Here is a 72,089-nt window from a genome sequence, read left to right as displayed (position 1 = left end):
TGTACCACAACCTGATAGAGGGCCTAGCACTTATTTATTCGTTCTTGAGGAGGACTCACAGGAAGCGACTGCGGTATCTCTTGACAGTATCCCGGTAGTACAGGAATTCCAGGATGTATTCCAGGAAATTTCAGGCTTGCCACCGAGTCGAGAGATAGACTTCGTCATTGATTTAGCTCCAGGCACTACGCCTATTGCTAAGGCGCCGTACAGAATGGCACCAGTGGAGATGCGAGAGTTGAAAGATCAAATTCAGCAGTTGCTCAGCAAGGGATTTATTCGCAGGAGTATTTCACCATGGGGAGCACCAGTATTGTTTGTTAAGAAGAAGGATGGATCTCTTCGTCTTTGTATTGATTACAGAGAACTGAACAAGGTCACTATTCGCAACAAGTACCCGTTGCCCAGAATTGATGACCTGTTCGATCAGTTGAAGGGAGCTACTTACTTCTCAAAGATCGATTTGAGGTCTGGTTATCATCAACTACGAGTCAGAGAACAAGATGTTCCAAAGACAGCATTTCTCACAAGGTACAGATCTTATGAGTTTCGTGTTATGCCTTTCGGTTTAACGAACGCTCCAGCTGTCTTTATGTACTTGATGAACAGAGTATTCAGAGAATACTTAGATCAGTTTGTTATTGTTTTCATCGATGATATACTGGTTTACTCTAAGTCGGAGAGGGACCATGCCAGACATTTACGCACCGTCATGCAGACACTTCGAGAACATCAGTTGTTTGCGAAGTTTGAGAAGTGTGAATTTTGGCAGAAAGAGGTCAAATTTCTGGGTCATGTAGTGTCAGAAGAAGGGTTAGCAGTAGATCCAGCCAAGGTTGCGGTAGCTATGGAGTGGGGACAGCCTACCTCATCGACAGAGATTCGCAGTTTTCTGGGATTGGCGGGGTATTACCGCAGGTTCATTCAGGGGTTTTCCAAAATTGCGGGTCCACTTACTCATCTGACCAAGAAGAATGTACCATTTATATGAGACGATTCTTGTCAGACTGTTTTTGCTGAATTGAAGAGTAAGTTAACTTCTGCACCTGTCTTAGCCACACCTCAGAGTGGAACCGAGTATTTAGTATTTACTGACGCTTCTCTGAAGGGTTTGGGTTGTGTGTTGATGCAAGAAGAGCGACCAGTTTCTTATGGGTCCAGGAAGCTTAAGCCTCATGAGCTTAATTACCCGACTCACGATCTGGAGCTCGCAGCAGTGGTTTTTGCCTTGCGTATATGGAGGCATTATCTTTTGGGGGAGAATTTTCGATTGTTTAGCGATCATAAGAGTCTACAGTATTTGTTCACACAGAGGGAACTGAATATGAGACAGCGCAGATGGTTGGAGTTCGTGAAAGACTATCATTTTTCTATTTAGTATCATCCAGGGAAAGCGAATGTTGTAGCAGACGCACTCAGCCGCCGACCCTATGTCAGCCTTTCAGCTTTGTTTGCAACAGAGTGGGATACTTTGAAGACTGTTGATGAGTTAGCAGACGCTTTTATGGCATGTGCGGTAGTAACTCCTTCTATCATTCATCGGGTCATTCAAGCGCAACTCTCAGATCAACAGTGTATTGATCGGGTTTCGGAGTTAGCCTCCGGAGATGTTCCTTTTTATTCTATAGGGACTGATGGAGGATTGAGGTACAAGGGACGTTTAATTATGCCTTCAGCTGACAATTTGAGAAATGTTGTGATGAGAGAGACACACACTTCTCAGTTCTCTGTACATCCAAGGGGAGACAAGATGTATCAGGACATGAAACGCCAGTTTTGGTGGGCCGGCATGAAAAGAGATATAGCTATCTTTGTCTCTAAATGTAACACCTGTCAGATGATTAAAATTAATCATCAGAGACCGCCAGGATCGTTACAGCCACTTCCTATACCAGAGTGGAAATGTGAGAGTATTTCTATGGACTTTATAGAGGGATTACCTACTTCACATCATAATCACAACTCTATTTGGGTCATTGTTGATAGATTGACCAAGTCCGCTCATTTTCTACCTGTTCGTTCAAACTTTACGTCAGAACAGTATGCTAAGCAGTATATTGCAGAAATGATGAAACTTCATGGCGTACCATTGTCCATCGTATCAGATAGAGATCCGAATTTTGTATCAGGATTTTGGAGGAGCTTTCAGCAGGCTTTGGGTACATCACTTTATCTTAGCACTGCCTATCATCCTCAGACAGATGGACAGACTGAGCGAGTTAATCAGATTTTAGAAGACATGTTGCGGGCATGTGTTCTTGATTTTAAGGGTAATTGGGAGGAATATTTGCCGCTTTCAGAGTTTGCTTATAACAATAGTTATCAGAAAACTATTGGTATGGCACCATTTGAGGCTTTGTACGGTAGACCGTGTAGGTCTCCTGTCTGTTGGCTTAGAGTTGGTGAGAATAGCTTTTTGGGTCCTGAATTTATTAAGGACACGTCAGAAAAGATCGCTATCATTAGGGATCGGATGCGTACAGCTCAAAGCAGACAGAAAAGTTATGCTGACCGTCGAACTCGTGTTTTGGAGTTTAAGGTTGGTGATCAGGTTTTGCTTAAGGTTTCTCCCATGAAGGGAGTAATGCGGTTTGGGTCCAAGGGTAAGTTATCGCCTCGTTTTGTGGGTCCTTTTATGATTACAGATCGGATTGGGGCAGTAGCTTATCGTCTGGCTCTACCAGATAATCTTCATAGGGTACATAATGTTTTTCATGTATCTATGCTGCGAAAATTTCTACGGGAAGAAGATCGATATCAAGACATTGATGTGGGTGAGATTAAGTTGCAACCCGATGCAACCTATTTGGAACAATCTTACTGTATTCTCGATCGTAGGAATCAGATACTGTGCACGAAGACTATTCCATTAGTACGTGGACAGTGGAGTCATCATAGTGCTATAGAGTCTACTTGGGAATAGGAAGATATTATCCGTGCCAAGTATCCAGAGCTCTTTAATACAGGTATGTAGTGAATTTCGGGGACGAAATTCCTTTATTAGGGGGGGGGGGGGGGGAGAATGTAATACCCCATATTTAATTAAAAGAGCTTAGTTTATTTAAATTCATTTATGTGTAGATTTCTTTACCTATTATTGTGCATGCTACATTATTATATTAAGTTCATTTAATTGTGCATGTGAATTAATTGTGTATGTTAAAGTAGTAAATTTATTCACTTAAGTGTGCATGTATTCTTATTTTATATTTTTATTGGTAAGGTTTATATTAAGCAATATTAGTTAATTAAAGTATTATATTTATATTGTAAAGTATGATTATGATTGTAATGTATTCTTATAAAAATAATAAAAATAATAATAATATAATAATAATAATAATAACAATAATAATAACAATAATAATAATAATTATTATTATTATTATATTAGTATTAACCAAAGTTATGTGATATGTGTGATTATGATGAGTTCATTTATGTTATAAGGAAGACTTAGTGGCATGCCTTAAAGTAATAATAATTATAATAATAATATTAGTAATAATAAGACTAACTAAATATTACTAAATCAATGTAATGATGAAAAAATTAAATCTTAGGATAGGATTTCATTCCCATAGTTGAACCTTAGGACATTTTGCTTGACTTGGCTTGCTTGGCTTAATGTGATATAGGTAGGAAGATGGGAAGGTGGAAAGTTAATGGAAAATTTGACATTATAATATTTATATTATATAAGTTAGTTATATATATATATGTTGCTACCTTTGAGTAGTTCAGATACGTAGAAGTAAGAAATAATATTGTGGGCTATTCTGTAAGTGTGGAAAAGAAAAGAGAGAAAAAAATGAGCCTGGACCGGTGTAGGTATTTTTACCCGACTACGCGCAACCGACGGATTTATTTTAAATCCAAAAGGCAAGTTATTATCTACTTTTCCCCTTTGAATCCATAAATTAATTGTTTAGTTTATTTAAATAATTATAGAGCATAGAGATCATGCTAGGAAATTTATTAAATTAATTTTTAATTTATTAAAGAAAGGAAATTTTAATTATTAAAGGTGGTAGATAATTATTTTATTGCCTATTTAATTAAAATATAGCTAAAAAATAATTATTATGGCCTTTGGGATTTTTTTAGAATTTTCTAGAATTTTCCGGTAAGTTTCTGCAATTTCCGGCGACCTTCTGGCGAGTTTTCTGGTCACCGAGAATGGGGGAGATGACCGGAGTGATCCGGTGTGATGCGGCGCACCATAGGAGGGTATTCGCGCGCATCTGGGCCATTAACAGGAGCGATTGATCCAGTGCACCGCGGTCCATGTTACCGCGGTACACCCGGATCTGTGAGCGTTGGATTGAGGGAAGATAGGGTGAGATGATCCGGTGTGACGCGCCTATAGGAAGCAGATGCAGGAGCGAACCAGGAGTTGCCGCGTCAGCAAGTGACTATTACGCGCGCGTGGATGATGCCACACGCGCGTGGAGGCGCATGTGAGCGCGTGAGAGAGTGGAAAACATAGGGCTGCGCGTGGGGGAGCATAGGGCGGCCCGTGGGGGCGCGTGAAGGGCCCTGTCAGCTGCTAAAAATTACCAGAATACCCCTAGGGCCTGTTTTGTAAATTCCAGAACCTTAAACTTGGATTTTTAGGTACTGTGTTGGTATTTACGGGTTTAACGGGCCACGAAATTATTATTTTAATACCCGTTAAGTATTATTATAGCCGATTAATATTTCTAAACCTTAATTGGCCCGTTTACCGTACGGATATGAATGTGATTCATTTAACAACATTACTATAGATGGTATTACTATTTTATTAAATAGTATTCATTATTACTGTTCAAATATAATAATGTCACGGTTATCGTCATATAAATTATCCATTATATATTATGGGATATTTATACTGTTAATCATATATCAACCATGATTATTATGCTGTGTGCATTTCAGGAAATAAATGGACTGATTAATTATGTCGCATTTATATTATATGGTGTGTTGCCATATAGAACCATGTGAGCTGGCTAATAAGTTTAGACTCATTTATACCTTATGCATTCGTTGCGATAGACAGATGTGTGGCTGTCGGGGTATGTGGTTTAATACTATTGGCATGTGTTGCCTAATTGACATACTCAGTATATTTAGTATTATTATTGGCATGTCTTGCCTAATTGATATGCTTAGTAACTCATTAGTACATTGAGATGCGTTATTACTGTGTAGTCTTTACAGTCTGTGTTGTCAGTACCGTGCACCGTGTATAATAGCTGATTTCTCGGGTAGGGAAAGGAGACACTTAACCACCTAGTGTGAGTCTAAGTGATCCCCGTCTATTCTGGTTGAGGTCATATTATACATTGGGTAGTTCCATTTGGATGTATACAGATATAGTACTCATCCGATTCATAATGATTAATTTATTTGATTCTCTGATTTGGGTCATAGTAGAGAGGACTTGCTCGTGGGGTTGACCCACTATTGTTGTTATTTCAGGATACGGTCAGTACCCGTTCCAAGGTTGAGGTTAGCAGTGAGGGACCACCATCCGAACTCATCTACTCTTACAATCTAGTTCAGGGTAGAAGTTTTATGTATTACTTCAGTTTCAGTTTTTATTTACTTTTGACGTTGAACTCTCAGGTTTATATTTAGGGATCCTTGACATAGGATTTCCAAGTTATAACGGAGTACTGTATTAAATAAAGGATGGATGGATGTTTTATTATTTAGTGTTCCTTTCCTGTCTAAATTCTTTTATTATTATCATTTTGTATTCCATGCTTATATATTGCGAATTGTTTTTGATATCCCTCGTTTTTTGTGTATAAGCCTGATCAACTTATGCGTGGAATATGTGGGGGTGTTACAAACATAATTTATGATGAAGATTTGAGTAGACATTAATTGAATAAGATCTTCCCAGTTAGTGATAGCAGTGAAGAAGTTACACCTGATTTTGATGAATCGCCAAATAAGAGACACAAAACAACATGTGAGGAATAAATGCTGGTGTGATTCCGATTGTGATTGACATAGAGCACAAAGGTTGATGTGGTTGGACATTGATCTGCTATCAAAAGTAGGTAACCTGGATTGCACAGCTAACCATAGATTGAATTTCATTCTAGGGATTGTAGGAGAAATCCAAACTAGGTTGTGCCAATGGACTACTTGCGAGTGCTCTGTGATGAACAATGCTGTGTGCTTAAAACTGAACTTGCCATTTGGGGAGGCTAGCCATATCTTGCTATCACTTCTTGAAGAACATGGCGAGGGCTGAAGTAATAACTCAGGAATGACAGATGTAAGACTTGTAGGAAATGACCAAGATGAGTTTTGTATGAAGGTGTCGACTGTGGTTGATTCATTTAAACCTGCATCAGTAAGAATTGTTAGTGGAAAACGATTGCAGAGAGGTCCACCTGAGGACCAGTTATAAAACCAAAATGAGGTCCCTGAGCCATTGCCAATCTTGTGCTTGAGAAGCTGTCTACCAATGTGCCTATTGTAATACCCCTAGTTTTCAAAATGATAAAATTGGAATGGGAATTTAATTTTCAATTGTGATTTGTATTTCATTTTTTTTTTAATTTAATAATTGGACTTATTTGTTATTTGTTTTGCTTAATTGCTTAATTATAATTTATGTGTTTAATTTAATTGTTGAATTGAAATTGTTTTAATTTAAATTATCTGATTAGTTTGTGGTTTTACTGTAATTGTTTTATTTGTAAGTTAATTTAATTATTTGATTAATTTATGGTTTAAATGGATTATTTGTTTTATTTTGTTTTATATATAGTGTAAATTTAGGGGTTTTTTTTGTGAGTTTTAGCCGTCACATGTTAGGATTGGAATTAGGGTTAGGGTTTTATAGACTGCTCTATATATTTATGTTCTTTTACGTCTGTTAGGAAAAAAAAAAACCCTATTCACGAAATAGTTTCTTTTAGAGGAAAACAGAGAGAGTCTCGGAATATAATCTGTGAGGCTAAAGGAGGAAGACTGGAGGAAGAACAGAGGGGCTGCTTCTGGATGGAACCAAGAAGCAATAGAGGAAGGGAACTGTGAGCAGAGCAGAGGGGAAACAGACTTAGAGAATTCTGAAACTTAAATTTAGAGACGACGCTTAAGGTTTCACACCGAAATCTAAAGGCAAGTTTCAGTCTATTCCTCTCCTGTAAACTTGTGTTCCGTGCATCTTATATAGACTCCAGGAACTTAAATAAACTTTTAAAAATAGACTTTATTCATGCTTGGTGTTTTCTGAAATCTGTTCTTCGTTTTAAGTTTAAACTTATTCTTGCATAAACTGTGTGTGTAGTTTAAGTTTTGTTTGTCAATTGGTTCACATTGGGATAGGAGGAGTCTCTAGGGGTTTAAGAGCATTAATGGAACCTTAAAAATCTTAAAAAGGTCTGGAATAGAACACTGGACTTCGCCGGAAGCATAGACGGCAACCGGACGAAGCAGAGACGAAGCAATGGAGCAGAGACGGCTCTCAGAGGAAGAGAGCCGGCTCCCTAAATAAGGGAGCCGGCTCCTAAGAAGGTAGAGCCGGCTCTCCATGACGGAGAGCCGCCTCTGGAAGATGAAGAGCCGGCTCCCATGGGGGGGAGTCGGCTCCTTTGAACAGAAACCCCTCCGGGGGTCTTTCTAGTGATTTTTGATACTTCAGGGGTAAAAGGGTAATTTTGGAGTTTCATGGGGGTTCTTAAATGGTGTACAGAGGATGTTTAAGACCTAAGATGTATTGATTCAGGTCATGGGAATGGACAACATAAATTTTAAAATAAGAATGTTCAATACTGTCAAGAAGGAAGGAGAACTGGAATCGTTGGTTGGCTAGCAAATTAAATGAACTGCTATAAAGGTAAGTGTTAGGAATTTATACCAATGATATAAATGACATGTTTCAGTTCCAAGAGGGTTGTTTATGCTATGGTTAGGGTCGTCATGTAATTTTAATTGATAGGTTGCATGCCGACAGGAGTTGTAGGAGTTTTAGTTGCTAGCTTTATTTTGGCGAACTAAATGGACTTGTATGGGAATACTTTTGAGGTTTCATAAGATGTACTTCGGGTAGATTTCTGAGTGTCGTTATATCAGACGCATGATCTATAGTGAGGATTAAAGGGACATCATGTAATTTAAGCATTACTTGGCATGCTCTCAAGGATGATGTAGGTTGTGATTATTAGTTTTGTTTTAGCAAACGAACTAGACTAGTATGGAGGTATTTTTGGCCGTCTAGTATAATGTGCACAGTAATAACTCTATTTGTCATTATATTGTGCTATGGATGTTAGATGATGAACTGTTAAAATTTATGTTCGATCAATTGTATGGAATTGGATAATTTAAGTTGTTTATCATTACTTTAAGAAATTAAAGGAAGGATTTATGGTTTAATCATATACTGGATGCATGATAGGATCTTAATAATATCTGATTTCTATTATACTGGTTTCTGGATATGTTTGATGTTCTAATGAATGTGCATCATTTGTGGATCATTTGCATTATATGTACCGGTATGGGACGGTGACATATCAGGGATGGATTAGATCAAAAAGCTAAGTCCTACCCCTTCATACATAAGGAATGGATTAACTAAAACAGTTAAATCCTACATGGATGCATGTCCTGTCAACTAAAACAGTTGAACGACATAATGGATATTTGTTTTATCTCTGCACTAGGAAGGAATTTATATATATATTTATGGTACCGTGATACGAGCTTGAGTCTCCTGATCATGGTTAGGGTGCGTATATTGCAAAGGTTGAGTAGCTGGATATAACTAATGTTCCCTGGTAGGTTTAGGTACTTGGCCGCTGAAAAGCGTGTTTTATATGTCACCTTCTACCCAGGCTGAACTATGTTATAAGCTAGTGAGCATCCTATAGTGTGTATTTACATATATATGGACTATTGTAGATATTGCCGAGCTATCTAGGATGTATCTGCGTATCGGGTTTATGTACGGATTGTAGTAGATTGGAACTTGCATGTGGGCCTGACCCACTCCTATTTTTCAGGTATTCGCCAGTACCAGCTTAGAGTTTGATCGTGTTGATGCAAATACAGACACTAACTCTACTGGTTACATAGGATTTCCTTCCTATTATGGTTTTGGATTTTAATTCTGTAAATTTATCTAAAGATTTGTATTTAGGGGTCCACCAGGTGGATTCCCGAGTTGTACGGATTTAAATTATATTAAATTATTATTTAAGGTTTGAGGATTGTCATATTAGTATTCTTTCTGGTTATTATTATTTAAATCTTACTTCAGTTTTATTCCTGCTTGTTTACATATTGATTGTTTGGTATCCCTCGGATCTGTGCTTGGACTTGATCACCCGTGGCTCTAGAAACGAGAGGTATCACAGTTGGTATCAGAGCACTCCAGGTTCTAGTGTCCTTAGGAGTGTCTTTTGTTAGAAGTCTTCCGCGTTGCGTCTTTTAAAAACTTAGAGCCATATTAGGATTCGTTGTACTCTTTTACGGTTCATTAGGAGGAGCTCCTGATGTCAATTATATTCTATAATTATGGAATAGTTGACACTAGAAGGAGGATGGGGTCTGCGGCGACAGTAAATCAGACAAAAGGAGTAGAGGAGTACGTTATCGAGTTCTCTATCAGAAGTAGAACTTGGGATTTAAGGTTTAGTTCCGGTTGGCACTACTTTTAGAAGTATAAGCCAATAAGGGATATAGGAGTGTGTTTTAGGTCCCCGTATAAAGGGACTAACACGATTTTAGTTATTCTCATAAAGGAGACAACCGAGGAATAGGACACCAAAGAGGATTCTAGTGGAGGAGATTTCAACAAACCCAAGAAAGAGGGTATTAAATGTCAAAAATCAAGGATCACGTGAAAGTGATCTTATTCGCTAATAGTATAGTGAACGATACTTATAGAGTTGAGGTGGATAGTTTACCTTGCGTATTACCTTTAAATGAGGTAGATAAAGGGAACTCTTCAGGGGTTTGGGAATCGGATGAAGTTCTTCTCAGAACAAAGCAAAGAGTATATAGCACGTTCCGGGGAGTATGGGGATTAGGTTTTGACGATCTAAGTTGCTTTATACAGCTACATTAGACGGTTTGTATCCTGTGTATAAGGAGGATGAAGGTTAAGCCTTTGGCATTTGCTGAGGCAAATGGAGTTGGTTTTGAGCTATATTTCGAGGTTGGGTGATTACCTCCGAAACTGTAGAAAGGAGATTGTGAACCAATCGGGTAAGTTGATTTCTAAAAGAGATTTTCTTTGCTAGGAGGAACGATGTTTTACGTAGGAGTTTATTGTGTTTTATTGTGTGTGCTTTATGTGTTTCTTTTACGTCAAGTATCAGTTAATTACCGTTTTGGAGGAATAGCGTTAATTACGCTAGGATTGTAAGCATGCGATCATAGGATTTGGTTTGTATATCTAACTTTAGTCAATCAAATGAACCTAGACATGCGTGGTTGTAGTATGTGTTCAGGATGGGATAAGAAAAACCAGCAGTTTTGAGTCAAATGATATAGATTCATTGGATAAGCTGTAACGTCATGCTGGTTTATCGAAGGAACTGGCTTGGCTGAATATCTTCTAGGAAAATTTTAAACAGGTGTTCCTAAGTCAGTAAGAGGATTTTGGTACTGGTTTAAGCATTTGTTAGAATGACACCGACTGAGGATAGTAGACGAATTTACTAGTCATCAGTCAATTCTTAATCAAGAATTTTATTCTCATCAGGGGGTGTCATTAGGAGGAGGTGCTGGCGATGCATATCAAGGAGGAGGCAGAGTCACTCATTTGCACAACTAATATGGAATTTTTTTTTTTTAGGTTACCATTCGCAACAAGTAGTTGTTGCTCGAAATTTTTTGACTATTTGGAGGATGAAAAGATTTCCATATGCGGTTGCAGTTAAACGGGATGTCTAATAGACACTTACTTGTGTTAGAAAAGTAAGATGTCAAAGACTTGAAGATGAGATCGAACATCTAATATCTGTCTCAAAGTCTGATGTTTGGTAAATAATCTAGATGGACCGTCAGAGATCATTAGATCCTTGCGGCCACTTCCCATGCTAGAGCGGGACTAACAGAGTAGTTTCCACGGATTTAGATGAGAGATTACTGATTCTACACAAGGGTCAGGATTCTGGTTGGGAGATCGTTGACCGATAAAATTAAATCAGTTTCATTTTGTCTATTTTGGGAACTAGTAAGATATCAGTTCCTACGAATAGCGCAAATCACGAGACGGCTTAGATGGATAGATGTGGTGATTCACACTTTGCGTTAAGCTTCATCTGGTGGAAGTAATAGGGAAGAGGATGATTTTATCAACCGGTATGGTAATTGAACCTTCGGTGGTTGTTGCACAATCCGTTGTGGTTTAACATATGGAAATTATAACACCTGCTGTTACCAGGGAAATGGAAGTGGTTAACTTAAAATATTTGAGCTGACCCCACAGGAGGTAGTACCTTACTCAGATGAGTTTAAGGTACTGAAAGAAGATTGGTAGTTATCTTTCTGCTTCTAGGAAGGTCAGAGTGACTGAGCTGTAAAATTCATAAATTTTACGGTGCAGTCAACTGGTTATGGTTTGCATCCCGACATACAATGTTAGTTTTGGTGCGGTACGGATAGGGACATGTACATAACTGTCTCCAAGAGTATCATCTGTTAGTAAGGTGGAAAATTGATACTTGGATATCACTGGAGGTTTTAGTCCTTTCTTATATCGAAATGGGAGTAGGACTAATCAGGAGGGGATGGTTGGTAGAAATTACTGACATTTGTTGGAATTTTAATTCCATATGGTTTAAGAGTAGTGGATAGAGCAAGTTCGCTTGTGGACTACACTTTAGCGGAGTTTACTTTGGCATTTCTTATCAGTTGTACATTGCGCTGATAACGGAGTTATAGCATGTGGTAATTCAATATGGAAGATAACCGGTGATATGTCAAAGGAGCTTTCTGAAGGTGTTGGAGCAACAACTATGCTTCGCATCTCTAGACGGGAAATGGGATCGTGATATTCTATTTAAGCATGGCAAATATGCTTAGGATATATATCCTAAGTTGGCATGGGTAATTGAAAGCGTTACTTACCGTTTCAGATATTATCTGTGCTATTGTTGGCACAAGGAGGTTCGTGCGACAATGTTTGGGATTTTAGATAGTCGGGTTGTGTCGATCTCTTTCTGGTTGGTCCGACATGGAAGCGAGGTTATCTAATAAGACCTTGACTTTATGTAAGGATACATTGGAGAACCATGCTCTCTTTTGGTAATGAGTGCTCACGGTTTGGAGGCGACAGTCGGATTTTGTAGCTAGTTGAACTCGTACATGGGAGTTTTCTATCAGGGAAGGGTTGTTTGAGCGGTTTTCCGTATCGGAAGCAATGTGTTTTGGAGGAAAGTCCGTTTTATGTATCGCACAGACTCTTCACGGGTTTTGGTTATTGGTTTCGGCAGTAGCCTATTGTTTAGCGTTACCAACTTGTTAAGCGCTGGATGCATAGGACTTTTATGTGTTAGTTCTATGGAATTGGAAGGACGAAGGATGGTTACCCTTCATTAAATATTGGGTAAGATTGGATCATTGCTAGATACAATCTAGGAGTTGCACATTTATGCTATTTCTTAAACATAGGAATCTTGTATATGGTTGGATGTGTTGGAATTTGGGTGGTGCTCATCTAAAGGAGCTGTGCCACACGAAAACATAAATGAATTTTGCAAAGTCATTAATTCAAATTTTTGTGAATTCCGAGGACGGAATTCCTTTTATTAGGGGGGAAGAATGTAATACCCCTAGTTTTCAAAAGTATAAAATGGGAATGGGAATTTAATTTTTAATTTTGATTTGTATTTCATTTTTTTTTTAATTTAATAATTGGACTTATTTGTTATTTGTTTTGCTTAATTGCTTAATTATAATTTATGTGTTTAATTTAATTGTTGAATTGAAATTGTTTTAATTTAAATTATCTGATTAGTTTGTGATTTTACTGTAATTGTTTTATTTGTGAGTTAATTTAATTATTTGATTAATTTATGGTTTAAATGGATTATTTGTTTTATTTGGTTTTATATATAGTGTAAATTTAGGGTTTTCTTTTGTGAGTTTTAGCCGTCACATGTTAGGATTGGAATTAGGGTTAGGGTTTTATAGACGGCTATATATATTTATGTTCTTTTACGTCTGTTAGGAAAAAAAAAAACCCTATTCACGAAATAGTTTCTTTTAGAGGAAAACAGAGAGAGTCTCGAAATATAATCTGTGAGGCTAAAGGAGGAAGACTGGAGGAAGAACAGAGGGGCTGCTTCTGGATGGAACCAAGAAGCAATAGAGGAAGGGAACTGTGAGCAGAGCAGAGGGGAAACAGACTTAGAGAATTCTGAAACTTAAATTTAGAGACGACGCTTAAGGTTTCACACCGAAATCTAAAAGCAAGTTTCAGTCTATTCCTCTCCTGTAAACTTGTGTTCTGTGCATCTTATATAGACTCCAGGAACTTAAATAAACTTTTAAAAATAGACTTTATTCATGCTTGGTGTTTTCTGAAATCTGTTCTGCGTTTTAAGTTTAAACTTATTCTTGCATAAACTGTGTGTGTAGTTTAAGTTTTGTTTGTCAATTGGTTCACTTTGGGATAGGAGGAGTCTCTAGGGGTTTAAGAGCATTAATGGAACCTTAAAAATCTTAAAAAGGTCTGGAATAGAACACTGGACTTCGCCGGAAGCATAGACGGCAACCGGACGAAGCAGAGACAAAGCAATGGAGCAGAGACGGCTCTCAGGGGAAGAGAGCCGGCTCCCTAAATAAGGGAGCCGGCTCCCAAGAAGGTAGAGGCGGCTCTCCATGAGGGAGAGCCGGCTCTGGAAGATAAAGAGCCGGCTCCCATGGGGGGGAGCCGGCTCCTTTGAACAGAAACCCCTCCGAGGGTCTTTCTGGTGATTTTTGATACTTTAGGGGTAAAAGGGTAATTTTGGAGTTTCATGGGGGTTCTTAAATGGTGTACAGAGGATGTTTAAGACCTAAGATGTATTGATTCAGGTCATGGGAATGGACAACATAAATTTTAAAATAAGAATGTTCAATACTGTCAAGAAGGAAGGAGAACTGGAATCGTTGGTTGGCTAGCAAATTAAATGAACTGCTATCAAGGTAAGTGTTAGGAATTTATACCAATGATATAAATGACATGTTTCAGTTCCAAGAGGGTTGTTTATGCTATGGTTAGGGTCGTCATGTAATTTTAATTGATAGGTTGCATGCCGACAGGAGTTGTAGGAGTTTTAGTTGCTAGCTTTATTTTGGCGAACTAAATGGATTTGTATGGGAATACTTTTGGGGTTTCATAAGATGTACTTCGGGTAGATTTCTGAGTGTCGTTATATCAGACACATGATCTATAGTGAGGATTAAAGGGACATCATGTAATATAAGCATTACTTGGCATGCTGTCAAGGATGATGTAGGTTGTGATTATTAGTTTTGTTTTAGCAAACGAACTGGACTAGTATGGAGGTATTTTTGGCCGTCTAGTATAATGTGCACAGTAATAACTCTATTTGTCATTATATTGTGCTATGGATGTTAGATGATGAACTGTTAAAATTTATGTTCGATCAATTGTATGGAATTGGATAATTTAAGTTGTTTATCATTACTTTAAGAAATTAAAGGAAGGATTTATGGTTTAATCATATACTGGATGCATGATAGGATCTTAATAATATCTGATTTCTATTATACTGGTTTCTGGATATGTTTGATGTTCTAATGAATGTGCATCATTTGTGGATCATTTGCATTATATGTACCGGTATGGGACGGTGACATATCAGGGATGGATTAGATCAAAAAGCTAAGTCCTACCCCTTCATACATAAGGAATGGATTAACTAAAACAGTTAAATCCTACATGGATGCATGTCCTGTCAACTAAAACAGTTGAACGACATAATGGATATTTGTTTTATCTCTGCACTAGGAAGGAATTTATATATATATTTATGGTACCGTGATACGAGCTTGAGTCTCCTGATCATGGTTAGGGTGCGTATATTGCAAAGGTTGAGTAGCTGGATATAACTAATGTTCCCTGGTAGGTTTAGGTACTTGGCCGCTGAAAAGCGTGTTTTATATGTCACCTTCTACCCAGGCTGAACTATGTTATAGGCTAGTGAGCATCCTATAGTGTGTATTTACATATATATGGACTATTGTAGATATTGCCGAGCTATCTAGGATGTATCTGCGTATCGAGTTTATGTACGGATTGTAGTAGATTGGAACTTGCATGTGGGCCTGACCCACTCCTATTTTTCAGGTATTCGCCAGTTCCAGCTTAGAGTTTGATCGTGTTGATGCAAATACAGACACTAACTCTACTGGTTACATAGGATTTCCTTCCTATTATGGTTTTGGATTTTAATTCTGTAAATTTATCTAAAGATTTGTATTTAGGGGTCCACCAGGTGGATTCCCGAGTTGTACGGATTTAAATTATATTAAATTATTATTTAAGGTTTGAGGATTGTCATATTAGTATTCTTTCTGGTTATTATTATTTAAATCTTACTTCAGTTTTATTCCTGCTTGTTTACATATTGATTGTTTGGTATCCCTCGGATCTGTGCTCGGACTTGATCACCCGTGGCTCTAGAAACAAGGGGTATCACACCTATGCTGTAAAATCTTCCTCCAACTCCAAGAGCAAGGGTGGGGGAAGTTGATTGTCCAAAAGTTTCTTGACTTAATGAGGTGAACCCTACACTAGGTGATCCAAATTCTGTCATGGTTGTTTGAGTGAAGATCCCAAATATACCTTAGGATGTTAGCTTTGTTTGATATTTCCAAGTTTGGAATGCCAAGACCCCCTTCCTTCTTAGGTAAACAAACTTTACTCCAAGTAAGTTTTGCTCCTGTGGATTTCATTTCTGGACCTGACCAGAGGAAAGACCTGAATATTTTGTTGAGCTCATTGATTACAGCTTTGGGTAGGATGAAAATGCTTGCCCAGTATATTTGTGCTGAGACCAATACAGCCTTGATAAGTTGGAGTCTGCCTGCATAGGAGAGTGACCTTGAAGACCACTGTGAAATCCTGTTTGTGACTTTTTTCTAGAAGGAAAAAATAGTTGTGAATCACAAATATCAAAAACGTCATTTAATTCGGACGGAGGGAGTATAAATTTTCGGTAATAATACAATTTCTAAGAGAAAGTTGTTGAACTTGGTATGCTGTTGAAGAAATCACATTTATAAAATTCAACCATGTGGTTGTGGTTTTATTTGGTTCTAATTTCTTCTTCAGTATATATTTTTTTGAGTAGGTTCTCAAAATATGTATGCTATTGAAAAAATCTTAGAAATTTATAAAATTCAACCATGTGGTAATGGTTTTATTTGGTTCTACTTCCTACTTCAATATATATTTTTTTGAGTAGCTTTTCAAAATATTGTTTCTTGTGTTGTTGAATCAATGTTTCAATATTTATTTTAGTATTTGAATTTATCCACAGGGAATGGTATGTTGACACAACTCCTGTGTAGATTAAAGAGGAGAAATATAGTTTTGAGTTATGTTAAATTAGTAGTGATTTGTTAAAAAAAAAAAATAGTATTGATAAAAGAAGGATTTGAGTTGAAATAAACTTTAAATCAACAAATAAAACATGCATTTCATTAATACAAGAGAGAATGTGAATGAATTGGAATTCAATCGTCCTTATTTCGTGAAAGAAGGGTAATTATGGTATTAAAATGTAAAAATCAATGTTGTGGTCTATAATTTCTTTTTAAGAAAAAAAAAATAAATGGAGAAGATATTGATGGAGAAAAATGGCCCAAGCGAATTCCGGTGAAGAGGAATGCTGTAAGGTAAACTTGTTTCATCAAATTCAAAGGAAAGTAAATGGGGTATATATGGGATGGAATTGTCTTGCATCATATCGGAATGAAAAAATAAATAGGTATATATAGACTAAATATTAACCAATCTAATGTTAAAAATTAGAGCAAGTTTGGGGTGAGCACATGATATATTATTAATTTGGTGAAACCATCAACGCAATTCTTTTCACTTTAATTATTGATTTGGAGGAAAAATAATTTGAGAGATACTAAAGGAAAGACTATAATTTTTCAAGTTTTAGACAAATTTAATTTTTGGACTCTATTAGAATGAGTACAAAATCATTCAATTTTTTTTTTTTTTTGGTAGTATTACTACTATGGAAGTGAACTTTTTTTCTTAGTTGGTACTCACACATACATGTCTTCACTAGGGGTTAAACTCCTAATCTCCCTTTAGAAAGTAAGAGGCTGATACCGCTAGGCCACTGGCTTGCTGGTGTGTGGAAGTAAACTTACCACTTGGCATGTGCATTTGTTGTCCGACGAAATATATATTGAAAACATTCATTAGTGTGTGACATTCATATATTTGTTGCATGTTTTATGTTATGGGTGGGGTATATTGTTGCGAAACAAAATACAATAACAAATAGGGATGACAACAGGGCGGGTTTGGAGCGGGTTTGGCTAAACCCGTCCCTGCCCCGTCTGTTTAATGACAAATCCATACCCGCCCCGTGCCCCGGGAGGGGTTGAATTCTCAAGTTCATTCCCGCCCCATTGGAAGATGACAATACCCGTGCCCGCCCCACCTGCCACATTAACATTTTTTTTTCTTCCTTTTTTGACTACTGGAATAACATATATATCAATCCATTTGCATATGCGATTACTCATGTCTTCCAATAGTACTGAAAATTATGAAAAAGAAAAAACCAAACAAACAAATAAACAATTTACCTTTGGCATATTCATCAAATTAGCAAGAGAAAAATATTTCAACCAAACTCCCAGAAAAATCAGTACCAAAATATTATATGTAGAATCAGCAATTGAAAAAAATAAGAACAAACCTAAATCGACTCAAAGAGCATTAACAAAGTCGTCGCTAGTGTCTCTTCCTCTCTCATGAATTGTGAAATGGTAAATTGAGTCCAGGCAACAATTGATCGACTAAAAAATAATGGATTTTCTTCTTACCAATCTCTCTCCTACTCTACTCATTCGTCAGAAGACAAACCCACCACTATTCACCACCACAACCCTCTTTCTCCTCACCTTTCTCCATTAACAAAACCCAGATATACTCTCTAACTCGTGTTGCGCAGGTCACCCAAACCTCAATTACGCAGGAAAAACTTGAAGAGAATCAAGAGATCTTACCAGAGATTCAAATGAATCATCGATCTCAACTGCCTAAGTGGACCGAGAGTTTGGTTTTTGGGTAAGATGCGCCGACCCCTGTGTTGTGAACTTGTGGATGTGGAGGCACTACTACTATGCATTAGGGTTATAAATTATATAGAGTAACTTATAATATGTATGTATGTTGATGAGCACTGAAAAGTACACATTTAAACCCCTTAAGCTTGAGTATTCTAAGACCTTTATCTATCTTATTTATCCGTTTTAGTACTTATTTGTGTTTTTATCTATTTCAGGTCAATAATGTTAAAATGGGCTAAAAATGAGTTCTTAAGGCCTTTTTGGAGTCAAACTAAGTCTTAGCGATGATCCGGAGCAAAAACAGGCTGATTTGGAGCAAAAAGAAACTGATACTGAAAAGCTGAAAAGTTGGATGGATCGCAGAAAAAGTTGGATCGATTGAACTTTTAGTTGGATCGAACTGGACATGCTGGCAGCAAGTTATCACTTTTTCCGTGCGCGCCCAAAAGTTCACTTACCAAAAAGTTGCGGGATTAGATATTTTTTGGCATATATTCTAGACTTAGTGACTAAGAAAAGGACCTTCTATATAAAGGGAAATGACCCATTTGTAAAAGGGGATTCTTTAGGCTTTTTATCATTTTATTTTTCTACATTGTAATTTTTATTTTTCTCTCTAGAAAAGTTAGAGATTAGGGTTAGAAGAAAAGAGAGAAGTGGAGGCACATCTCAAGAACACATCTCTAAATCCACTATATCTCCATCTCTAGAGCTTCAAAGAAGAAGAAGAAGATGGAGCTATGTTTGGAGCTTGATTCCATGACTACATCCACCTCCTCCATGATTGACTAGATCTACACTTAGGGCTTGGATGAGTCCTAAGTCTTGTGTAATCTAAACCCTTGTATTTATATTTTTGGGGATTTTTATATATATTGTTGTGATTAGTGTTCTAGCCTTGTGAATTTCATGAATCTTGGTATATTTCTATGATTTCCATGGTCTAATTCTTCCTATTAATTCTCTAGTTTATTTACATGTCTATGTGTGATTAAATTAGGAATTATGTCTCACATGATTCATATGGGTTAATTCTTCCATTGATTCTCTATTTTAAGTACATGTTGTCTTATGTGTGATTATTTGGGGAATTGATCTCTACACTAGTTTTTCTATATTAATTGCATGTTTATGTGTGATTGATTGAAAATCTAGTGATGGCTAGACATTAGTGCTTAATGGAATGCTCTTGTTATGTCTCTTGATGGTTCATACTTATTCCTTGATGGATTGTGCCTCTCCCTTAGTTTATTTTCATGCTAGTAGTGTAGTTGTAGTGTAGTGTTAGTGGGGGAGACAATTCATGCTTGTTCTTTGATGTTTCATGCTTTTGAATGCAAGAAGCATATGCTCTAATATTGTGGTGTAATGGAATTTTGAGCTTAATGAAGGATTAATGACTTGTTATGATATATTGTATCTTTCACATGTGTTTAGACAATATATTCCTCTCCCAATAGATATATTGTGGCCTCTCACATGATGTTTAGACAATACATGTTTAACTAAGTCATCCTTGTGAATTATTTGGACTATGAGCTTAATGAAAGGTTTAATGACTTGATTTGATATTTTGTTCTCTTCACATGTTGTCTAGACAATATATTCCTCTTCCAATAGATATATTGTAGCCTTTCACATGTTGTTTAGACATTATACACTTGTTGAGTCACCTTTGCTAGTCGAACCAATTTTGTTCACAACAATGTATTCCCCATTAATGGAAAGCAAGTGGTTAATTACATGAGCTTAGTGGTAATTCCAACACCCTAAGTCCTCTCTTCTCATCTCTTAAATCCCTATCTCTACTTAGTTTTATTTTTATTGCATTTTAATTAATTCTTTTCTAGAAGTAATCAACCAACCCAACTCTCTTTTGCAATCATTTGGTACGCTAGAGTCGAAGTTGAAATTCCAACACGTATGATCCCTTGGGATGATCTCTACTCACTCTTGCTACGTTAGTAGTGGTGTTGGTAGTGGTTTTTATAAATGTAAATTTGACATAAAAGGCTTTTCTTGAACCACACATTCACTACATTTAGTTTGGCGTTTACAAGCGACCTCGTCATATGTGTATATATATATATATATATGTATATATTAAAATTTAAAGAATTGTATATAACGGGGCGGGGCAGGGCGGATATGAATCAGAACTCATCCCCGCCCCGTGACCTACGGCGGGTAAAAAAAATGTATCCATACCCACCCCGACGGTATAAAATTTGTTTCCATATCCCATTATTAACGAGGCGGAGCCCCGGCGGGGCAGTAAAAATTGCCATCCCAAGTAACAAATAAAAAATACATGTGCGTTTAGTAACGTTTTTATTTTCTATTTTTGTAATCTTAAGAAAGGTGAAAAATGATTTTGTTTTTTTTGAGTGAAAATAGGAAGTAAAAATAATAAAAGTATTTAGTAAATACATATTTGTTACAAAATGTACATATTAAATAATATATTTTATATGTAATAAAATATATATTGTGTTATAATATTGTAAATAAGTTATAATTTAATATTTACATATAATATAATATAGATATAGTATATAAAAATATAAAATATCTACTGGATAATAATTTAATAACATTATATTATATATCAAAAATCATTTTGTCACAAAAAATAATTTATATTATTATTTAAAATATTATATATTAAAAATATATATTTTTATTAACAGTTAATATGTAACTTAGTATATAACACAAATAATATGAATTTTATTTGAAGTGAATAGTGCATGTGTAGTAACAATAGTAAAAACGTTTCGGATTGGACACCAACGTCCGGGTCGGTAGACGCAGGAACCACGTTGGTGCTATTAATTCTCTCGAATTTGCTATCTTTGTATAGTCGAATGAACTGGAAGCCAGGATGTTCGTAGAGAACCTCATTTGTGGTTGAAGGCATCACAGAGAAATGAATATGAAATGGTATGAGAGAGAGAGAGGGGGGGGGGGGGGGGATTGATCAATGCAAATAGACCATTTGAATTTGAACGACGGGGATGTTTGTAATACCCCGATATTTTAAAAGATTTATTAATTAGGATTAATTATTTTTATTTGATTTTTAAATGATTTGGTTGATTTAGTTTGAATTAATTAATTATATTTTATTTTTAAATGATTTGTGGGATTAATTACTTTTATTTGATTTTTAAATGATTTGTTTGGTTTAATTGAGTGTTATGGTTAATGGTCTTATTTGTATTAAATTATGTTTCGTGATTATATTTGATAAATTGGTGTGTTGGTTTGCTTTGTGAGAATGTCATGATTGTGTTGTTTTAAGTTGCTTATTTGACTACGTGTGATTTTTATGCTAGTGTGATTTTATTGTGAATTAATTATAATTATTAGACTTAATTGGATTATTTTTATTTATTTAAGTTAATGGGTTTGGACGTAAGGAGGTTGGACCAAAGGATATGGTCTTGGGCTTGGATGAAGCCTTATTGGGTTAATTAATAAAGGCCCATGGTTATTTGATTGTTTAAATGATCATTTTTGGCATAATTATAAATATATATATTTAATTATATATAAATATAATTAGTTAATAAGTGTTACGGAAGGATATATATATTTATGGATATACATATATATATATATATAGGATATATGATTTAATTAACCAATGGTTAATTATGGGAGATATATATATGTATATGTAATATAATATATGTTTATACATATTATATTATTTAAAGACTATAATTTTATTATTTTATTTGGTAATCCTATTAGGAATAGGATTTAAGTTTTTATGTGTATAAATATACACATAAGGTTTAGGATTAAAAAGTTTACACGTTAGAAAAATAAGAGAGATAGAGAGAGAAGAAGAAGAAGGAAAAGCTGACAAGGAGCAGGCCGGATCTGAGAAAGAGGATGCCGGAATTTGAAAAGACAATCAAAGATTGAAGCGTCGGTTTCGTTTTGAAACCTTCAGGCAAGTTCTTTTCTAACTCTCCTCTTAGGACCCATAAGTTTATCACCTTGAGCATCAATATTTAGATTTAAATTTATTTGATTAAATAGTAGTTAGATCGGATGAATTAAAACCCTGAATTATTATATTTTATTTTTTAAAAAAACTTTAGATTTTAAATGGATAGTTGAATGTGATGTGTTTATTTTAGAATCAACTAATATACTTGATTTGTGACCCACAAGGGTTCATTAGGGTTTATAGAATTTTTGATAATTTTCTATAATTTTTCAGAAATTTTTCGAGATTTTTCTATAATTTTTATGATGTTTTAGAATTATATATATAATTATATTTGTGTGTATATATATATATATATATATATATTGTTCTACGATTGGGGTCGGCGGCACATCAAATAGGGTGGGTAATCCAGTGTAGCGTGGCGTATAGTTTTATGGTGCATGTGTTGATCTAGGCCGTGGGTACAATTAATGGATGATAGAATGATTTAGTGCTTTGCGGTGCATGATATGTTGATGCATATGTAAAATCTAATGGTTGGATTTAATTGAGGGAAGGGAGATGATTCGGTGCATCATAGTGTATAAGAGTATGGTTCGTACGCATATCTGGGTTGTTGGATTGCTCTGGTCAACAAAATAATAATCCAGTGTATCGTGGCTCATAGGAACACAGAGGACAGCCAATGAGAAGCTGCCAACATGTGCCGAGAGTACATTAGGCGCGTGGACGCGTCTGCCAGGGAATAATGGCGCGTGGAAGCGCGTGCAGAGCGTGTGGGAGTATGTGGCGGCGCGTGAGAGAGCATGGGGATGCGTGCGGGGCCTCGAAAAGTTCCTGGGGGGTCCGGTGATGTTCCAGAGTTGATTTTAAGCTTGTTGGTGTTGAAATCAACCTTCAAAGGATGTGTTATTGGTGTTCGGAGAGTTATAGAGTATCACCACGATATTTACTGGGTGTATATATAATTATTTAATAACTTGTGATGGAATGAGGTATAAATATATATATATATATATATATATATATATATATATATTTATATGTATGGTTTATTTAATTTATGAGTTGTGTGGATAGTTGTATATATATGATTTAAATAATCAATGATTATTATTGATGGTATTTTATATATATGTATGTATATATATCATTTAAGAGTATTAATATTATTATTCTTATTTGGTATAAAGGAGTGGTTGATTAAATCATAATAGCCTGATTATTAAATTATTGATATGCAAATAATATGCATGAGGTGTCTATGTATGATTTAGATTTTTGTTAAGTTTAAATTGGGTACATGGTTGAATTGTAGGCATGCATAAGTTACCATAGGCATATATATATTGCCTAAGTATTGGTATAAATAAAATACATATATAGGAAGTATGGATGAGTTGCTAGTTTAAAAATATAAATATATATGTTTGTAGAGGCATTGTTGAATTGCCAATGTATAAATATACATACATGGAAGCATGGTTGAATTGCCAATGTATAAATAAATATATCTGTTGGGGCATGGTTGAATTGTCAATATATAAATAAATATATTTGTAATGGCATGGTTGATTTGCCAAAGCATAAGTAATGGCTATGCATATTAGATGTTTAAATTGCATCCATGGTTACTATATGTATAAGTTGGGTTAAGATTGGATGTTTTTAAATTATAATAATTTAATACTTACAAGTTAGTGTATTACTTTATATATATTAATAAAATAATATTGGTGGAGACATGGATGATTTGTCAAAGCTTTGAATATTGAATATGTGATTTAAATAATCACAGTTATTATTAGGGATGAGATTAAATGTATTATTTCATCAATTATGTTTTATTATTTAAATGGTTAAATAATCATTCAGGATGGGATTAAGGTTTAAGGAACTTTTCTTTAAAAGAAATAGTGGATTGGTGTAGGTATGATTAATTTAATTATTGTTTATAGGTTTTGAAAATTAATGAACCTAGTAATAGATGTGCTTAGGGTATTATATATAATTATTTATATATAAGTGTATTATTGTTTATTAAAGTAAAACTTTTATTAGGTTTGGTTTTGATCAGAGATGATCTATTTATTGGTTTTCAGAGGCTTGGTAGAGTGAACTTGCTCGTAGGGTTTAACCCACGATTTATTTTTCAGGTTATTAAAAGTTCAAGTCTAAAAGTTGAGGATCCGCAGCTGGAGGACTTATCCACTCTTTCGGTTTATTTAAAAGTATGATATTTTTATTATTTCATTTGTTATTAGTATTTAATAATGAATTTCTGGATAATGGATTTTTTGGTTAAGGGGTCCTTGAGTTGCAGGATTCCCATGTTGTAAATTTTGGGAGAAATATTAATGGAACTTTTATTTAATAGATTTCCTTCAGCGAGTTATTTATTCTTTATTATTCATCTTTGTACTCTGTGCTTGTTAAATACTTTAATTGTTTTGATATCCCCTGATTTTGTGCGCGGACTTGATCAATCCGTGTTTCAAAATCAGGGGGTATCACAATGTTATTTAAGTAAGATGAGCTTGACAACTTGGCTCCATTGGCAAGTAGTAAATGGCTTTGTTTTGGTCCATCCTACCCATCACTTTCATTATTGATTTTAGGGGTGTCAATATTTGACACGGCACGCTAACACAATACGAGATAAGAAGGTTTGAGTTTGAATTCATCGTGTTCGTATCGTAATCGTGTCGACACAAATTAATCCGCTAACTAAACGTGTCGTGTTCGTATTTGACCCTATAAACACGATTATGACACAAATAACTCGATTAACTAAATGTGTTAGATAAAAATATCTGTGTTCGTGTAAAAAATAACTTAAACGTGTTTTTTTTGTGTCTTGTCAAGTTTTGATCTATTTATTAAACATGTTATGCGTGTCATGTCGTATTCGTGTTGAGGGTCTAAGACATGGTTAATAATCGTATCGTGTTTATGTCGACCCTAATCGTGTTCGTGTCGTAATCGTGTCGACACGAAGATCACTCGCCAACACAAATTGTTACCCCTGACTCATTTGGAGAGAAACGAAAGTCTCCATACGTCTGATGGTAATGGTCATCCCTAGAATGGAGAAATTTTAAAGCCCACTCAAAACTTTTATCTAGAAGAAAAATAAAAAATAAAAAAATTCAAGTAATAATAAATTGTCTTAGAGAAAGTTGTTAAACTTGGTATACTATTGAAGAAATCTTATAAATTTATAAAATTCATCCATGTGGTTATGGTTTTATTTGGTTCTACTTTCTTCTTCAATATATATATTTTTGAGTAGGTTTTCAAAATATTATTTCTTGTGTCGTTGAATCAATGTATCAATATTTATTTTAGTATTTGAATTTATCCACAGGGAATGATATGTTGACACAATTCCTGAGTAGATTAAAGGGGAGAAATATACTTTTGAGTTATGTTAAATTAGTAGTGATATAGAAGTATTTGAGTTGAAATAAACTTTAAATCAACAAATAAAACATGCATTTCATTAATACGAGAGAGAAGGTGAATGAGTTGGAATTCAACCGTCCTTATTTCGTGAAAGAAGGATAATTATGGTATTAAAATGTAGAAATCAATGTTGTGGTCTGTAATTTCATTTTAAGAAAAAAAAAAAATTAGAGAAGATATTGATGGAGTAAAATGGCCCAAGTAAAGAAGAACGTTGTAAGGTAAACTTGTCTCATCAAATTTAGAGGAAAGTGAATAGGGTTTATATGGGATAGACTTGTCTCACATTATATTCGAATGAAAAAATAAATAAATATATATAGACTGAATATTAACCAACCTAATGTTAAAAATTAGAGTGTGGTGGTGAGCACATGATATATTATTGATTTGGTGAAACCATCAAAGCAATTCTTTTCACTTTAATTATTGATTTGGAGTAAAAATAATTTGAGAGATCCTAAAGGAAGGATGATAGATTCTATAATTTTTCAAGTTTTAGATAAATTTATTTTTTGGAGTCTATTAGAGTGACTACAAAATCATTCAATTTTTTTTGTAGTATTACTCGTATGGAAGTGAACTTATCACGTGGCATGTGCATTTGTTGTCCGACGAAATATGTATTGAAAATATTAGTCACTTTGTAACATTTATTTATATTTTTGTTGCGTGTTTTATGTTACGGGCGGAGTATACTGTTGCGAAACAAAATACAGTAACAAATAAGAAATATAGGTGTGTCTAGTAACATTTTTATTTTTTGTTTTTGTAATCTTAAAATAACAGAAACATGATTTTATTTTTTTGAGTGAAAATAGAAAGCAGAAACAATAAGAGTGTTTAATAATACATAATTGTTACAAAATGTACATTTTTTAAACTTTTTATTTTATTTTATTGAATTTTAGGAGTTAGTGATTAGAGCGGAGGGGGAAGGGGAGGGTAGATGACTTGAATACGGACTCTCGGACATAGGGAGCAACGCAACCACTCTAGCACAAAAACCATAAATCTACAAAATCCAATTTAAAATTACAAATCTTAATAATACCCGATACATCACAAGTACAAAATTAGATATACGAAAATAAAAACACTCCCACCAATTATGAATATAAATACATGTATATGCACAAGTATACATTTATTATGTGATATATAATATATTTAGCATATGATAATTTATTATGAATAAAAAAATATTAAATAATATATTTTATATGTAATAAATATATATTCTATTACAATATTGTAAATAAATTATAATTTAATATTTACATATAATATAATATAGATATGGTATATAACAATATAAAATATCTACTGTATAATAATTTAATAACATTATATTCTATATCAAAAATTATTTTGCCACAAAAAATAATTTACTTTATTATATAATATATTATATATTAAGATATATTTTTATCAAATAAAAAATAATGTACAATATTTAATATATTCTATATTAAAAAATATATATTTTCATTAATATTTAATATGCAACTTAGTATATAACACAAATAATATGAATTTTATTTAAAATGAATAGTGCATGTGTAGTAACAATAGTGAAAACGTTTCTGTGCTACAGTGCTAGAAATATAAGAAACATCTTTTTATGTTTCCTTTTTTCTTCACAAAAATTGAAAACGTTTTATGTTATAGAAAAACAAAAACATATTATTGAGTACGATTTTTGTTTTCGTTTTGCTTTTTAAGTGACTGACAATAGAAAATAAGAAATGTTTCTCGTTACTAAACGCAGCCAAATTAATGTTTTCTAAATATTTTTCACTGTAGCAAAAACAATACAGCGGTTAACAGCATTTAAAAAAAAAAAATTACTTACACACGCATACTAATATCTGATTTTTTTAACTAACCACTTTGTTACTCAATCAAACATATTGGGATTGGGCACAATATGAAAGATGCAATAATTGTACATAGTTTTTAGTACTCCCTCAGTCCCAAAATATGACTCACAATTTTGTGAGTCATAATTCTCAATGTGGATAGCTATTTTGAAATAGAAGGAGTAGGGATGCACAAGGTCCGATTTGGTCCGGTTTTTAGAATTTTTGGAACCAAATCACTCCCTATGGATCCAAAAAATTTGGTTCCAAAAATTTTGAAACCGTGAAGAAATGGTTTGGTTTGGTTCGGCTCCTACGGTTTTAGTTGAATTTTTTTTCCTTGAATTGTATATACAACAAAAATAACAATAAAAACATTCAGATTCCCGAATCAAAAACTAAAATAGAGAGAGAAAAATAGGAGAAAGTTAGTGAAATAGACCCAAAAGCTAAAACCTATAAATTAAAATAAAGTTGAATGTTGCTGAAATTGGAAAAGATGATAAATTCGTGGTTGAAAACTAAGAAACTTGATTCGTTGTCATTGTTGGTTGTGCTTGAGGAGTAAACACGCCGTGAGACTTAGAACTAAAAGTGAGAGTGAAAGGGGGAGAATGTGAAAAAGGATGTCACCGACGATAGTGATAAAAGATTGACAGTGATCACCGAACTTTGAAGGATGCGTGAGAGAGATTGATCAACAACTGAATCCCGTGGCGATGAGACCTAAAAAGTGAATAAGGCGGTAAGGGTGTTCAAAAAATCCGACAAACTGAACCGGACCGAACTGAATTGGATGGTTTGAGCTAGTTGTAAAGTGGTTTGGTCCGGTCTTGGGCCCAAGATTATGAAACCGTAATTTTACGGTCGGCTCTTGGTTTGGGATCCTGCTGGACCGGCCCAGCCCGGATTGAACCGTTATATAGCTTATATTATAAATAAATAAATAAATATATATATATATATATATTATATTTATAGAAATGATATAACTTATAGTTTTGGCTAAACATATTCTTAAATTTTCTCGGGCCATGATGAAAGCTAGCAAAGAGAGAGAAAGAAAACGAAATGATGGGCCATAATAAATAAAATATCATATGAAAATTACCAAACAATAAAAACTACACAATCAAAAATAAAGCATAACCATTATGGACTAGAGGAGATTATTGGTTCTTTAAATACTAAAGTGGAAGAGTAGTATATAATAAATATATATACTGAATTGTCGGTTCCCTGTTGATGTATTATATTGAAGGAAAAATAAGAAATTATGTTTTTAAAAAATAAAATAAAAAGGAAATCAACTAAAACCGACAAACCGAACCGAACCGAACCAAACTGATTTTTCGTGGTTTGGTTTGGTTCGGTTCCATGGGCATTATAGTTCGGTTTGGTTTCAGAAATAGTGAAACCGTTATAAATGGTTTGGTCCCAAAAAAAAACTTTCAATCTGATCCAAACCAGACCGTGTGCACCCCTATAAGGCGGCGTGAGCAAAGAAAAAAAATGAGATAATGGAGAAATGTTGGCAGGCACTCAAAAATCCAAACATCGGGAGTAGCAAAAGTGTATATATATATATATATATACACACACACACATTATAACGGTTCGGTCGATCCGGTCCTATAAGACCCTAATTCAAAATCGAACAAAAAATTCATAGTTTTATTATTTTTGAACCGTAACTGAACCGAACCACTGTAGAATCGTCCCAAATAGGGATGGCAGATTCCCCATCCCCGTCGGGGGCGGGACCCTGTTTATAGCGGGGATGGGGATCCTTTTAGTTAAACGGGGATGAGAATGGGGGCAAATTATGAATCCCCGCCGGAGCCGGGACCGGAGGCGGGGATGGGGTAAACCCGCCTCACCCCACCCCGATTAAGTGTGAAGTTATTAATATACCCTTACATATAATAATTTATTACTAAATTAGATTTATTATATATATGAAAATAAGAAAAAAAAAATATATTTTTTTTTAATAAAAAAAATTATAAGGGCAAGGACGGGGATAAGGTGTTGGGGGCGGGGGCTGGGGCGGGTATGGGGATTCTGGCAAAATTTTAAGCGGGAATGGAAAATAAAAAATGCATCGGAGATGGGGATGAGGAATGGAATCCCCGTCCTATCCCGTCCCGTTGCCATCCCTAGTCCCAAACTGTCCTATCCAATCCGGTATGAATTTTTGGATTGACAAGTTTTTGGCACACCCTTATGAGGGAGTATCTGATCTGGAAGCTATGGTGGCTAGGAAGTACTACTAGCTTCGGCTGTAAGCTTTACTCTAGTTTGGCGGCAGGTCTTTCAATTTGCCCTGCCATAGAGTAGGGCTGTCCATTTCTGCCCAAAAGAACCCTCCATCCACAATCAAATATGTCATAGAAAAATCACTTTCTCACCATAATTTGAACTCTTTTTTTTTTTTTTTTTTTTTTTTCAAATATGTTTTATTATTATTATTATTATTGACAAGCCATAACAACTCAAAAGACATATCCAGACCTACCTAATCCTGATTGATGAAGGAAGAAACATTTTTAATAAGAGCCAAAGCCTTCTCAGTGGTTGGACTGAACAGGTGGAACAAATGTTCCTCTCTTGTAGTCTCCACAATCTCCACCGTCCCTTTCCACCCACTCTTTTTCAACCTCTTATAATAATCTCCACCCACTTCTCTCAGATGATCATTCTCAGCAAGCAACACCAACACCCTCTCACACCCTAACCTAGCCAAATCCCTTGCTACCGGTCTCAGCCTTGGATCTTCCAACCCACCATTCCCCGGACACATGTACAGCCACATCTCGTCATCATCTTCCCTACCTCCAAAGAACGGGTGAATCATAACCGCCCGAACGACCCGTACTCCGAGTAACCCTATTGACCCGACCCGGGTTAACAATGTGTTGGAAATGTTCCCCCCTCCACTATCTCCACCTATGAATACCCGATCAAGATCCGCGTGCTTGTTGATCCATGGGTCGGGACCCTTTCCATTAGCTTGGGACGCAACCCACTGGAGCGCTTCCCAACAGTCCTCGTAGCAGGCGGGTATCAGGTGCTCTGGGGCTAGCCTGTACTCCACTGAGATGGCGATAGCATTGGCCTCCGCGGCAATGGCTCTGATGTGGGGGTGGTAAAGGGGAGAGAAAGTGGACTCGAAGGAGAATCCGCCTCCGTGGATGTAGAAGAGGAAGGGAAGCCTCTGGGACGGGTCGGATAGTCGGGGCAGAAAGATCCGAGCAGATATTTCTGGTTCGGACGAGATAATGACATCTTTGGATTGAACACCGGTGATGAAGTCGTCGGACGGCGGGATTTTTTGGGTGGGCCAAAAGAACTTCTCGACGCAGCCGTCTTTGTACACCCTGAAGAACTGGAATTCATGGGCCACCTCTAGATTTGCTGAGTCCATGGCAAGAGCAATTAAGATGAGGAAGAATTATAAGAATCTCTGGAGATACAATGGGAGGCTATACAGTTTGTGCTTGGATTACTTATGTGTGTATACATATATACATATATAGAGAGAGAGAGTGAGAGAGAACTAAGCACTCTTCCTTGTTTACATAATGATTCCTTTGGTATTGTATAAAATGCTTTCTTAGAGCATCTTCAACCCTAAAATGCTAAATTCCGACGCCAAATTTATATTTTGATAGTGCTACAGTGTCAAAATGTTATATTTTAGCAATTATGCTCTAATGGTGTATTTCATGCAAGATGCTATTTTTTTATGCAACCACCATTTTTTTTCAACTACCATTCCCACCATGCAAAGCTCCAATTTTTTTTTGAAGCAACTCAATCCATACCATCAGTTAATATCACTGAGTTGTTGATAGTGTGTTGGAAGCTTCAAGTTGTAAAAAACATTTTAAAAGAAACAAAAATTAAACTGCTAATGCAAATGCTTTTATTTAAATTATATTTGCTTATGATCTTCTTCTCTATCCTCATCATACAGAGAAGACATTGACCATTATAATTATTCATGCAACTGGTTTCAGACCTTCCCATTATAAAATGCACACCCATCTCAGAAACCAAAAACCAAACCAAGATTCATAGTACAGGACTACAAAAAAATAAAATAAACAATTTCTAATCAGACTTCTGAGTTATGAGTAATCCAAATCTGTTACTCGGAAACAGCAAATTTAAAAACTTTATGATTCGGTTCAGCCCCTGATCACTTATCATTTCAAATTCTCTCTTTTATTCTAGCCAAATCTTGAAGCTCTAAAAAAAAAAATACAGAACTGAGATAAGAAGATCCAAAAGATATTAACCCATATCAGATAACATTTTGATATAAAGAATACATAATGATAACGATATGGTGGTTTAGTGAAATTGAATGAACGTAGAAGATGTGCAGAAGTAGAGAGCGTTGTTTAAAAACATTAGGGAATATATAGTATATGTGTTGGGATTTATATGCCCTGGCATAGCAAATTCCTGTTTGGATTAATTGACATATGTTCCTGACGTTTCTGAAATATTTATGTTTTATACAATTGGTGAATTCAATGTATTATATTTCGATTCACTATGAAATTGATAGTGTCCATGTAATTACAAGAAATATTTATGTATATGTATGTGATGGCAATCAATGCATGATATATAAATAGTAATTATAAATTGTTCATAGTCGGTAATTATGGATGGACTCATAATTAATTAAGACTTGAACTAGATCCGCGTTAGGTTGAGATATATTGCGAGAGCCGTCGTATGCAATTACTCCCTATCACCGTCATGGCATTTGACTCTTAAGCATGAGAAAAGTATAGACTCTTTTATTAATTAATAATTACTTTGATTTGTTCGGCGGATTCTTCGGGATCCTTAGACCGACACTTCGGGTAGTTATGTAATTAATAGTTAGAGGGTTATATTTTCAATATTTGCATCATTGCTACTTGTATTTATTTTGTATTGATTATGGTTGATCACAAAGTAAATTCGAAGGCCTTCGTATGATTTTAGACAAAATGATTTATTATATATTTATTTATTAAATTATTATTTTTGTCGAACAAATGTTTTATTGTGATCGAGCCAGAAATAATCAAAGGCGCCAAAATAAATATATTAATTAAGTAGTCGGATTGATGGCATTATTTATCCGATAACTAATTATGCATAGAGGGGTCAAAGTGCAACATTGACTTAGAGGTTATTTATTATTGAATTGGAGTTCAATTAATTTCTTTTAGTGGAGTAGAAATTAATTTATGAATTAATTTAATTGGGTCCATGGACCGGGCCAATTATTAATTCATTGTAACCAATAAAATAATAGGCCCAATGGATTCTTACTCATAGCCCAACTTGATATTGGAATCATATTAGATTTGAGACATGTGAATTAGAGATTGAGAAGGATTAGTTGTTTCCTTTTCTTTACCTTTATGTTGCCTATAAATATACATGGTCTATGTATATTTTAGGGGTGATTTTGATGAGAAGGAAAAATGAATAAATTTTCTCTCTCTAGAAAATTAGGGTTTATGTTCTCATCTAATGGAGGCTCCCACAAGCCTAGTTTTCCAAGGTCATTCAAGGAGGCTTATGAGTGATTCCTAAAGGCAAGACCATTACCAAGAAGATGGAGATCCATGGAAAAGATGTCTAGCAAAAGGGATCTACAATAAGTGAGAACATTCACTTTAGAGGAGAGATCTGAGGTTTACTCAAACCTTGATGTAAGTATTCAATCTTTTAGTTGAATAATACATCATATTTTATTTTATTTTTTTGCATAAAACTTGTCTCTATGTGATGAATCAAGATCTATGAATTTAAATCCCTCGAAAAGTTTTTAAAACTAGCACGTTCATATATATTTTGATTGATGTATGTTGATGTATGATTTAATATGTTGATATATATTGATACATGATGATGTATGAATAATTGTGAATGAATGATGATGTATGGTTGGGCCATGGATGAAGCTTATAGGTTAAATTAATGTAATTTTATCTTTGGATGAATGTAATTAAGGCTTTGATTTAGCCGTTTGAAAGTTCAATGATGTAATTTATTTTTCCCATTGTATTTCAAGTTTTAAATATTTTTAAAGCCACGTAATCTTCGTCAAAGGATGCTATGAAGCTTCAAGAAGGTCCAAGAGGGTTAAATTAGGCTTCAGGAATTTTCTGGGATTTTTTAGAAATTTTTCGGAATTTTTCTAGAATTTTTTAAGGCCTAATTTAATTTCTGGAATTTTTCGGTAATTTTCCGGCGACTGGAGAGTTGTCGGCGGCAAGGTTTTGGCCGGAGATCAAGAGGGATTAATGGGAAATAACTGTTGGGAAATGTGCTAGTTTTAAAAACTTTTCGAGGGATTTAAATTCATAGATCTTGATTCATCACATAGAGACAAGTTTTATGCAAAAAAATAAAATAAAATATGATGTATTATTCAACTAAAAGATTGAATACTTACATCAAGGTTTGAGTAAACCTCAGATCTCTCCTCTAAAGTGAATGTTCTCACTTATTGTAGATTTCTTTTGCTAGACATCTTTTCCATGGATCTCCATCTTCTTGGTAATGGTCTTGCCTTTAGGAATCACTCATAATCCTCCTTGAATGACCTTGGAAAACTAGGCTTGTGGGAGCCTCCATTAGATGAGAACATAAACCCTAATTTTCTAGAGAGAGAAAATTTATTCCTTTTTCCTTCTCATCAAAATCACCCCTAAAATATACATAGACCATGTATATTTATAGGCAATATAAAGGTAAAGAAAAGGAAACAACTAATCCTTCTCAATCTCTAATTCACATGTCTCAAATCTAATATGATTCCAATATCAAGTTGGGCTATGAGTGAGAATCCATTGGGCCTATTATTTTATTGGCTACAATGAATTAATGATTGGCCCGGTCCATGGACCCAATTAAATTAATTCATAAATTAATTTCTACTCCACTAAAAGAAATTAATTGAACTCCAATTCAATAATAAATAACCTCTAAGTCAATGTTGCACTTTGACCCCTCTATGCATAATTAGTTATCGGATAAATAATGCCATCAATCCGACTACTTAATTAATATATTTATTTTGGCACCTTTGATTATTTCTGGCTCGATCACAATAAAACATTTGTTCGACAAAAATAATAATTTAATAAATAAATATATAATAAATCATTTTGTCTAAAATCATACGAAGGCCTTCGAATTTACTTTGTGATCAACCATAATCAATACAAAATAAATACAAGTAGCAATGATGCAAATATTGAAAATATAACCCTCTAACTATTAATTACATAACTACCCGAAGTGTCGGTCTAAGGATCCCGAAGAATCCGCCGAACAAATCAAAGTAATTATTAATTAATAAAAGAGTCTATACTTTTCTCATGCTTAAGAGTCAAATGCCATGACGGTGATAGGGAGTAATTGCATACAACGGCTCTCGCAATATATCTCAACCTAACGCGGATCCAGTTCAAGTCTTAATTAATTATGAGTCCATCCATAATTACCGACTATGAACAATTTATAATTACTATTTATATATCATGCATTGATTGCCATCACATACATATACATAAATATTTCTTGTAATTACATGGACACTATCAATTTCATAGTGAATCGAAATATAATACATTGAATTCACCAATTGTATAAAACATAAATATTTCAGAAACGTCAGGAACATATGTCAATTAATCCAAACAGGAATTTGCTATGCCAGGGCATATAAATCCCAACAGCTCCCACTTGCCCTCATAGCCAATTCAAATTGCACCTAACTCCAATGTTATCCAGATGATGACCAAAATTATTGATCAATGACACCTTTGATAATGGATCAACAAAGTTGTGTTCCAATGCAATGTTCTAGCTACAAGTACATTTTCTTGCCGGACAATATCATGTTGAACATGATACTTCCTCTTAGTGTATCTTGTTCCTCTATAGAACCTTAGGTCATTGGTTTGGACTACTTCTACACTATTATCGCAATATAGCTCGATAGGTAGGCTAGCATGCTCCACAACCTCTAAATCAGTGAGATCAAACCAATAGGCTTCTTTTGCCGCCTTTAAGGCTGCAATATATTCCACCTACAGGTTTGAGTCAGCAGTTAAAATCTGCTTAACAATCTACCAACTGATCTCCCTTCCATTAAGTGAACATACACTAAGTCATGAACCTCATAGTATCTACTTCTGATTGAAAATCAGAACTAGCATACCTGACTAGGACCATATCATCACATCCATAAATGAATATGATATCATTGGTTTTCCTTAGGTACTTAATGATATTTTTCACAATAGACCAGTTGTCAAGTCCAGTATTGGACTGATCTCTACTAACTATCCCTACTATGTAGCGAATGTCCTGTTTGGTATAGACCATGGCATATATGAGACTCTTATATGCTGAAACATATTGTTCCAGTCTCATTTGCTCAATCTCCTTTGATAGTCTTGAAAAACTACTTACTAGAGAGAGACATCCATATCAATAAAACAAGAACTCATTCTTTGAGTTATGCATACCAAACCTGGTCAAAACTTTATCAATGTAGGGTTATTAAGATAAGCCTATTTTCCTTTTAACCTGATCTTGCAAAAGCTTGATCCTAGGAATCTAGCTTACATCCTGAAAATCCTTCATTTAAAAGTAATTGAACAACTACCTCTTTATTGATGACAAAACTTCCACATCATTCTAAATGAGTAGGATGTCATCAATATATATAGAATTAGAAAAATAATGACATTCCCTTGTACACTCATGATTTATTCACTAAGAAATCTTCTAGTATCTTTTTGTAGATTAACTTGCCTTCCATAGGAATCACCTACTAGAAAGTTCTACAAGATCCCAGAATTTATTAGAATACATAGATTCCAACTCTGATTTCATAGTAACTCACCAAAACTATCTGTATCCACATCGGTTCACGCTTCCGTGTAGCTTACTGGGTCCAACTCATGTTTAACAGGGATGTCCATAATGGTCTCACCTAAAAACATGATTCTGTCGAATTGGATGATAATCCTCCCACTACATCAATGTACCGATGCAAGAATCTGTGTAGTAGATGATGCTAACGCATCAATAGGGAATTCATATATTATTCTCAATCTCTATAATAAGTGTGTTCACATGTGGTACATCTGGTACTCATACCAAATTCTCTAACATTATGCTACTAGGTATGTGATTCATAATATGATTCTCCTATAGATAAACAGTGAGTGAAAACAATCAACTTTTATCTTTGAGATCATAAAATAATCCATCCTAGTGACATTTAGAGTAGCTATCAAATCTAGCATGCCTATGATCTGATTCCAACTTACTTGTCCATATCAAACGCACGTGTGCAAGACTACCCCATATGTGCATATGATTCAAACTAATATTTAGTCAAAAACACAGCTCAACGGTATCCTTGAGACAGACTAAGATGGAATGCAGTTCATAATGCGCATCGATGTCATTAACGCTAAACTCTTAAATGAAAGAGATAATGTGGCATTACTGATCATAGATCTAACCATGTTAAGTGGAATTCTGTTATTCCTATTTGACACCTAAATTAATTTAGCGTCAATTGCGGAAAACTGGTACACAACACCCTCATTGACCATATAGTCTTTGCACTATCCCAAGAAATACTCAAATACTCGATCAGATCGAAGTGTCTTGATAAGTTTACCTAATCTGAGCTCCACATCAGTCTTGACCCTCTCGGAATATACCAAAAGTATAAGACTTGTGTCGCAACAGGTAAATTTATCCAAAACGTGAGTAATCTTGATTGGATGTTCATAAGACTACACGTGTACGTGTGTACCGACTCCAATTGTTCTTTATGTCTATTTCATTTGGCTGATTAAGCCCTTAGAGTTATCTATCATTCAAAACAAGATTCACAAGTTTGGTTTAGGCTCCTCTGCCTCACTAGGTAATAAACCTTCTTTAACCAATCTTTAAATCTCATTTTGATTGATTACAACCCAAAAATAGACACCAAAAATACAATGAGTCAGGAATAACAAATTTTCTCTTAACATTCAATCTAGAAAATGCAACATTAGTTTCTACATCCTGCAAATCTTAAGAGCTTGTGATTATAGTATATTAACCATCTTTCAATACACCAGAAGCAATCACATATCTATTCAATTTTATAAAACCAGTTTTACAAAATAACGATCTAGTTTTTTTATAAGCCAAAAGTAAAATAAGAATGAGATTGCGTTTCACTTCTGTGCATAAAGATAGTTCTCTAATACTAATATCCTCATACTCTCTAATTTCAGATGTAATACTCCCACTGACTTAGTTACAACCTTGGCATCAGGTCAAAAGATAAATATATACCCATATCATCAAGGCTTCTGGATTCCTGAAATCCTTACAATAAATTGCAAACATGTTTAGTGGCTCCAGAATCTATCCATCAGGAATCAATAGATACAACCACATAACATGGCTCAATGATTAAATATATATTTTCCTATGCCACGTCATTACTTAGACAGTTTGTCCTTTAGTGTCTTAGTTAACGGCAAAAGAAACAGTTTCATTCGCCCTCAACATACACTGCCTTATTCCCTTTAACCTTTTAGATACCTATGTTTTGTGCTAGCCTAGTCCTATTATCATCCTTCTTCTTTGCTTTGCCCATCCACTTGGGCCTAGAAGAAGATGGTATAGACTAGGTTAGATTGATAGGAACGCCCATACTCTTGATTATCCCTTTTTTTGTTACCAATTCTATAAGAATATCAGCGAGTGTGAACTCAAACTGATTCCTTATTTAGTTCACTCTAACAGAGTCGAATGAGTTTGGTAACAAGGCAATAATCATGTCAACTTGAAACTTACCACCCAAGTCAGCCTTATTGATCTCCAGCTAATTTTTAAATAATAAACAATCATTTTTCAAAATTTGATTTCATACTGGAGTTCCTTAGGCTATCTTGATGCTATTCAAGTCTGACATTGTACTTTGGCATACTCTCTATTTAATCTCACCAAAACATCTTATTAAATTTTAACATGATGCTTGAAGAAAATAAAATAATGTAAATGTTAGCTTTGGAGCGTATTCGAGGTAAACTCTAGAATATTGCACCAAGTCATCTCATTTACCTTATTTCACTTATTCAAAGCATTAATGTTCTCTTAGGTATCTTAAAGTAAAAGGATTAGGTTTAGAAGTAGTAAATACATTTGTACCCTTACATTGTGAATAAAATATCTAAGTTCATTTCTCAGTCAATATTAATGAGATCCAGTTACATTGAATATGTAAGCAAGCAGATAAACTGGATTAGACATAATTAATCTGAATGTAAATGCATTCATACAATATGCAAGGTGAATTATTAATAATGTCATGCATATTTAAAATTAAAATGAGCTTGTTAACCACATAATACAATAAATCTCAATCGAACAAGAGATCATTATCATTATTGGTGAACAATCCCTTTTAATTAATGCGGGTCCCTCAACTCTGTAGCATAATAAATCAACCAATTAATATGTCAATAACTTATCCTGTTGGAGGAGTTCATTATTACTATTGTTGAGATTCATTTACTATTAGGTCAGCACTTCCATTAAAATAGTATGTGGGTCCCTTAACCACTGCATGAAAAATCGGATAACCAATACACCAATAACTTATTCGGTTGGCGAAATTCATTATTGCTATTGGCGGGCAAATCCCATCATCTCCATATCTCTTAAGACAATGCCTTGTCTATCTATATGAAATGACTCCCGATTATGTTTAGCCTTTCTAAAATCACCTAGTGTAGACCACTCCGTTGGGGAGCTAACACTATTGATTTTAGATTGAGTGTATAACATTATTAATGCTCTAATGAAAAATAAAACATTAAATATGTTGTCATTATAATCTAGACTCTTTAAATCATGCGTAGGGCCTTATTTTTAAAGATCTAATTACAATGAACATTTAATATTTTTATTTTCATGAGACAACCATTCTTGTAATATTAAGACTCTTCAAATCATGCGTGGGGCCTTATTTTTGAAGATCTAATTACAATGGTTTTAATAACGAAGGCCATGGGGCAATGTATAAAAATCCCCGCTCCCACTCAATTTTTAATCATTCATAATCAGGGTTTTTATTTTATTCATTTACATGATATAATGCATGCAAAACGTCTTGATTTTAATCCAATTAAGTTTAGAAAATATTTAGACTTTAAACGATTCACTAATATTTAACTTGAGGCACACTTCAAAAATAATTTATAAAAATAATTTTTCGTTTCGCAATAAGTACTCTCAAATTAATTAGTAATCAAATCCAATTAATTTTCATAATTTAATTAATATAAATCAAGTCATTTAATTAAATATCATGGATCCAATGCATGAATAATAATAATAAACAATTAATTATTCCACGCATCAGTTAAATAAATAAATAAGAGACAGAAGCAAATTAAATGGCCAATGGATTCAGCTTTTAACATTTAATTACTCTAAGTATTGCGCGAGGATCTTCCATCAGCTTGCAAACACCCGCAGGAGGTTGATACGCGCTAGGAGAAGCAAAACACTGCTTGGAACGCGACTGGAGGGCCCCACACGCGCTCACACGCGCCTGGGGCATGCTGCAGGTGAAGCCACGCGCCCCCACGCGCTGGCACGCGCAATATGTATAGAGAGAGAGAGAGAGGTGAGGGAAGAGTTTTAGAGAGAGAGGTACCTCTAATTCGTTGAGCAACGCTCTCTATCTGTTCTCAATCTGCCGCTGCAAATGCACGCGGGGGGGTTCGACGAATGGACTGCGTTTCCCCAATTTCGGTGGATTATTGAGTCTAACTATAAAAGGGGTTTATGAGTCTAATGACGATGAGGAAGAGCAATGGATTGACGGTGATCCGACGACGAATCGGAGAGACAACGATGAGGAAGAGATTAACTATTGTTTCTGTTGCCACCGTTCTCCTCTCTCTCTCTCTCTCTCTCTCTGTTGCCCTAGACAAATACAGGCGAAATTGGAGCCGTCGCTTTTTTTCTGTAGCCTAACTCATATAGCAATTGCTATTTGTTTTGCTACAATTGGCATAAAAAATAGTAAAGTTAAAAAATAGCGGCCCAAATAGCATTGCATTGGAGAGCCTAGTTTTAAGCCCACCTGCCATATTTTGAATTAGCAGCCCAAATAAGAAGTGGGTTGGAGATGCCCTTAGGTTTGTTGGGTGACTTTGATCTGCCAATGCAATAGCTACCCACTACCCACAAAGTGTGTAATGGACTATAATATGATTCACAACGATTCACCTGACAAGTACGTCAATCCCAACTACTCATAAGTCCGATCTCTGTGAAACTTTATACAGTATCATTTTCGGATCAATTTTGAAATAATTATCGAGTAAGCATGCAATAATTTCACATTTTCTCCATATATAATCCAACCACATATTATTGGCTCCCTATGCAATAATTTTACCAAGAATGTCTAGCAACGAACAATCTCGCAAGGCTTCCACCATTTTCCTGCAAATCTTTTGTAAATTTCTTGGAAAGATACCAAGAATTGTTTGCTTTATATTGAGACGGCTTTGACTAGTTCAATGACATTAGTCATGATTGTGAAAGAAGGAAATTAGCAAGACTAAAAAGAGTAATGTGAAACAGAACAATTGTCTAGTCCGAAGAACTTATCCCACTTAAGATGCAAATCTTAATATTTTGGTCTAACCAGATGATGTATTCAATTACAAAGAGAGCTGATCCTAGATAACAACACATACTTGCGCAATATTAGTTATGTCAATAGTTTAAATTGGGGCTTAAATCCATGTCTTTGGGTGTGCCCTGATTATTTGAATAGTTTCAGTACATGATATATATTGATTTTGATACATCAATCACAATAACAAGAACCATTACCCAAAAAAAAAAAAATGATCCACATTACATTACAGTATACAATGATTAGAAATTAGAACAACATCGTTTGATTGTTTCATACTACAATTCCCCTCTTTCCCCTTTGCCGGTTTAACAAACGCCTAGAAGAATTTGAAAAAAATAAAAGGGAAAAGGAATATAACAATGAAGGAGCCTGGTCCTGATTAATGAAGGAAGCAACCCTATTCATCAGGGTCCCAGCCTTTTCACAAGTTGGGTTGAACAAATGGAAGACATGATCCTCCCCTTCTGTCTCCATAATCTCAACCACACCACACCACACCACTCACTCTTCCTCAATGCCTCATGGTAGGTTAAATCCCTCTGTCTCAAGTGGTCTTTCTCTGCAGTGCAAACCAGCACCTTGGTGCACCCCAAGGTTGAAAACAAACTAGGATTGGCAGCTGGGTTTAGCCTTGGGTCATCGCACCCACTAGTTTCTGGGCAAATAAACATCCACAGTTTGTCAGGTTTACCATTCCCAAAGAAGGAATGTACCAAAACAATTCCAACAAGCTTCAGATCAAACCCTAATCCATCAACACCAGCTCGGACGGCCATATCATGGGCAATATTTGCTCCAGCACTGTCACCAGCCAAGAAAGCCCGCCCAAAATCCGCATGGTGATTAAGCCAGGGTTCGGGGCCTTGGCCATTAGCATGCAGACCCACCCATTGCATTATAGTTTTATATCTTAATTTAGGGAAGGAGTGTTTCTTAACTAAGTGGAATATTACATCTGTTAGATGCAATTGAGTGATTCACCCCCGTCGAAAGAACAAAACAACCATTAGGCTAGAGAATGAAAGGCGGATGAGCTTGAATTCAGTTTATTTTTTATATTAGGTGTTTGAGGTTGAGCGTTCTTGAATTTAGTTTATTTCACTTTATTTCTTATATTTGGTGTTTGAGGTTGAGCGTTCTTTCGAATTCTGCGGTAGAAATTCTGAGAGGGATAGGACGGTTGCTATGAAAATTGTGAATTGGTGTACGTTTGCTTAACTTTTCACCAAAAAAATAAAAAGTATATATTTTTATATTTTGACAGGTAACCATATCTAATTCTTGACTGTTAGGTGTTGGGTAAATTCTAAATTTTGCTTACTCCATTAAATAGGAATAAACGTAACATTTACTGAATCATAGTTATTCACACTCGTATGGTTCCATGTTGAAATAAAACCATAAATGAGAGGACCCAAGTTAAGATACCATGTATCCTCTCTCTCTCTCTCAACATTGTGAATTAGTGAGAATTCAAATTATATTTGTTTTGGACTCCATTAACATTCAATTTATATCATTTGAAGCTTGGCTAGCTATGGAATCATAACCTATTGAGAAAAATATCAAACAAATTTTTTTTTTTTCGAAATTAAATATCAAAGAATTTAATTAGTGAAACACACTTTACTTTTCTGAGATGAACAGAAAGTACTCCAACACAAACAAACATGTCACACTAGAAGATTTTGTGTGCAATTCATATATATGCAATAATCCAAATATGTTGCTTTATTCATCACATGGTGTGAGAAAATTTTGATACATACAACAAAGTTTAAGTTTTGTCTTGATTCATGAAAGAAGCGATTTTTTTGAGCATGACCAAAGCATTCTCACAAGTGGGCTTGAACAAATGGAACACATGGTCCTCCTCTTGGGCCTCCATAATATCTCTCACTCCACCCCAACCACTCTTACCCAATGACTTATGGTAATGCCAACCCCTATCTCTCAACAAATCTTTCTCAGCAACACAAACGAGCACCTTGGCACACCCGAGGTTTGGGAGTTTCGGATCCATAACCGGGTTGAACAACGGGTCATCAGACCCGCTCGTCTCCGAGTTCACAAAAGCCCACAACTTATCCACCATTTCTTTCTTGCTGATGTCTTCAGAGCCAATTGGATCCTTCCCCCAGAAATATGGATGGACTAGAACAATCCCAACAAGATTGATACCATCCAGCCCACCCGACCCGACCCGGATTGCCATGTTATGTGCTATATTAGCCCCTGCACTATCTCCAGCAAAGTAAACACGTTCAAAATCAGCATACTCCTTTAGCCACTCCTCATCACCACCTCCATTAAAGTGAGAAGCAACCCACTTGACCCCGGCCCACGAATCATCGTAGGCGACCGGGAGAAGATGCTCCGGGGCTCTCCTGTAGTCGATGGATGCCACCACAACGTTGGCTTCTGCGACGAGGGAGTTGAGATAGTTATGGTAGAGCGCAGAATAGGCTGTTTCGATGACAAAGGCTCCGCCGTGGAAGTACACAAGTAGGGGGAGCTTTTGACCCGGGTTGGTGGTTTTGGGGATGTAAAGCCTAGTACCGACGCCGGTTTCGGATGAAATGACCACGTCTTTGGATTGGACACCAGTTTCCGGGTCGGTGGATGCAGGGACGACCTGGGTGCCGATAAGTCTCTCGAATTTGCCATCTTTGTATAGTCGAATGAACTTGAAGCCAGGAAGTTCGTAGAGAACCTCATTTGTGGTTGAAGCCATCACAGAGAAATGAACAAACTATGAAATGGTACGCAAGAGAGAGAGAGATGGGATTGATGAATGCATATGGACCATTTGAATATGCACGGTGGGGATGTTAATTAAGTAAGATGAGCTGGACAACTTGGCTCGACGGCAAGTAGTGAATGGCTTCGTTTTGGTCCACGCACCCGTCACTTTCATTATTGATTTTAGGAGCGATAATTTTTGACACAATACGCTAACATAATTCGAGATAAGAGAGTTTAGATTTGGGTTAATCGTGTTCATGTCTACACGGATTAACCTGCTAACTAAACATATCGTGTTCGTGTCTAACTCAATAAACACGATTATGACACGAATAATCCGATTAATTAAATGTGTTAGATAAAAATATCGTATTCGTGTAAGAAATAATTTAAACATATCTTTTTGTGTCATGTTAATAATCATGTTGTATTCGTGTCAAGGGGGGTTTAAGATACGATTAATAAAACCGTGTCGACCCTAATCATGTCGACAGGAACCCGCCAATACGAATGGTCACTCCCAACACATTTGAAGAAAAACGAAAAGTCTCGTGGGCTACACATCTTTTGTTTGGCATTTATTGTCCATACGTGTGATAGTCATGGTCACCCCTTGTATGGAGAAATTTTACAGCCTACTCAAAACTTTTATCTAGAAGAAAAATAAAAAAATTCAAGTAATAATAAATTGTCTAAGAGAAAGTTGTTTAACTCGGTATACTATTGAAGAAATCTTCGAAATTTATAAAATTCATCCATGTGGTTATGGTTTAATTTGGTTCTACTTTCTTCTGCAATATATATTTTTTTGAGTAGGTTTTCAAAATTTTGTTTATTGTGTTGTTGTATCAATGTATCAATATTTATTTCAGTATTTGAATTTATCCACAGGGAATGGTATGTTGACACAATTCAGAGTAGATTAAAGAGGAGAAATATACTTTAGAGTTACGTTAAATTAGCAGTGATATAGAGTATTTGAGTTGAAATAAGCTTTAAATCAATAAACAAAACATGCATTTCATTAATGCGAGAGAGAAGGTGAATGAATTGGAATACAACCTTCCTTATTTCGTAAAAGAGGGGTAATTATGGTATTAAAATGTAAAAATCAATGTTGTGGTTTGTAATTTCATTTCAAGAAGAAAAAAAATGGAGAAGATATTGATGGAGAAAAAATGGTCTGAGCCAGTTCGGGTGAGGAAGAATGTTATAAGGTAAATTTATCTCATTAAATCTGAAAGAAAGTGAATGTGTATAAATGGAGTGGACTTGGCTCGTATCATATCCGAATGAAAAAATGAATGAATATAAATGAATTAAATATTAACCAACCTAATGTTAAAAATTAAACAAATTAGAGAGGAGATTAAAGAGGAGAAATATACTTTTGAGTTACGTTAAATTAGCAGTGATATAAAGTTTTGAGTTGAAATAAGATTTAAATCAATAAATAAAACATGCATTTCATTAATGCGAGAGAGAAGGTGAATGAATTGGAATACAACCTTCCTTATTTCGTAAAAGAGGGGTAATTATGGTATTAAAATGTAAAAATCAATGTTGTGGTCTGTAATTTCATTTCAAGAAGAAAAAAACCGGAGAAGATACTGATGGAGAAAAAATGGTTTGAGCCGGTTTGAGTGAGGAAGAATGTTATAAGGTAAATTTATCCCATCAAATCCGAAAGAAAGTAAATGGGTATATATGGTGGGACTTGTCTCATATCATATTCGAATGAAAAAATGAATAAATATATATAGATTAAATATTAACCAACCTAATGTTAAAAATTAGACAAATTAGACTAGGTGTGGTGGTGAGCACATGATATATTATTGATTTGGTGAAAAAATGCTTTCGGTCGGTCCATCAAAGCAATTCTTTTCACTTTAATTATTGATTTGGAGGAAAAATACTTTGAGAGATCCCAAGGGAAAGATGATAGATTAAATAATTTTTCAAGTTTTAGACAAATTTATTTTTTGGACTCTGTTTGAGTGACTACAAAATCAATCTATTTTTTTGTAGTATTACTCGTATGGAAGTAAACTTACCACGTGGCATGTGCATTTGTTGCCCAACTAAATATATGTTGAAAAGACAATACTCAGGTTCTCAAATCACTAGTGAGGATTTACAACATACTTATCGCTGATGTGGACCAATAATAAATTGACACGTCAAAGTTTAATTACCAAATTATAGATGGTAATCAAATCACTTTATTTGATTTGGTAAGTGAATATCTAATCACCATCTTTGATTTGGTAATTAAAAATCACATGTTAATTTATTATTGGTCTACATCAACGGTGAGTATGTTGTGTGAGGATCTATGTATTGTCCATATTGAAAACACTCATCAGTGTGCGATATTCATATTTTTGTTGCTTGTTTTATGTTACGGGTGGGGTATACTGTTGCAAAACAAAATATCTCAACAAATAAGAAACACGGGTGCGTTTAGTAACGTTTTCGTTTTCTGATTTTGAATCTTAAAAAAGGAGAAACATGATTTTGTTTTTTTGAGTGAAAATAAAAAGCATAAACAATAAAAGTGTTTAATAATACATATTTGTTACAAAATGTACATATAAATTCTTTTTTTTGTTTTTTTTTTTTGTTTTTCATTTCTATTTTATTTTTTTTATGACAAAAATTTTAGAAGTTAGTGATTAGAGTGAAGGGGAGGGTAAATGACTTAAACATGGATTCTTGGACACAGAAAGCAACCCAACCAATCAAACACGATACTTACTTCCATCGGTATCAAAAAGTCATAAGTCTAAAAAATTCAATTTAAAATTATAAATCTTAATAATATCCAATACATTACAAGTACAAAATTAGATATACCAAGACTAAAACACTCCCACTAATTATGTATATAAATACATGTATATGCATGATGTATACATTTATTATGTGTTATATAATATATTTAGCATATGATAATTTATTATGAATAAAAAATATTAAATAATACATTTTATATGTAAAATATATATTGTGTTATAATATTGTAAATTAATTATAATTTAATAGTTACATATAATATAATATAGATAAGGTATATAATAATATAAAATATCTACTGCATAATAATTTAATAACATTATATTCTATATCAAAAATTATTTTGTCACAAAAAATAATTTACATTATTATCTAATATATTATATATTAAGATATATTTTTATCAAATAAAAAATAATATACAATATTTAATATATTCTATATTAAATATATATATATTTTTTATTAACATTTAATATGCAACTTAGTTTATAATACAAATAATATGAATTTTATTAGAAATGAATAGTGCATGTGTAGTAACAATAGTGAAAATGTTTCAGTTCTACAGTGCCAAAAAACATAAGAAACATTTATTATTATTATTATTATTATTATTATTTATGTTTCCTCTTTTTTTCACAAAAATTGAAAACATTTTATGCTATAGAAAAACAAAAACATATTATTGAACGCAATTTTTGTTTTCATATTTCCTTTTTAGATGTTGACAACAGAAAACAAGAAACGTTTCTCATTACTATTTGCAGCCAAATTAATGTTTTCTAAATATTTTTCACTGTAGCAAAAACAATATAGTGGTTAACAGTACCCAAAAAAAAAAAAAAAAAACTTACACACGCATACTTATATCAAATTTTTATTAACTAACCACTTTGTTAATCATACATTTCGGGATTGGGCACAATATGAAAGATGCAATAATTGTACGTCGTTTTAATACTCTCCCCATCCCAAAATATGACTAACAATTTTGTGAGTCACAGTTCTCAATGCGGATAACTATTTTGGAATAGAGAGAGTGCACACGGTCCGATTTGGTCCCGTTTTGAGAATTTTTGGAACCAAACCTCTCCCTATAGTTCCAAAATATTTGGTTCCAAAAATTCTGAAACAGTGAAAAAATTGTTTGGTTTAGTTCGGTTTGGTTTCTACGGTTCTAGTTGAATTTTATTTCCTTTTTTTTTTTTTTTTTTGAGTAAATTACACATACACCCCCTGAGGTTAAGTCATTTTTCAATTAAATGAATATTTTGGTATTAACTTTCACATACACCCCAATTTACTTTTTGGCCACAAACACATGTGAATTGACGCTTTTACTCTCAAAATTTTAATACAAAACATCTTTAATCGTAAATGACATAAACGCCCCATCTACAATTTTGAGTTTCATCTCTTTCGTCTGCGGTCTCTCTCACCCACCCCCGTCAACCACCACCACAATCCTCATCCCACAACCACCAACACACCAACGCACACCGCCGCCACAATGTACCAACCACACATCGTCGCCATATCAAGCACGTCGCCTCTGGGTAAAAGAAGACGTCGCCACAACCACACAACGAAACACCCATATGCCTCCCCAACCACATGTTACCGCACCGCAACAACTACACACCGCCAACATATCAAACATGCCATACACCACCCACATAACGCCACACCCACACAACGCCACCTCTAGGTCCGGTCACACCCACACACAGAGCACCACAGCCACCGTCACACCTGTAACGACCCACTCCACCACATGGTATGATATTGTCCACTTTGGGCCTGAATCTGTACGGTTTTGCTCTTGAACTTTACCCTCAAAAGGCCTCATTCCAATTGAAGATAACACTACCACATATAAGCACTTCACCTTTCCCTTACCCAAGCGATGTGGAATTATGCACCTTTAGCTCGTCCGGTGTAGTAGCCTGTCAGTGTCTCGCATCCGCCACGGCACACTCGCCCATAGGGTTATCACAATCCACCCCCATTAGAGGCCCAACGTCCCTGTCGGCACACTTCTGGCTTGGTCAGGCTTTAATACCATTTGTAACGACCCACTCCACCACATGGTATGATATTGTCCGCTTTGGGCCTGAGCCTGTATGATTTTGCTCTTGAGCTTTACCCCAAAAGGCCTCATTCCAATTGGAGATAACACCACCACATATAAGTACTTCATTTTCTCTTACCCAGGCGATTTGGGATTGTGTACTCGTAGCTCGCCTAGTGTGGTAACCTGCCAGTATCTCGCACCTGCCCACGGCACACCCGCTCACAGGGTCATCACAACACCCACACACACACATCACGATCATCGTCGTAGCTGTTGTTTTCGTAGATCGTCGTCGTCGTAAATCGTCATCGTTGCCGCAGATCGTCATCGTTGCCACCGCCACCGATGGAATCGCATCGATGATCGTCGACTTGTTTTTTGGTTCAGGTGTGGGTTCGAAGGAATGGTGTCGATTGTGGTGGTAACAAAGCCACCTATGTTGGTGGTAGTGGAGGCACCGATAAAAATGACGATAGGGGCGATGACGTGATGGTGCCATTGATTTGGGTGATTAAAGTAAAGATAAAAAAAAGAAACAGATGATAGGTGTAAAATATGTTAATTGACTAAAATAACCTTTACTGTTATATAGTTATAGTGTTATATTTAGGACATATGTGTTTGTTAAATAGTGGGGGGTTTTGTATGTGTGTGTATATATATCTATATATATATATGGCTATTTTGTATGCATGCGCATATATTTATATGGTAATTTTGTATGTGTGTGTGTGTGTGTCTATATATATATATGACTGTTTTGTATGTGTGTGTATATATATCTATATATATATATATATATATATTGTTTTGTACGTGTGTGTGTGTGTGTGTGTGTGTATATATATATATAGCTGTTTTGTATGTGTATATGGCAAGAATGATTGGTTAATTGGGGATGATGGTATAAGGAAGAGGAAGAAGAGGAAAGGTGTATGTTGGGGGTAGTTTGGTCACAAAACAGTCAACATGAGGTCAAAGGGTAGCATAATCATTTAACACCTCAAAAGTACTATGACCCCACTAAAAATTGACATTTAGGGTATAAGTGAAATGTTAAACGACTAATTCAAATATAAGTAAAATCTAAAACCAAAATGTTAATTCAAATATAAGTAAAATCTAAAACCAAAATGTTAATCTAGCTGAAAAATGACCCTCCCTCCCTCCCCCCGAATTGTATATACAACAAAAATAACAATAAAATCATTCACATTCCCGAATCCAAGACTAAAATACAGAGAGAAAAATAGGGGAAAGTGAGTGAAATAAACCAAAAAGCTAAACCGTATAAATTAAAATAAAGTTGAATGTTGCTGAAATTGAAAAAGATGACAAATCCGAGATTGAAAACTAAAAAACTTGATTCGTTGTCGTTGTTGGTTGTGCTTGTGGCACAAACACGCCATGAGACTTATAACTGAAAATAAGAGGGAAAGGGGGAGAATGTGAGAAAGGATGTCATCAACGATAGTGATAAAAGATCGACGACGATGACCTAACTTCGAAGGTTGCGTGAGAGAGATTGATCAACAACTAGATTCCGTGGTGATGAGAACTAAGAAGTGAATAATGAGGCGTGAGCAAAGAAAAAAAAATGAGATAGCGGAGAAATGTTGGCACGCACCCAAAAATCTAAGCATGAAGAAAAAACAAATAAAAAAATATCAGATAGTGATAAATGTTGGCTCACGTTTGATCGTTGTGCCAAAATCCCTTGCAAACTTAAGAGTATAACTATATATATAATATAACATATATATATATATATATATATATATATATACACACACACACACACACACACATACATATTATAACGGTTCGGTCTGAGCAATCCAGTCCTGAAAGAATCCAATCCAAGATCAAGCCAAAACTTCACAGTTCTATTATTTTAGAACCGCGACCGGATCGAACCGCTATATAACTGGTTTAAACCGTCAAATTCGGTCTGATTCGGTCCGGTATGATTTTTTGAATTGACGGTTTTTTTGGCACACCTTTAAGAGGGAGTATCTGATCTGGAAGCTATAATGGCTAGTCTAGGAAGTAGTACTAGCTTCGACTGTAAGCTTTGCTCTAGTTTGGCGGCAAGTCTTTCAATTTGCCTTGCCATATAATAGTGTTGTCCATTTCTGCCCAAAATAACCCTCCATCCACAATCAAATATGCCATAGAAAAATCACACTCTCATCGTAATTCAAACATTTTTTTTTTTTTTTATCAAACATATTTTATAATAATAATTATTATTGACAAGTAAAACACTTACACATTACACATTACACATTACCACAACAACTCAAAAGACATATCCAGACCCATCTAATCCTGATTGATGAAGGAAGAAACGTTTTTAATAAGAGCAAAAGCCTTCTCAGTGGTTGGATTGAACAGGTGGAAGTAATGTTCATCTCCCGTGGTCTCCACAATCTCCACCGTCCCTTTCCACCCACCCACTCTTCTTCAACCTCTCACAATAATCTCCACCCACCTCTCTTAGATGATCATTCTCAGCAAGCAACACCAACACCCTCTCACACCCTAACCTAGCCAAATCCACTACTACCGGTCTCAGCCTTGGATCTTCCAGCCCATCATTCCGGGACACATGTACAGCCACATCTCGTCATCATCTTCCCTACCTCCAAAGAACGTGTGGACCATAACCACCCCCAACAACCCATACTCTGAGTAACCCTATTGACCCGACCCGGGTTAACAATGTGTAGGAAATGTTCCCCCTCCACTATCTCAACCTATGAATACCTAGGGCTGATCACGGATCGATTTGGTTCTGTTTAAGGTAAAATTCAAACCAATCCGACCCTCACGGATTGACTAAATCTGAAACCGAACTGATCCATGGGGACTCTCAATCTAAACCAAACCGATCTGTGAAATAACGGTTCGGTTCGGTTCGGTTCCCACGGATTGACGAAGCTGCACCAAACTTAAAGCCACAATTTCTCATTCACAAACCTCATGTACCAAGCTTGTGTTTTATCCAACCATAACCTCTCACAACAGGCCACAAACAGAGAGTTTTAGAGATAGAAGGAATTATAAAGAGAGGAAAATTGGAGTTATAGCTACAAGTTTTTTTATAGACAAGATTAAACCAACTAACTCCAAAAAATTGAATGCCTTGTTCAGCCACTCTCCTGGATCTATTTAGCAAACTCAAATTAAAGCTATGAAAGTCTTCCATACATTAATAGAAAGAAAAACAACATTATATGTTCAGAGAAGAGAAGAATAAGACAAATCCACGGAAAAATCTTGTGAACTCATCGAAAAATAGTTCGATCCAGCCGAAGAGGTCGCCATTGCTTTGATACGCAGAGGTTGTTGCTTCGATACGCAGAGTTTGCCGTTGTTTTGATGTATTTTAGGGTGAACGATGGATTGAGAGGCGAGAGATTGGGAAGCAAGAGGAGGAAAAGAGAGACGAAGATTGGGAGGCCGGGGCGTATAGCGGCTGTAATGACTCTAAATTCTAATGAGTTACTAGTGACCTAGTGTTAACTTAGATATATGTTAAAAATTCTATAAAATATAAATAATAAATAATAATACAGTAATATATGACAGTATATATATATAATATTAATATATAATTAAGTTAACGGATCGGATTGGTTCGGTTAACGGATTGGTTTTTTCAGAGCCCAATCCATTAACCGAACCGCGAATTGCGGATTGGTATATTTCTAAACGATCACCAAACCATGACATCTGAAAACTGAACTGAACCGAACCACACAGATCGGATTGGTTCAGACCGAATTAACGGATTATTTGAACACCCTTATGAATACCCGATCAAGATTCGCGTGCTTGTTAATCCATGGGTCGGGACTGTTTCCATTAGCGTGGGACGCAACCCACTGGAGTGCTTCCCAACAGTCCTTGTGGTAGGCGGGTATCGGGTGCTCTGGGGCTAGCATGTACTCCACTGAGATGGCGATAGCATTAGCCTTCACGGCAATGGCTCTGATGTGGGGTTGGTAGAGGGGAGAGAAAGCGGACTCGAAGGAGAATCCGCCTCCGTGGATGTAGAGGAGGAGGGGAAGCCTCTAACATGGGTCGAATAATCTAGGCAGAACGATCCGAGCCGATATTTCGGGTTCAGACGAGATGATATCTTTGGATTAAACGCCGGTGACGGAGTCGTCGGACAGCGGGATTTTTTGGGTTGGCCAAAAGAACTTCTCGACACAGCCGTCTTTGTACACCTTGAAGAAGCGGAATTCATGGGCCACCTCTAGATTTGCTGAGTCCATGGCAAGAGCAATTAAGATGAGGAAGAATTATAAGAATCTCTGGAGGTACAATGGAAGGGTTATACAGTTTGTGCTTGGATTTACTTATGTGTGTGTATATATATATAGAGAGAGAGAAGACTCAGCACTTTTCCTTGTTTACAGAATGATTCCTTTGGTTTCTTATGTTTGTTGGGTGACTTTGGTCTGCCAACTCAATAGCTACCGACTATGATTCACGACGATTCACCTGACAACTCGACTGTGATGTGAGTAAACGTTATGAATACGTCAACCCCAATTACTCTTAAGTCCGATCTCTGTGAAACTTTATACAGTATCATTTTCGGATCAATTTTGAAATAATTATAGAGTAAGCATGCAATAATTTCACATTTTCTCCAAATATAATCCAACCACATATTACTGGCTCCCTATGCAATAATTTTACCAAGAATGTCTAGCAACGAACAATCTCGCAAGTCTTCCACCATTTTCCTGCAAATCTTTTGTAAATTTCTTGGAAAGATACCAAGAATTGTTTGCACCATATTGAGGAGGCTTTGACTAGTTCAATTACATTAGTCATGATTGTGAAAGAAGGGCATTAGCAAGACTAAAAAGAGTAATGTAAAACAGAACAACTGTCTAGTCAGAAGAACTTATCCCCACTTAAAGATTCAAATCTTAATATTTTGGTCTAACCAGATTATCTATTCGGTTATATAGAGAGCTGATCCTAGAGAACAACACATACTTGCAGTCTATCACATTATTCATTATGTCAATAGTTTAATTTGGGACTTAAAATCATGTCTTCGGGTGTCCCCTGATTATTTGAATAGTTTCAGTACATGTAACAACCTCGTGACAGTACATGATACATATTGATTTTGGTACATCAATCACAATAACAAGAAACATTACCCAAAAAGAAAAGAAAAGAATGATCCACATTACATTACAGTATACAATGATTAGAAATTACGATGACATCGTTTGATTGTTTCATACTACAATTCCCCTCTTTCCCCTTTGCCAGTTTAACAAACGCTTAGAAGAATTTGCAAAAAATAAAAGGGAAAAAGAATAGATTATAACAATGAAGGAGCCTGGTCCGGATTAATGAAGGAAGCAACCCTATTCATCAGGGTCCCAGCCTTTTCACAAGTTGGGTTGAATAAATGGAAAACATGATCCTCCCCTTCTGTCTCCATAAACTCGACCACACCACACCACTCACTCTTCCTCAATGCCTCATAGTAGGTCAAACCCCTCTGTCTCAAGTGGTCTTTCTCTGCAGTGCAAACCAACACCTTGGTGCACCCCAAGGTCGAAAACAAACTAGGATTGGCAGCTGGATTTAGCCTTGGGTCATCACACCCACTAGTTTCTGGGCAAATAAACATCCACAGTTTGTCAGGTTTACCATTCCCAAAGAAGGGATGTACCAAAACAATTCCAACAAGCTTCAGACCAAACCCTAATCCATCAACACCAGCTCGGACGGCCATATCATGGGCAATATTTGCTCCAGCACTGTCACCAGCCAAGAAAGCTCGCCCAAAATCCGCATGGTCATTTAGCCAGGGTTCGGGGCCTAGGCCATTAACATGCAGAGCCACCCATTGCATGACTGTCCACGAGTCATCATAGCAAGCAGGGATTGGATGCTCTGGGGCTAACCTGTAGTCAATGGACACTGCTATAGCATTTGCTTCAGCAACTAGAGAGTTGAGATAGTTATGGTAGAGAGAAGAGAAGGGTGATTGGATTGAGAAAGCACCACCATGGATGTATATGAGGAGAGGGAGTTTGTGAGCTGAGTGGGTGGTTTTGGGGAGGAAGAGGCGCACGGATACATTGGTTTCCGGTGATATGACGATGTCCTTGGACTGAACGCCGGTCTTGGGGTCATCAGACGGTGTGACGGTGTCCGTGTCCATAAATCTCTCAACATGACCATCTTCATATACTCGGAATAGAGGGTGAAAATCATGGACTACTTCACTCTTGCTTGAATCCATTGCTCCGAAGAAGACTGATCACATAAAAAGTTAATCCATGATGTTTTGTCCTCGGATTTATGTTTTGAGAGAAATATATTGAATGCTAGAGGAATGAGTTAGGTCAGGATGCACTCTCTACCAGCAAAGCTCTGTCTAAATGTTTTTGTAACTGAATACTACTCAACTAGAATTAGGTCAGAATAGAGGACTGAACTCTACCAGCAATGTTCTGTCTATTTATTTATTTTGGTCTAAATTATAATACTTTCCAATTTAAGTACACAAAAGGTATAGAACAAAATTAGGTCAATATTTCCCAAATCAAACATCGAACATCAAACATCAATTTCAAATATTTAACAAAAATTAAATAACATCAATTCATACAATATATCAATTCATTTTTATTAACTTTATTGAACTAAAGATTATTCATGGTCGAAAAGATTATTTCATCAAATGCGTAATTCAAACCAAAAATAGAATAAAATCGAACTAGAGATGAAATTACCCGAAACAACCAAACCAAAGGTTGGTGTACAAGCCGAAGTGAATTGCACCTGATTTGAATGCTTTTAAGGGGAGCGAAATGAAGTGGTGAAAGTATTCAACGATGGGTTTGAGAGAAAACTCAAGGAATCAATCTGAGAGAAAGTCGATATCTGTAGAGAGAGAGAGAGAGAGTGTATGTGCACCATGAAGTGGTGAAGACGCGAATTGGACTCTTCTTTTTGTTATTGTTTTGAAGTGACTCCTCTGCTGAGATCATAAATCAAAACGACATCGTTACAAAGATTCTAAGTACAAGACAGATCCGGACCTCTCCGATTCAATCCGATAACAGGATGTGACGGGTTTCACGATAACCTCGGATTCACGGCCAGATTCAGTCTCGGGGGGTCATCATCCGACCCACTACTAGTCGGACACATAAACTTGTACATTTCATTAACTTCCTTGCAACCAAAAAATGTTTGAACCAAAAGAAGTCCCACAAGCTCCACCCCATGCAATTCATCACTAACTCCTGCCGGTATGACAACCTCGTTGGCAATGTTCGCTCCGGCAACATTGAAAATCGGCATGATTGTTGAGCCATGGCTCGGGACCTAGTCCATTAGAATGGGACACTACCCATTTGAATGCCGTCCAAGTGTCCATGAATCTTCGCGTGGAGGGTGTTCCGGTGCTAATCTGTAGTCCACGGAGACAGCGACTATGTTGGCTTCCGCAACGAGAGAGTTGACGAAGTTGTGGAAGATGGGAGAGGAGGCAGAATCCGCCGCCATGGATGTAGACTAGGAGAGGGAGTTTGTGATCTGGGTTGGTGTTTGTGGGATGTAGACAAGGACGGAGACGCCTGTTTCGGCTGAAATTACCAAGTCTTTTGACCGCCGGACACCGCCAGTACTGTTGGGGTGGTGGCCATCTTTGTATACCCCGAAGTAGCGGAATTCACAGCCACCTCTGGATTTGCTGAATCCATTGCAAAAACAATTCGGATGAGGAAGAATTATAAGAATATCTGAAGGATGTGAAGACAATGGGAGGTTACTGTTTGTGCTTGAATTCATTATGTGTATACATGCATGTATATTGACTAGCAAGTCAAGGACACTTTTCTTTTTTCTTTTTTAAAGACATACCGGCAAGTCTTCCACCATTTTCCTGCAAATCTGTAGCAAATTTCCTGAAAAGATACAAACAATTGTTGTTTTATCTGCTTTGACTAGTTCAATGTCACGAGTCATAACTAGGGAAAAAATGTGGTGAGTCATGATTGTGAAGTGTTGAAAGAATAATGCAAAACACAGCTCTGACAAGTTGGAAGAACTTATACCACATGAAACGCAAATCTTAATATTTTTGGCCTATTTTAATTAGGGGCTTAAGAATTTTAAGTCACATAATCCTTATCAACAAGTGTCATTCTCATACTCCGAACGCGCTCCCGCTCTCGCGCTCCGCTAGTATTCTCGCTCAAATTCTCCCTGCTCATGACTTAATTCTTCCGCTCTCACTGTCGCTTTATGTAATTTAGCTTAAGATATCTACATGTGGAGATTAATTGTGTAAACCTTGTATACTTAAATGGGCAACGGGTTCAGGGCCTTGGCCATTAGCATGCAGAGCCACCCATTGCATGACTGTCCACGAGTCATCATAGCAAGCAGGGATTGGGTGCTCTGGGGCTAACCTGTAGTCAATGGACACCGCTACAACGTTTGCTTCGGCAACTAGAGAGTTGAGATAGTTATGGTAGGGAGAAGCAAAGGGTGATAGGACTGAGAAATAACCACCATGGATGTATATGAGGAGAGGGAGTTTGTGAGCTGAGTGGGTGATTTTGGGGAGGAAGAGGCTGGCGGATACATTAGTTTCCAGTGATATGATGATGTCCTTGGATTGAACACCGGTCTTGGGGTCATCAGAAGGTGGGACAATATCCGCGACCATAAATCTCTCAACACGACCATCCTTATATACTCGAAACAGAGGGTGAAAATCATGGACCACTTCACTCTTGCTCGAATCCATTGCTTCAAAGAAGACCGATCACACAAAAAAATTAATCCATGATGTTTTGTCCTCAATTTTATGTTTTCAAAGAAAAAAGATTGAATTGTAGAAGAATGAGTTAGGCCAGGATGCACATTCTACTAGCAAAGCTCTGTAATATTTTGTAAATGAATACTACCGAGCTAGAATTAGGTCAGAATGAAGGGCTGAACTCGATAAACTACCAGCAAAGATGTGTCTAATTTGTTGTACTAAATACTATCTAATAGACTAGTAGAAAACACTAGGTCCCCACTCCCCAGTAATTGCTTCAATTTTCAAATTATTACTTGTATGAAGACAAAGAAGTCCATTATTATTACTACCTCCATCCCACAAAAAAGATGTCCTGTGACATTTTTTTTTTTGCGACAGAGAGACTATTATTATTATTATTATTATTTGGAAGTTAAAGTAGTCCATTATTTGCAGTAGTGTTTCATGTGAGCTTCACAGTTGCTAAAGGTGATTGTGATTTCTCTATTCACTTTAATCCTACCGATCACAAATACTCAAATGTCAGGTCTACGAAGAGGTGATTGAAAATGGGCTACATCAATGGAAAAGATCCCTCATACCCATCAAGCTCCCCAACCTAAAAAATTTAACTAGCATGGTGAAAATTCAATTAAAAAAAAAAAATGAACCTAATACTGGAATTCTATAATCCTTATGGCTAGATTTAAACCCTTCTTTTTGGAAAAAGAAATCTTGCACCTTCATTGGTGTTCTCTAAAAGGGAGAACAATCCTAAAGTTCAAATTTATTCTTGTCTAAATTATAATATTTCCCAATTGAAATACACCAAAAGAATATATCAATACCTTTCTGTTAACTTTATTTAACTAAAGATTATTCATGCTGGAAAAGATTATTCAATTTAAGAACTAATTCCAACCAAAAAGAAAATAAAATCAAACTAGAGATGAAATTACCAGAACCAAACCAAAGATTGTGTACGTACCGAAGTAATTTGCACCAGTATCACACCTGAATCGAATGCTTCTAAGGAGAGAGAAGCTCTAAACGAAAATCAATAACGAAATGAAATGGTGGATGTATTCAATGATGGGTTTGAGAGAAAGCTCAGAGACACAGATACAGAGGTAGGAGCGCGTGAGGAGGCGAATTGGGCTCTTATTACTACATCGACGACTTCTCCTCCTTCATATTATTTGGAAAAAGCAAAAGACAAAACAAAACAAAAGAATTGTCAAAATATAACAACTCAAATATTATATCATTACAGATGGACCGATGATGTACAAACGAAGGGGTTAGTTGTAGAAGTAAGTCGGGCTTGTATCTCATGAAAAGTCTAAAAATTTGAATTTTTTAAAGTCATGCACAAGAAAAAAAAAATTTAAATTTTATCAAATTCATGCACGTGAGATTAAGGGTAACCATTTATGTTGGCGGATTGTATTCGTGTCATATTAAAATATAAATATTATGTTAAATGGGTCGACACGGCTATTATTCGTGTCAAGAAATCCTGGTACGAACACGATTATTACACAGGTAATACGATACGATACATGTAACTTATTTAATAAATAAGTCAAAACTTAACACGGCACGAAACAATATGATAAGATACCTTTAAGTTATTTCTGACCTAAACACGATACGTTTATTCAACACATTTAGTTAAACGGGTCATTTTTAATATGAACACGATACGTTTACGTGACACGTTTAATTATTCGGGTTATAAACGGGTTTAATGGTCAAACACGAATACGACATATTTAATTACCATGTCAATTCGGATTGACACGATTACGCCAAACCCAAACCCACTTATCACGAACACGATTTGTAGCAAGAAGATTTGGTTGGAATAAAACCCTATTTTAAAAATAAAAAATAAAAATAAAAAAAATAAAAAAAAAAGTTAATTTCACTGACACCCCATCAGGTTTGGCCAAATATCACCATCAAACATCTTTCGAAATTAACTATCACTCAGACCATCTCCAATGCAAAATGCCATTTTTGCATACCAAATTTATATTTTGAGAGGAGTTACAATGTCAAAATGCTATATTTTAGCAATTCTGCTCCAATGGTGCATTTCATCCAAAATACTATTTGTTGACACAACAATCATTATTTTTCAACTACCATTCCCAACCACAATTTTCAACAACCATTTTTTTTTTTTTTTTTTTTTTGAGTGTTTGTATTTTATTTAGCTTATTTGTCTTATTATAAAATAACAGATAAAAACACTGACATATATATATATATATACAAGCACAACTAACATATATATATACAAAAGCACACCATGCGAGAAAGAAGAGAAAAGGAAGAGAGCAATAGCATATTTGACAATAGCTATATGTTGTGCTATATTTGGCACAATATTTGGCAAAATTATATTTTGACAGCTCATTTGACATGCCATTGGAGAGCTCATTTTAAACCCACATGCTATATTTTGAAAATAGAAGCCCAAATAACATCCCATTGAAGTTGCTCTCAAATCCCAATTTCCTTTTCGGTTACTTTTTCAGTTTAAAATGTGCAAAATGACAATTTTATCCCTATTTTTTAAATCTATTTTAATCCAAAATATCAAAATCCTAAAATGACCAAATTGCCCTCATTTATTACTTTGTACACTCTTCATCTCACTCTTTTACTGCCAATTTGCAGTCTCTCTGTATACATACATAAATACATACATATATATAATATAATATTATATTTATTTATAAATATATATATATATATATATATATTTATATATATTTATTTAGCAAACACAATAATCGTCTGAGATTGTGAATTTTGATCTCGAACGATGCAAGTGCCGTCATAAATTCCTTTATTTCTTTTACTTATCATCTCTCCAGAACCCCAATTAACCAAAACTTGAAGCCTTATATATATATATTATTGTGCAATGAGACTTTTCGATGGGTCTCGGTTGGATCAGAACGTAGCTTTGGTTTCGGTTGGACATCTATTTACCTAGCAAGGAGCTTTGGTTTTGTCTGTCTCACCGATTTGGGTCTTTTGAAATTTACGAATTTTGAGTCTATTAAAGCTCACCGATTTAGGTATATTGAAGCTCACCGATTTTGAGTCTGTTGAAGCTCGCCGATTTTGGGTCTAACTGAGACTCCTCTCTTGTCGATAGTAATGAAGAAGAAGAAAATAAAATAAAATAAAAAGAAAAAAAGAAAAAGATATATATATCATCATGCACACCAACCAAATAATTATTATAAATTTATAATTTTTTATCATGTACATCAACCAAGTTTCTCCTCATTATATATATAAAAATAATTTTTAAAAAATAATTATAAATTGGTTGGTGTACATAATGAGAAATATATAAATATATATATACGCTAGATAAAACCAGGTTCAATGCACGTAATTATAACTTAAATCATATTTTGAGATAGTAAAATAGCTCAAATGATAAATAAAATTAATTTGGAAATCAAATGGTGAAAGAAAATTTTAAAATGAAATTAAAAATAATTGATGGTAACTTGCAGATAAAAGTGCTAAATTAATTTGGTTTATATATTTTTATAATTTTAGAGCAAAATAAGTTCAAAACTTTAAGTTATCATTCATCATCCGAGCACTATTTGACTATTGATGTGGTAATCTTGTGGGCAGGTGTAAGACACTGGCAGGCTACCACACTGGGCGAATTACGGGCGCACAATCTCACATTGTCTGGTAAGGAAAATGTGAAGTACTTATATGTGGTGGTATTATTTCCAATATGAGACTTAGAGTAAAACACAAGAGCAAAACCGCACTGTTGGGATCATCTGATGGAGGCCATCTTTGAGTAGCGGAATTCATGGCCACCTCTGAATTTGCTGAATCCATTGCAAAAACAATTCGGATGAGGAAGAATTATATGAACATCTGGAGAATGTGAATACAATGGGAGGTTATACAGTTTGTGCTTGAATTAATTGTGTGTATAACTAGTTATCTGCTTTGACTAGTTCAATGTCACGAGTCATAACTAGGGAAAAAATGTAGTGAGTCATGATTGTGAAATGTTAGAAAGAATAATGCTAAACACAGCTCTGACTAGTTGGAAGAACTTATACCACATGAAACGCAAATCTTAATATTTTTGGCCTATTTTAATTTGCGGCTTAAGATGACCTACTTGTGGAGACTAATCGTGTAAACCTTTTATGCTTAAATGGGCAACAGTATGACTGAAACGTATCTCAATTTCTGACCGTTCAATTTCTTATTTGCTCCTGATTATTCAGGTTTTTAGTCCAATAAATACAAATGAATATATATATATATATATGAAAAAAGAAGAAGGTAAAACACAAAATCTCATTAAAAAGTTCAGTTAGTTAGGTCAATCTATCTTTAATGGTGCATTTCCAGGTTTGCAAAGATTTGTCATGTCACTCCTGCAATATGAAGCTAGTAGCATAATAGAAAGGTCCAAGTATGAAAAATGCCTAGTGCTAACCAAACCAGTTGTGTTAGAATGTGTTTGGGTGTCCACGGATTATTTGAATAGCTTCAGTACATTACATATTTTTGATTTTGGTACCCATCAATCACAACAACAAAAACCATTACCCAAAAAAGAAAAATCCACATTACATTACAGTATATAATTAATAGAAATTACAACAACTTATTCCCCTGCCCCCCTCCTCTCTCTTTTTTGCAGGTTTAACAGAAGCTTAGAAATAAATGAATAAATAAATAAATAATTTAAGAGAACAGATTATGACAAAGAAGGGGGCTGGTCCTGATTAATGAAGGAAGCCACCCTATTCATCAGGGTCCCAGCCTTTTCACAAGTTGGGTTGAACAAATGGAAGACATGATCCTCCCCTTCTGTCTCCATAATCTCAACCACACCACACCACTCACTCTTCTTCAATGCCTCATAGTAGGTCAAGCCCCTCTGTCTCAAGTTGTCTTTCTCCGCAGTGCAAACCAGCACCTTGGTGCACCCCAACCTCGACAACACACTAGAATTGGCAGCTGGATTTAGCCTTGGGTCATCGCACCCACTAGTTTCTGGGCAAATAAACATCCACAGTTTGTCAGGTTCGTCATTCCCAAAGAAGGGATGTAACAAAACCATACCAACAAGCTTCACACCAATATTTGCTCCATCAACACCAGCTCGGATGGCCATATCATGGGCAATATTTGCTCCACCACTGTCACCAGCCAAGAAAACCCGCCCAAAGTCTGCGTGGTCATTAAGCCAGGGTTCAGGGCCTTGGCCATTAGCATGCAGAGCCACCCATTGCATGACCGTCCACGAATCATCATAGCAAGCAGGGATTGGGTGCTCTGGGGCTAACCTGTAGTCAATGGACACGGCTACAACGTTTGCTTCGGCAACTAGAGAGTTGAGATAGTTATGGAAGAGAGAAGCAAAGGGTGATAGGACTGAGAAAGCACCACCATGGATGTATATGAGGAGAGGGAGTTTGTGAGCTGAGTGGGTGGTTTTGGGGAGGAAGAGGCGGGCGGATACATTAGTTTCCGGTGATATGATGATGTCCTTGGATTGAACACCGGTCTTGGGGTCATCAGAAGGTGGGACAATATCCGCATCCATAAATCTCTCAACACGACCATCTTTATATACTCGAAACAGAGGGTGAAAATCATGGACCACTTCACTCTTGCTTGAACCCATTGCTTCAAAGAAGACTGATCGCACAAAAATAAAAAAAATTAATCCGTGATGTTTTGTCCTCAATTTTATGTTTTCAAATAAAAAAGATTGAATTGTAGAGGAATGAGTTAGGCCAGGATGCACATTCTACTAGCAAAGCTCTGTACTAATTTGTAAATGAATACTACCGAGCTAGAATTAGGTCAGAATGGAGGGCTGAACTCGATAAACTACCAGCAAAGATGTGTCTAATTTGTTGTACTAAATACTATCTAACAGACAAGTAGAAAACACTAGGTCCCCACTCCCCAGCAATTGCTTCAATTTTCAAATTATTAATTGTATGAGTACAAAGAAGTCCATTATTATTATTATTATTATTTTCGAAGTTAAAGTAGTCCATTATTTGAAGTAGTGGTTCATGTGAGCTTCAAATTTGCTAAATGTGATTGTGATTTATCTATTCACTTTAATCCTACTGATCACAAATACTCAAATGACAGGTCTATGAAGAAGGTGATTGAAAATGAGCTACATCAATGGAAAAGATCCCTCATACCCATCAAGCCCCCCAACCTAAAAATTTTAACTAGCATGGTGAAAATTCAATTTAAAAAAATATATATATGAACCTAATACTGGAATTCTAGAATCCTTAGTCAAACTGCCTGTTTTCTCAAAAAAATAAATAAATTCATCATGGCTAGATTTAAACCCTTCTTTTTGGAAAAAGAAATCTTGCACCTTCATTGGTGAATTCTTAAAGGGAGGACAATCCTAAAGTTCAAATTTATTCTTGTCTAAATTATAATATTTCCCAATTGAAATACACCAAAAGAATATATCAATACCTTTCTGTTAACTTTATTGAACTAAAGATTATTCCTGCTGGAAAAGATTATTCCATCAAAGAACTAATTCCAACCAAAAAGAAAATCAAATCAAACTAGAGATGAAATTACCTGAACCAAACCAAAGATTTGTGTACAAACCGAAGTAATTTGCACCAGTATCACACCTGAATCGAATGCTTCTAAGGAGAGAGAAGCTCTAAACGAAAATCAATAGCGAAATGAAATTGTGGATGTATTCAATGATGGGGTTGAGAGAAAGCTCAGAGTGGGCTCTTTTTTTTCCTCTTGTGGGGTAGACTTATCCTTCTTCATATTATTTGGAAAAAACAAAAAACAAAACTAAAGAAAAGAATTGTCAAAATATAACAACTCAAATTTTATGTCATTTACCGATAATGTACAAACCAAGGGGTTATTTGTAGAAGTAAAGTCGGGGCTTGCGTCTCATTTGTATCTTGTAAAGCGTTGGAAAGTCTAAAAATTTGAATTTTTTAAAGTAGCCCACGTGAATGAAAATTAAATTTTATCAAATTCACGAGAGTAGGGGTGTGATAATTCGTATCGTATTAAAGTATGAGTATTCAGTTAAATAAGTCGACATGATTATTATTCGTGTCAAACAATTTGGACATGAACACGACACGATTATTACATAAGTAATATGATACGGTACGCGTACCCTGTTTAATAAATGAGTCAAGACTTAATACGGCACGAAACAATACGACAAGACACGTTTAAGTCATTTCTGACATGAACACGATACATTTATTCAACACATTTAACTAAACAGGTCATTTTTAATACGAACGCAATACGTTTACGTGACACGTTTAGTTATTCGGATTATAAATGGGTTGACAGATCAAACATGAATACGACATATTTAATTATCGTGTCAATTCGGATCGACAAAATTACGCCAAACCCAATCCCACTTATCACGAACACGATTTGTAACATGAAGATTTGGTTGGAATAAAGCTCTTTCTATTTTATTTTTTTAAATGTTAATTTCACTGATACTTCTTTAGGTTTGATCAAATATCACCCTCAAACATCTTTTTAAATTAACTATCATTCAGACCCCAATTTCCTTTTCTGTTACTTTTTCCATTAAAAATGTGCAAAATAACAATTTTATCCCTTTTTTTTAATCTATTTTAATCTAAAATATCAAAATCCTAAAATGACCAAATTACCGTCATTTACAGCCGTATCTCTCTACACACACACACACACACACACATATATATATAATATAAATTTATAAAATATTATATATATCGTATAAATATATATATATATAATATAAATATAAATATATAGATTTAGCAAACACAATAATCGTCCGAGATTGCGAATTTCGATCTCAAACTTTGCAGGTGCGGTTATAAAGCCCTTTATTTCTTCTACTTATCATCTTCTCCATAATCCCCAATTGACCAAACTTCAAGCCTTATATATATATATATATATATATATATATAAGGTTGCAATGAGACTTTTTGATAGGTCTTGGTTGGATCAGAACGTAGTTTTGGTTTTAGTTGGACATCTATTTACTCATTAAGGAGTTGTGGTTTTGTCTATTTCACCGATTTAGGTCTTTTGAAATTTACGGATTTTGAGTCTATTGAAACTCACCGATTTGGGTATGTTGAAGTTCACCGATTTTGAATCTGTTGAAGCTCGCCGATTTTGGGTCTAACTAAGGCCAAAATCTAATCTTGCGAGCAGTAACGAAGAAGAAGAAAATAAAGTAAAATAAAAAAAGAAAAAGATATATATATATATATATAAAGAAGAAAAGGATGAGAAATCGGGTTGGTGTACATGAATATATATTTAATTAAAGAATGATTATAAATTTATAATAATTATTTGGTTGGTGTACATGGTGGGAAATATATAATTATTTGGTTGGGAAATAATTATTTGTTTTTTTCCCACCATGTACACCAACCAATTTATAATATTTTTTTCCCATCATGTACACCAACCAATTTATAATATTTTTAAAAAATTATTTTATATACATATATTTATATATATATATATAAAGAATAATTTTAAATTTATATAATGAAGGTCAAATGGTATTTAAGTCATTTCAATCATTTTTTAAGTCAATAGATAGTTGAAGGGTAGCAATATTATTTTACATGCAAAAAGGTATCTGACATATTTAAAAAATAACTTTTGAAATGTAAATGAAAAACAATAATTATTTTTTAACGTAATATTTAGCCAAATTTGAAAGAATGTCCCTAACCCTAAAAAAAAAATGGCATTGAAATACACAGCACAAAGAAAATAAAGTAAAATAAAAAAAGAAAAAGATATATATATATATATATATATATATATATATATATATATATATATAAAAGAAGAAAAGGATGAGAAATCGGGTTGGTGTACATGATTATATATTTAACTAAAGAATGATTATAAATTTATAATAATTATTTGGTTGGTGTACATGTATATATATATATATTTCTCACCATGTACCCCAACCAATTTATATATTTCCCACCATGTACACCAACCAATTTATAATATTTTTTTCCCATCATGTACACCAACCAATATGTAATATTTTTTAAAAATTATTTTATATATATATATAAAGAATAATTTTAAATTTATATAATGAAGATCAAATGGTATTTAAGTCATTTCAATCATTTTTTAAGTCAATAGATAGTTGAAGGGTAGCAATATTATTTTACGTGCAAAAAGGCATCTGACACACTTAATAACTTTTAAAGTGTAAATGAAAAACTATAATTATTTTTCAATGTAATATTTAGCCAAATTTGAAAGAATGTCCCTAACCCTAAAAAAAAAATATGGCATTGAAATACACAGCACAACTATAACCATCAAAATCCTTTATTTTATATTGTTAAATCAATAAACAAAAACTTTATTCCAACTCTATAATGCAAACAAAAAACTTTATTCCTACTCTATAATGCAAACAAAATACTTTATTCCAACTCTATAATGCCAAAAAAAAAAAAAAAAACGAGCGATGGGGACCTCCCAACCATTACATTATGACTAGTCCTTGTTCAAGAAAGAAGCCAACCGGTTGAGTAGGGTCACAGCCTTGTCACAAGACTGGTTGAACAAATGAAACCCATGTCCCTCCCCTTCCGTCTCCATACTCTCCAACTCACCACCCCACCCACTCTTCTTTAATGCCTCATAATAACCCCATCCCCTATCCCTCAAAAAATCTTTCTCTGCAATACAAAACAACACCCTCCTGCACCCGAGTCTCGGCAGCCTCGGATCCACAGCCGGGTTCAGTCTCGGGTCGTCATCCGACCCGCTACTACTCGGACACATAAACTGGTACATTTTATCAGCTTCCTTAGTTCCAAAAAATGGTTGTACCAAAAGAAGCCCCACAATCTTCACCCCATTCAATTCATCACCAACTCCGGCCCGTATGACAACCTCGTTGGCAATGTTAGCTCCGGCACTCTCTCCGGCGACGAAGACGCGTTGAAAATTGGCGTGACTGTTGAGCCATGGCTCCGGACCCTGTCCGCTAGAATGGGACACTACCCATTTGAGTGCTGCCCATGAATCTTCGTGTGCAATCGGAAGATGGTGTTCCGGTGCTAATCTGTAGTCGACGGAGACAGCGACGACTTTGGCTTCGGCCACCAGGGAGTTGACGAAGTTGTGGAAGGTGGGAGAGGAGGCGGAGCCGAGGCAGAATCCGCCGCCGTGGATGTAGACTAGGAGAGGGAATTTGTGATCTGGGTTGGTGGTTTGTGGGATGTAGACACGGACGGAGACGCCTGTTTCGGGTGAAATTACGATGTCTTTTGATCTGACACCGCCGGCGTTGGGATCATCGGACGGCGGAGCAAACTCAGGTGCTTTGAATCTTTCGATTCGGCCATCGTTGTGTACCCGAAAGAAGGGAGAGAAATCATGGGTTATTGTGTCGCTACACTTGTTGTCTATCGGGAATTGGAATCGGGGAGACGACTCCATTGTGTGTGTTTGTGTGCGTGAGAGAGAGTTCCCAGGTTTTGTGAGGTAAAGAAGAATGTAGTTGAAATGTTGCGGGTGGGTAATTATTATAGGAACCACAAGTACTATTTATACGACTTTTCAAACTAATTTAATTTAATGTTGCATCGCAAGAAGACCGCAACATTTGGAATCAGACTTTTTCTAGAACAAATGCACACGTGTGAGAATTCTATTGGGTCTTTTTTGTCATACACCATGAAAAATATTTTGAGACAATGAAGCATTTCCACACATCCTGCCTAAAACAATTCCAATTTTTTTTTTTATTCTATAATTTTATTTATCATGATAAAGTATGTGAATGGTGTGCTATAAATGGTCAGGTCACAACTGCAAATTAGTGATATTTTGAGTAACTAAATTTGGAAATCTAAAGTTTTAAAAAGTAAAGTTTGACAAAATATATAAAAACCACTTTGAAGTGGATTTTATTATTATTATTATAATATTTGAATGATAATTAATTGTGCAGTCCTTAAAAGAACTAACCTTTAATAGAATTGTAATATATAAACTTTTTCAAAGTTAAACACAAAAACGCTAGTTAGAAGATAAGTTGAGACTCTAATACTTTCACAAGTATTTGGATGGGAATAATATAAAATATGACTGAGTGCTAATTGTAATTGCATGTGCGACTGTTTCTGTAGCACTCTTAATTAGTTTGGATTCTTACCTGTTAGTTAATTAAATATAAACTTATAAGATAAAAGCGTCATTTTAATTATTTAATTTCTTTTAAGTTGATCCGTATATATATATATAAATACGTATATATATACATCTCAATATCATTCTCACGATGGATTATGATTATTTTCTTTTTTATCTTTTTTTTTTTTTAATGGATTCTTTTATTTCTTATTTATTCATATATTATTTCTATATTTTGAATCTAAAATCAAACATTATTATGGAGAATATATATATATATATATATATATATATATATATATATACACCACATATTATAAAGAGTGGGGCCAGGTGAGGGAATGACCCTAGGCCTACATTGGCTCTATCACGAATGATGATATTCCCTATCTCAAATGCAAAATTATATGTTATATATAATGTATGAACGACACTTTATACCAAATTAAATAACTTTTTCCATAGAAAAATCTAATAGATCTATTTTTATTAATTTTATTTGGTGATAATCATCTTTAAATAATTTAATTTGGATGAGAAGTTTGTAATTATATACAAAAGAAAAGAATATGAACATGGAATGTTTTGTAATTGATGAGAGATTGGGATGAGAAAAGAAAAAGAAAAGAAGATGAACATAAAAAGTTTTTAAATCTAAGGAAAATTTTAATTTCTATATTAAAAAAAAAAACCTAAAAAAATAAATAATAATACTCAGGATTGGTATCATGAAAATAAATTCATGATATCTATATATCATTTTCTATGAATTTATAGTGATTATTTATCTCAACTCATATATGACTGAAAGATGCCGATCTAATATATATATATATATGTTTTCTCCAAAACAATATTTGATTTTAGATTCAAAAGAGAAATAATATATATCTCTGCGTGAGAGTGAAAGAGGTAAGGGTCAATTTCTATTGTCTGTAGTCATCATTTTTTTAAAAAAAAAAAAACTTAAACACATATTGATATTTTATTGGGTCACCTTATCATAAGAAGGATGTTTCTTTTTGTGCAGGCAAGCATTGTTCACAATATATATGGTTGGGTGACAGAGAAAGAGAGAAGGATTAGTTTCTATTCTCTATATGTTAATATTTTATTGGGCCACCTCATCATAAAAAGGAAGCTCCTTCTTATACGGCCTAAGGCAAGTATTATTCATTGTCGTTTAGCTATATACGAAGTGTGTATAAAATTACTATATATATATATATACACACACACACAAAAAAGAAAGCTAATATTTGTATATATAGATACTCAATATATATATATACACAAAGAGAAAAGTTGTTGTTTGTATATATAGATACTCTCTCTCTCTCTCTCTCTCTATATATATATATATATACACACACACACACACATAAAAAGGAAAGGTGTTGTTTGTATATATAGATACTCAATCTATATATACACAAAAAGAAAAGCTTGCTATTTGTACATATATAATTATAGATACTCAATCTATATATACATGCCATCCAAGTAAGGAGAAAGAAGAAATAATAAAAAGGGTACTTTTGTTCTATAAATTTAATTTAAATGTACCATAATGGTAGGAGACATTTAATTAATTATGGTGTGATTTTAGAAATTTTGACCAATTAGGAATGCAACTTTGATTAACACTTCTCATAAAATATTTGGATAAATTTTACTCACTTCTTTTGAGGTTTGTCAACATTCTACGTAGACCTCATCTATATTTCATAATTTCATTTACTATAATCTCACTTACTTTCCTCATAAGTGATTAGAAAGTCAATTTTGTCTTCCAATGCCGAAAATAATAACAAATAGTTCATAGGCAAAACGATAAAATAACACACTACAGGAGAATAAATAAATTATAAACATGAAGGGACACTGTGTAAAATATTGACAAACCTCAATTTATAAACATCCTCAGAAAAAGTAAGTAAAATTTTGGTAAAATTTATACTAATAATTAGAATTATATAAAGCAAATTAGTGACTGTACTTTGCATCCATAAATGGGGGTGGAATCCAGAGTAGAATCCAACCCATTTTGCGTGTTGGAGCCGGCTGAAAATATCATTGCACATTAAAGTCCACTGTATTGAAATTTTCAAATCATTTGGGACCAATCTTTCTAAAATTGATGCATTTGGTCAATAAGAGGACAAAGAAGATAGCTGACATAGTACTCCTTATCTCCAAGGGGAGAGATAAAAGTTATAATGTCATGATTATAACACTCTCCATTAGCGGGCACTTATTTGGGATAAAAAAAAAAAAAAAAAAAAAGAAAGAAAAGAAAAGAAAAAGAAAAGAAAAGAGTTTAATGTACGATACTCCTATAATTTCGGAGATTTAGAAAAAGAATAATGATAAGTCTTTCGATTTTAATTGTCGACTCCTCATTCGAATACAACGTGATTGGAAATAAGTCGAAAAGAAAGAAATGTTTACGGAATTTTTTTTAAGAATTACAACGTGATCCAATCACGTTGTATTCGTAAGAAAAGTCGGTAATTGAGATCGGAAGACTTATCATTTCTCTTAGAAAAATTATAGATTATTAACCTTCAACTCTTTCAAGCCAACATGGAGCAACTTTACAATCACATCAAGACATTATTGGGACACTTTTATTGATTTATATTTTTTTTTTGAAAAATATAAAAATTTATTACCGAAATATCTTCGAATTGTTGTCACAGTCTCTATAGGAAATTCCATTCCCCTACTCCAAGTCTTCCATGATTTCGGAAGGCCCAAGTGGTATGGGATTCTGTAATAAACCCAGCTAACCGGAACTCATCTAATATACGAGTTGTTGGCCCACTCCATCCATGGCTTAAAATGAGCTTGTTTTGGTTTGAGCCCATTTAAAGGGCCTAAAGCCAATTATTCCGAGAATTCATGTGCATGTGAGTGGTTGGCAAGGCTGAGTTGGCCCAAGTAAATATCACTTATTAAGCTACTGACAAAAAATCACCATAGAGGAGATATTTGAATTTATCTTCAACATGCATGTCATAGAAGTATTTATTTCTATTTATGGA

The 72,089-nt window shown here is 35.0% G+C and overlaps 6 protein-coding genes and 2 pseudogenes across 8 annotated transcripts; all 8 read right to left on the bottom strand.

The window, feature by feature from the left end:
- Positions 1-29,843: 29,843 nt before the first annotated feature.
- Positions 29,844-31,018, bottom strand: LOC132285909 (2-hydroxyisoflavanone dehydratase-like). The gene has a single exon (XM_059788144.1). The coding sequence runs from the start codon at positions 31,016-31,018 to the stop codon at positions 30,110-30,112; it is 909 nt and encodes a 302-aa protein (XP_059644127.1). The 3' UTR covers positions 29,844-30,109.
- A 10,373-nt stretch (positions 31,019-41,391) lies between these two features.
- On the bottom strand, positions 41,392-42,929 carry LOC132294063 (probable carboxylesterase 5; annotated as a pseudogene).
- Positions 42,930-43,064: 135 nt separating this feature from the next.
- LOC132294062 (probable carboxylesterase 12) lies at positions 43,065-44,174 on the bottom strand. The gene has a single exon (XM_059791784.1). It carries the CDS (start codon positions 44,088-44,090, stop codon positions 43,134-43,136), a length of 957 nt encoding a protein of 318 aa, XP_059647767.1. The 5' UTR covers positions 44,091-44,174; the 3' UTR covers positions 43,065-43,133.
- A 6,682-nt stretch (positions 44,175-50,856) lies between these two features.
- LOC132295765 (2-hydroxyisoflavanone dehydratase-like) lies at positions 50,857-53,582 on the bottom strand (annotated as a pseudogene).
- A 598-nt stretch (positions 53,583-54,180) lies between these two features.
- Positions 54,181-58,963, bottom strand: LOC132294060 (probable carboxylesterase 5). Of its 2 annotated transcripts, XM_059791781.1 has the most exons (4): positions 58,775-58,961; positions 56,898-56,941; positions 55,763-56,727; positions 54,181-55,283 (listed from the first exon to the last, which is right to left on the bottom strand). In XM_059791781.1, exon 4 carries the CDS (start codon positions 55,267-55,269, stop codon positions 54,337-54,339), a length of 933 nt encoding a protein of 310 aa, XP_059647764.1. In that variant the 5' UTR covers positions 55,270-55,283; positions 55,763-56,727; positions 56,898-56,941; positions 58,775-58,961; the 3' UTR covers positions 54,181-54,336. The 2 variants fall into 2 exon arrangements, with proteins under 2 accessions (XP_059647764.1, XP_059647765.1); XM_059791782.1 differs by lacking the exons at positions 55,763-56,727; positions 56,898-56,941 and having other exon boundaries at positions 58,775-58,963.
- LOC132294061 (probable carboxylesterase 5) lies at positions 56,948-58,047 on the bottom strand. Its single transcript, XM_059791783.1, has one exon. It carries the CDS (start codon positions 57,787-57,789, stop codon positions 57,316-57,318), a length of 474 nt encoding a protein of 157 aa, XP_059647766.1. The 5' UTR covers positions 57,790-58,047; the 3' UTR covers positions 56,948-57,315.
- Positions 58,964-62,402: 3,439 nt separating the features above from the next.
- On the bottom strand, positions 62,403-64,614 carry LOC132294059 (probable carboxylesterase 5). 2 transcript variants are annotated; one of them, XM_059791779.1, is made up of 2 exons: positions 64,432-64,614; positions 62,403-63,504 (listed from the first exon to the last, which is right to left on the bottom strand). In XM_059791779.1, the coding sequence occupies exon 2, from the start codon at positions 63,488-63,490 to the stop codon at positions 62,558-62,560; it is 933 nt and encodes a 310-aa protein (XP_059647762.1). In that variant the 5' UTR covers positions 63,491-63,504; positions 64,432-64,614; the 3' UTR covers positions 62,403-62,557. The 2 variants fall into 2 exon arrangements, with proteins under 2 accessions (XP_059647762.1, XP_059647763.1); XM_059791780.1 differs by lacking the exon at positions 64,432-64,614 and adding an exon at positions 64,321-64,407.
- A 2,594-nt stretch (positions 64,615-67,208) lies between these two features.
- Positions 67,209-68,452, bottom strand: LOC132294058 (probable carboxylesterase 12). Its single transcript, XM_059791777.1, has one exon. It carries the CDS (start codon positions 68,344-68,346, stop codon positions 67,396-67,398), a length of 951 nt encoding a protein of 316 aa, XP_059647760.1. The 5' UTR covers positions 68,347-68,452; the 3' UTR covers positions 67,209-67,395.
- Positions 68,453-72,089: the final 3,637 nt, after the last annotated feature.

The sequence above is a fragment of the Cornus florida genome, unplaced genomic scaffold, assembly GCF_030987335.1.
Source record: "Cornus florida cultivar Cherokee Brave unplaced genomic scaffold, ASM3098733v1 CherokeeBrave_3.0.0_Hap2_Chr02, whole genome shotgun sequence".
Lineage (NCBI taxonomy): Eukaryota > Viridiplantae > Streptophyta > Magnoliopsida > Cornales > Cornaceae > Cornus > Cornus florida.
The sequence above is the reverse complement of the archived record's forward strand: the minus strand, read 5'-3'. Positions and strand labels throughout refer to the sequence as shown.

Coding starts and splice junctions, on each gene's coding strand:
- LOC132285909 (XM_059788144.1), bottom strand. CDS start 31,018: ATGGACTCAGCAAATCTAGAGGTGGCCCATGAATTCCAGTTCTTCAGG.
- LOC132294062 (XM_059791784.1), bottom strand. CDS start 44,090: ATGGCTTCAACCACAAATGAGGTTCTCTACGAACTTCCTGGCTTCAAG.
- LOC132294060 (XM_059791782.1), bottom strand. CDS start 55,269: ATGGATTCAAGCAAGAGTGAAGTAGTCCATGATTTTCACCCTCTATTC.
- LOC132294061 (XM_059791783.1), bottom strand. CDS start 57,789: ATGGATTCGAGCAAGAGTGAAGTGGTCCATGATTTTCACCCTCTGTTT.
- LOC132294059 (XM_059791779.1), bottom strand. CDS start 63,490: ATGGGTTCAAGCAAGAGTGAAGTGGTCCATGATTTTCACCCTCTGTTT.
- LOC132294058 (XM_059791777.1), bottom strand. CDS start 68,346: ATGGAGTCGTCTCCCCGATTCCAATTCCCGATAGACAACAAGTGTAGC.